This window comes from Ailuropoda melanoleuca, chromosome X (genome assembly GCF_002007445.2).
Source record: "Ailuropoda melanoleuca isolate Jingjing chromosome X, ASM200744v2, whole genome shotgun sequence".
In the NCBI taxonomy this organism is placed as follows: Eukaryota; Metazoa; Chordata; class Mammalia; order Carnivora; family Ursidae; genus Ailuropoda; species Ailuropoda melanoleuca.
Window position 1 is genome coordinate 75,375,424 of NC_048238.1, and position 72,089 is coordinate 75,447,512.

At 37.9% G+C, this 72,089-nt stretch overlaps 1 protein-coding gene and 1 pseudogene across 1 annotated transcript; both read right to left on the minus strand.

Annotated features, from left to right (window-relative positions):
• Window positions 1-4,426: 4,426 nt before the first annotated feature.
• On the minus strand, window positions 4,427-21,112 carry IRS4 (insulin receptor substrate 4). Its single transcript, XM_034649036.1, is given in 5 exon segments — window positions 4,427-5,817; window positions 9,864-13,514; window positions 13,517-13,613; window positions 14,402-14,490; window positions 20,776-21,112. Coding segments are annotated over 5 exon segments (4,446 nt in total). The 3' UTR covers window positions 4,427-5,545.
• Window positions 21,113-51,917: 30,805 nt separating this feature from the next.
• Window positions 51,918-62,177, minus strand: LOC100479438 (annotated as a pseudogene).
• Window positions 62,178-72,089: the final 9,912 nt, after the last annotated feature.

Sequence of the window (72,089 nt, forward strand, 5' to 3'; positions counted from 1 at the left end):
CAACCCCCCGGCTCTAAAATGAAAGGAAATCAAACTAGTAGTTTTTGAGAGCCATACTGAGGAGCCGGCTCCGCACGGACAAGCCTAACTGTGTCAGCCACCTGTGACAAAGGCTAGCGTGAGCCCGGCCAGAATGCAAGGGCAGGTCCTCCTTTTGCCCCCGGGCTGTCGCTCTGACATTTCCGCTGGATAGCGACCGCGTTTGTGCATGCACTGTTCTACCTCCTCCCAGTGGGGCCAGCAAGTGCGCCAGGCATTGGGCAGACAAAGAGAATTTTTGTCTTCTCCTACACGCTTGACTATGCCCTCACCAGATTAGGTGGCACAAGTCAAAGGATTTAAGCACAGCCTTGGCGATAGCCTCCAGGCTTGGTCACTGAATTTCTTCTAAAAGAGCAAAGTCATACCTGTAAAGGAGATTTGGTTGACATCGTCATCTGTCTAATAAAAAGCGGCTCTGGTATTACTCTCTTGGCCTTCTGCTTATTGAGAGGGTGCATAATGGGGAGTGGGACAAGAGGAAGGGGGGTCTGGCACACTGGAGAAGGCACTGGGCTGGAGAGGGGATGGATGGGGATAAATGGTTAGTAAATTGATTATGGGATGCTAGTGTTCCTTTAAGACCAGGTCCCATCAAAGTACCATGTATTCTGTTTCATTACAACCGATCTCAAAGAATCCGTGGAAAGCATCGCCCAAAGTAGGCTTCAAGTACAAGATCTTGCATTAAAGCAGCAGTATACATTATAACTATTTATTCTTTCAGCAGAGGTTTTAAAAATGTAACAAACTTGCAGGTGGATGAAGCATCAAATGTCTCCATCACCCCTTCCGCCTACTTGCAGCTATTAGACATAACTCATTATACAGGGCTGCTCCTCCACATTTTCCTGTCAGCAGTGGGTTTAGGAAATTTTAGGTTCTGTGGATCTATTAAATTTACACAGGATGAAAGGCGCCTGTGAGAGTTAACTGTGAGAGTGCATATGAGCAATGCAATTGTCTGCTGCAAAATGAGCATCACTGAATTTTGCACAAACTCTCAGCTAGATGCTTTTAACAGAAATTTAAGGCTAGAAAGGTATCTCACCAATTTCCCTTGCTACTTTGTTTTAACAGGTTCCTATACAGCACACTGAATGTACTTTAAAAGGGATTTCTTACTAACCTATATAATATACCACATTCTGTATCTTTTCTAGAAACATACAAATTAAGCCTCACATGATGACCACATCAACAATTACACTAAGCCAGAAATTAGGGGCATTTGTTACTGCTTGAGTTGTTTTACTTTCTTCTTTACTCTTGTTTAAATGAGACTCTACTAAAAAATTGATCCAGATTTCAACTGCTTTCCAATAACGCCTAAACCAACATGGACTGAATGTTTGATAACATACTAAAACCTAGAAAATAATGGTGTGACTTTGAGTTTACATTACAAGATATATTTGTCAACTCTCGATTAACTAAGCTAGTAGAAATGAATAATGCTACCCAAAACAAGATAATCCAAAAATAATTTAATTTGCTTTTGAAATGCACAATGGGAACTCGAGCCACAGATTTACCTTTGTAATCCTGTTTTACTTAGGCCAATATTAAAATCAGTGGACATTCCCTGAGCACATTCCAAAGAAGAGCAAAAGGAAGTGACTCAGAAGCTTGCTGGGTGGCAAAGGAAAACAATTCAGGATTAAAACTCCACCAGAAACGCTCTGCAAAATGAGTATCAAAGGGCTGATAATCACATCTTAGTTCTGTCTCTTGTTCATTTTTTTGGTCTCGTTCATTTTGATGCCACTTCACCACCAGGAAGGTAAATGGCGATGTTTTGAATAATGTGGCATGTTTTTGTGCTGTGTTATTGCCACTCGATACTGACAGGTTACAAATGATGACCTTATTGTATTAATCACAGACCTTTTTAAGGAGGTTAGTTCCACCCCTTCTAATGGGAGGGGGGTTCCTCAAGCAATTTTTCTCTGTAAGGGAGAAAAACTCATTGGACTTCGATGGGTCAACACATTTTCCGACTCCTGCCCCCCAAACCTGGCAAGTATTATTTTCTTCTTGAAAACAAATGAAGTAAACTTTTCTGTTTCAATTTGTATAATGCTATAAACCTGAACATTAATCTTTAATATACTAATAAAGCACACATGACTTTAATATCCCTGGAAATTTGTAGGGCGAGCCAAGAAAGCCATTCCTCCAGGGCATTCCAGATCTCTTTACACGAATCATAAACATGCCTCTATTATGGTTTGAAGTCCAAAGCAGCAATGGTTCCCTTGCCCAGAGAGAGCCAAAACTATAACAATATATCCAGTTATTCTCTCTTTCTCTTTCCACTCTCCCCAATCTCGTTGCCTTAGTTATCTTTTCAACTCCAATTTGTCTAGAACTCAAAAAACTGTTTCTCAAGTTCTTCTGAACATTCCTCATTCCGCTTATTCGTCAACACACTATCCCTGCAATCAACTGGTGATCACACAAACGGGGGCAACCAAGCAAAGTGTAGAAGGCAAACAAATGAAAGGAAATGAAGAGACATGGAAGCAGAGACCCCAAAGATGAACGTACAATAACACAATTATGTTACTTAGCTTGGTGTTGCCTTTAGCTTATATACAGTTCTCTCTCTCTCTCTCTTTACCCCAAGAAGAACAGATCATCACCCCTTTTTGTGTCCTGTGAACATACAGGAGGGTCGTTGTCTAGGAATTGATAAAAAATCGAAGTGCTGTCCCTCAAGGGTGAAAACTGGCGCTAACTGCTGCTAGTCTTTACAACACCAATCATACCAGACTATTGTCTCCTTTCTAGACCAGAAGAGCAGATGCTTCTCCCCATGGGCGTAATGGGTTTGTTACAGAATGGTTCAAAGAATCTCTAAGGGAAATTGATGACACTCGTAAACCTCCATCTCCTCAAAGGACAGTTTCAATTGCGGTACACCTGCCCTTCACTAGCCAGCCCTGGACCACGTAGGCATGTTCATTCCAGTTCTGCTTATCTGGATCCAAACTCTTTGGGGATTTTTATCCTGGGTCAGCTTCTCCACTACCTCCCAACACACACTTGGGCCACTTCACTCTGCTGCCTAGTTACTGCAGACTTAAAGAATGCAAGTTACTAGAATTCTCATATAGGCGGTCTCCAATTTACAAAAGAGACATATTCCAAGGCTCATTGTTTAGTTGAAACTCAGAATAAATGATCCCGCAGAAGTAATGTTATAAATAAATGGTGGATAGGTTTGTAAGTTCATCTAACACAGGCCTATATTAACCTATGCAGTTCTTGAACAAACAGAGGAGCTGCTGTGACGGTACCCAACCATCACTTACAAGCTCATTTCTGTGGGAGGAAGTATTTGAAGTTCCGATTTCAGACTCCGGGAAAATACCTTTTTAAACCATGGCAAGAGGAAGAGTGTCCCGCTAAACCCCCATGGCAGGAATCACTGGGGAGTGGGTGGGCTCTCAGGGGGAAGACAGTGTTGGTATGGCTTGGAGGCTGGAGGCGCAACTATGAGAAGGCAGGAGTTAACAATCACGTTTATGGGTCAGACTTTCCAGGGCACCGTGGGTACACATGTGAATAGTTTTCAAGATGAATTTCAAGATAGACTTCCTTGATATTCTCTCTAAGGTTCAGGCCTACAAGGAGAAAATGAGTAATTATAGAAAGGCAAATTATATAAATTGTGAAAACTACCTAAAGTGACTACAGTTTGGGGGGAATTGGATAGTCAATAAATCCAGAAGGTCTGGCTAGCATCAGACATATTGTGGTCAATCCAACCATGAAAACAGCTTTAAACACTGGCCCAGCTGCCTCTGTGCCAAGTGAGAGTAGAGCAGGCGGCACTGCCTTGGACCTGCGAAACAAGGAGCCCTTCACGGAAGGTTGTTCTGCAGGCTAAGTCCCAACAACAGCTGTGGAGTATGAACAAGAAACATCCGGGGGAGGGGGCGCGGAGTCCTCTAGGGGCCCCGCAGGACTCCCAGAGCGCTCCTCACCTTTTTAGCCAGAGACCGACTAGGAAAGGATATGGTTTCCTAAAATCAGGGACACACATTTGGCAAAAGGCATAGGAGGGCCAGACTCCCATGGTACATCCAGCGCAACCCTAGCCCATAAGAAAGGGGTGTCACGAAGCTAGTGAGAAAGAGTAACTTTCTCATTTCATAGACAAGTATTTAAGTACATATGTTCTGTTATTTCTAAAAGGAATCAACCAGAAAATTATATGGGACCCTCTTGAGGCGCCTGGGTGGCCCTGTTTTGCGTCTGCCTTCGACTCATGGCTCCGATCATGATCTGGGGGTCCGGGGATCGAGTCCCACCTCGGGCTCCCTGCTCAGTGGGGAGTCTGCTTCTCCCTCTGCCCCTTCGCTTCCCCCTGCGCGTTTTCTCTCTCTCTCTCAAACAAGTAAATAAAATCTTAAAAAAAAAGAAATTACAAGGTACCCTCAAAAAGAATGTGAACCTGTAATAGGATAGACGTCTACATTTTAAAAACTCTTTAAAAAATCCTATTTCTCCAGTGTTCAGCCCATATTTCTAAAAGAAGACTCTTTCTTTTTCCAAAAGAAGATGGAAATGTAGGACCTGTACCCATACAACCAATAACCAAGGCAAAATTGCTAGAGCATATATTTGAAGTTCATATGGCAAGCACAGTATCTTGACAATGTTATCAATAGCTTTAAGAGTAGCAAGTCGATAGTCGTGGTAAAAACCGAATGTGTTGCAATATATTCATTTCATTATCATAAAAGGTAGCTTTTTTAATCTCTCATTTCTCACTGAGGACCAAGCAATGTTTTCCAGCGAATGAGCCTAACCATCTAAGAGCCTGGCACCTTAGACAAAACATACTGCAGGCTTTAATTAAGCATTTTACAAAAGCTATTTTCCAATAGTGCCAATAAAATGTCTGGGCTATTTTTACATAGTCTTAAAGCATTTTTTTAAAAAAAGGGTGCTAAAAAATGAATTTAATTTTAAACAAGGATTTTTATGTCCCGAAGATTTGATTTTCAAGGCTTCTAAAATCTATTTGCCTGACTGCCAAAAGCAAGTTGGCTTTTTAAACAAATGAAGAGTGTCTATTTCTACCACCCTCTTGCTTCCACCTGTCTCACTTTATCCTGTTGTGCCCACTGTGATGGTTTAGATCAGAATATCCAGATTGGATACATATGGAAAAATGAAATTAAGAGACTTTTGGCTATGACTGGCAAATGCCAATGGATTATTGGGAAAACCAAAGGTATCTGACTTCAGTTAACGAAATGACCATTAGTGGAAGTTTAGGGAAGGCACCCCCATTTCACTTTCTTTTCCTTTCAGTGTCTCTGTGGGACCCAATAGCCACACAAGCTATTTGTGTTGAGGAGGTAAAGATTAGCACACTCCTCCCCAAGCCAGATTTAAAACATTCAATTCCAGTACAGGTCAAATTCTTTTATTCGAGGAGCCATGTTGAACGTACAACATGATGAAAATTACCCATGCTCTGGCAGATGGTTCACAGCTGTAACACTCTGAATGAATTATTTCCCCCCCAACAAATTGCTACTATTAAATTCAAGAAAACTTGTAATTTTTTCAACCCTTGCCTATATAATAATCTGTTATCAATAGGAAAATAAAAGATGGAACATCCGATGAGAAGACGGTGTGATGGGCTGGGTGGAGCGCTGGACTCAAAATCAGATGTACGGGTTTGATTTTCAGCTCTGTCACTTACCTCTTTGACCATGGGAAAGTTCTTAACAGCGGCTTCAGTTCCAGGACCTACTGTCCCCCAGCAAAATAACGAATGTGAATGTGTTTTGCAAATCATAAAGCAGTATGCAACTGTTAAACATTCCCTCAAGCAACAAGTTGACAATTCAACAACAGTGCTTTTTAAATCACACACGATATTGATTTCTCCCTATACTGGTTACTCTCACCTATTCCAACATGAAGATTTTTGTGTCTTTCTAAAGAAGCCCGAGTCTGTTCCCCCAAAACAGCTGCCTTCCAATGACTCTAGAGTATTTTGGTTCATTTTTGGCGATCTGGGAGAGGAAGGGAAACCAAGAGATCTTATTTGTGTTTTTATGTACCTGTGATATTATGCTGTGTTCAGTTAAAGTCCTAGACCTTGTTTAAAGATGTTTTGCTAGCGACCGAAATTTTTGCCCTGGAAGCATGACTCTTAGGATGAATGCAAATACATAGTGACTGCCAACGACTTCAGTTAACTTTAATTGAGTGAAGTCCTCTTTAATTGTTATAGGTCACCTACCTCTACTCCAAATGATTGTCCAATTTTTTTTTCAGGGGGTGGGGGTAAATGTTGCTTAAATAAGTGACCTGTCAATGGTGACCAAAAAATCTCTGCTATATGGAGATTTTATTCTAGTAATTTATAATAAATAAGTCCAATACAACAAAAGCCACTTGCTCTCAGCACCTGTCATTTACTGCAAGAGGATTTGGCAGTCACACACTGAAAAGAAGCTTACACCTCCTTCATGTTAATAACAGTGTCGAACATTTCAAAAGGTAAAGTTACTGCGGATTTTTTTTCTTTTTTTTGCTTTCTAATACCAAGTGCTATCACAACATGACTGATTCAGCTGATCATTCTCTTGCCCTTTCAGCAGCTGCCCATATCCTCCTATCTCTGGAATGGAAAAATTGGAATTTTTCACCTGAAGCCCCTTCAAACTATGAATTCTACCTCAAGTCCAGTAGTAAAAGAGGCAAAAATGCATACATGAGTCGAGTCAGACCAAATCAAATAAGAAACTACATTTTCCTCCTAAATGCTACTGCTTACACAGCCCACGGGTTTAAAATGTGAAGACTCTGCCCTTTAAAAATTCTGTAATGTATTTAAAAAGTCGAATCCAGGTTGTATTTCTGGGTGTTTCCAATTGCCTTGAACAAACGGCTTTAGTGTACTGACTTATGTGCAATGTAACTGTAGGTAAATGAGCTGTCTCCCTGCTTTATAGTCACACTTCATGTTACTTGTTATAAGCAGATCCCAACTCTAAAGACTCCAACCCTGAACAACCACGCAAACATTTTAAATGAAAGCAAAGGCTAACTGAAAAGTGGGATAAAAGAACAGAGAACTTTGTGTCTCTACAGGTAATATTTACAGTAACAGCAATGACAACGGTGATGGTTATGTAATAATTCTTGTACAACACTTACTAAGTGCCAGGCACCGTTCTAAGCACTTGCTTCAAATTAAAATCACCCTTTGAGATACACAGCTCCCAATAAAGACTATGCCTTTGTTCCTTTGTGAAAGCATATTTTTTCTCTTCTACCATGACACATACATGATAAATATATACACAGATATTTAACGTGGATATGAAGGTGAAGAGAGATCAGAAATGGGTGAAAATTATTCTATAGTTTTATAGTAAAACAAAACAAAACAACCTATCAGAATTATCTGCCCTGCTCTTAGCACTTCACAGACAACATTCTACCATATCGATTTACATTAGGATGGAAACAAATGTCATTTCCTGCAATACGTTCTTCCTATATATCTTTCCTTTTAGCTATATCTCAGCAAATTATGTGCCTGAGTCACACTCAGGACCAACTACTTTTGCAGGAAACTCAATTATCAGTTTAAGCTGTGGAAACTTCACTTCGGTGTGAATCCGGTCACAAAATAAAAATATATTTTGTAAAGTGCTTTCAAGTCCCCAAATGCTTCCACATTCATTCTCTTGTTTTAAGCTAAGCACCTTCCTCCCTGTCAGATGCCGCCTCCTTGCTCCAGTAAGTCAATAAAGCCAGGAATTTCCTCAATGAGCAATACATTTCCACGACACCAAACCTCCCAAACAGCTACAAAGTCATCTGAAGCTATTTATAAGTCAGCAACTTAGGCTAAAATAATGATAATTGGATCTAGCTAATCCTTGGGAAGTCAGGGTTTATTGCAGGAACAAGATTTCACTAATTGTAATCTTTGTTTAAACAAAGAGTATTGAAAAGTGGAGACAAACGTCTCAGAAAACGTGTCCTTTGCAAAGAACCCCAGGGAAACAGGCAGCTTTGGCATACATCAGTGTCGCAAATGGCAGCTTCAGTAGTTAGGTTCAAGCAATAGCTTGAGACCAATTTTCAGATGTACTTTACAGACTAAAACAGATCTGTTCCTGAAAAGCTGATTGTGAGTTAATTTCTTAAAAACAGAATTACATATTTTAAATACATGGCTCTGGCAGTAGTGGTGATCCTGCGTGTGTGTGTGTGTGTGTGTGTGTGTGTGTGTGTGTATTGGGGGGGGTCAAAATTTAAAGGAGATCTGAATTGAATCCCCTGGCAAGCCAAAGCATCCTTTTGTCGTCCTAATGATCGCTCTTTAATGTGTCCGTGCTGCAAAAGTGAGGTTTTGTATGGCAAGTTTTCTAAAGCAGGGGGGAGAGAGGGGAGGGGGCTACACCTGCACTAAATAGGGAGCTTGTTAGGTGACTGTTGTGATCAGTCCCCAACTTGTTCTGCCTGATCAAGCACAGTGGGCAGAGATCCAATCACAAAAGCATTCCACAAAGCAAGCAAAGCAAAAATCTTCACTAAACTGACTACTGGAATGAAAACTCCTGGGGTCTATCCCTTCCCTTCACTGGGAAAGAAGCACATTCTCACTGACCAGGGAAGGCATGGACTATGGAGACATCATCTTCGGAAATCATATCCTGAGAATGTCTGCAGACGCACTGGTAACAACGTGGCATAACATACACAGTAGATTTACCCGAAGTCTTCCTTTCAAGTCTGACAGCTGCTACTCTCCCTTATTTCTTCCTTTGGAAAAGTAACCCTTTAAAAAACTTCCACTGTTCCCGGGTAGGCTGCCCCTGGGGTCAGGTCTTCCGCCAGCCTTATTATCTTGCTTTACTGGATTTCCCAGAAGACACACCAATTAGATGTTTTCAATACTTTTTAAGCCTTTCAAACAATATTCATACCCATTATCAAGTTGTCACCATTCCCTCTTTGCGGGGAGTTACATGAAGAAAATGAGGCACAGCGAAGGTGACTTGCCTGTCACTACTAGTGACAGGAAAGGAACACTCAAGGTTTCTGGCAATGTATCCTGTGTAAAAACAAAACAAATCAACACAACAACACATTCCACAGCCAAACACGCTCTTCTTTTAATCACCTGTTGTTTCAGATTATGTTTTGTGCCCTCCAGACATTCAGGCTAACAATGGAGATTTAACCTTCTTGGTAAATCGCAGCAAACTAGCGTAACAATGACTGCTTTCTAAAAAGCAACAATGACTGCTTTTTCAAAAAGTAACTGTCAAAGGAGAAAGTGTACCTCCCCCCAAAGTTACAGTCAATGATTACTGCTTAATATTCTGTGCCCTTACTAAAATTCTTGTAATCAAATATGGGTATTTGTAGCAGAGTAGCTTTTACCTGTTGATTTGAAAAGGAGTTGACAGGCTCCAATTTATGGTGTCCTGTTTGTTTAAGTCCAGTAAGTGTTAGGGAAGGATGTTTGAAAGCATCCTCATGCTATCTGTATATCCTTAAGCTTTAACTACTCCTAAAAAGTCAAACCAATGTTTAAGTGATAATCAAGTTTTTCCCCCCCAGATAAACTAATTGATGAGTGGATCAAAACTTAAGTTTTTGCAAAGATCACGAGATAGTGCACGAATAATGAAAACTGAATTCTACTTTGCGTGCTACATAGGCACCAGTTAATGGAATGTGAATTCACTTTTTTTCCTAACGCCTTAGACATCGATTCATTAAGCAATAACCATTAACTTCGGGAAATGAATTCCAAAATTACCCACCTCTGCGGGGAGAGTCGAACTTCTTGTAGTCGGGTCTGGCAAAGTCCATTCTCACGTAGGTTTCGTCGTCGTCGTCGTCGTCGTTGTCAGACTCCTCGAGCTCGGGGGGACTCGGCACAGGGCGGCGAGGTGGTGGTGGGGGCGCGGCCGCGGCGGCCCTGTTCTCACCTCCGGCTAGGTCTGCAGACGGGTTGGGGGCTCTCGGGTTCGAGCCACTGGCAACGTTTTGGGCCCCCCTGACCGCTTCGGCGGCCGCGGCGCCAGCAACAGGTCGGAACCAGCGGACGGAGGCGGAGTCAAACCCGGCGGCGGCATCCAGGCCCCTGGCCGCGGCCCCGATGCCCGGGGCCACGGCGAGGGCGGAGGCCGAGGCGGCAGCTACCGCCCGGCTCAAGGCTAAGGCTGGCACGGCTGCCGAGGCGGCGGCGGCCGAGGCAAAGGGGGCCGAGAGGTCTCTCTCGAGGCTGTCGGTTGGGAAAGCCGAGACCGCGGCCCTGGCGGACCCAAAGAAACTTTGCGAACGGCTTTGCGGGCGTCTTCGCTCTAGCGGCTGTTCTTCCTGCAGCAGCCTGGCTACAGGTGGTGGTTCGGAATAGCGGCCGGGGGAAAGAGAAATGTCCATACAGCACTCAGAAAACGGGTCGACCACATAAATGCGACCTGTTTGAGCATCATAGCGGATGGCACTGTCACCGAAAGGCACGATCGGTGTCATTGCTGGATTGAAAATCACTTCGATGTAGTCACCCTCTTCTTCACTTGCACTGCCACCTGTAGCGCTGCGAAGTAGAGGTGCAAGTGGCCACCTAGCACCTTCCAGATAAACGGGGTTGGCACCTGGAATGGCTCTTAAAAGATTAGAGAGCCTGTGTGCTGCGTTTGGAAATGGCAGTCCGAACTCAATATTCACATAGTTGGAAAAGGCGGATGGTCTGGGTCCAGCAATGATGCCCCACGAACCTGGCAGTCCGTAAATAAAGGGGGCTGGCACATTGCTCTCTCTCTTGGTGAAGTCAATGTTGACGTAGTCACTAGAGCTGACAGCTCCTCTCTGCTCATGTGTGGGCTTTTGTGATTTTGGCTTGATTTTACTTCCTTTTGTGATGAAAGAGAGGCGGTTAGGTCTCTTAGCCTTGTTCTTGGGAGGCCCATCATCTGAAGGCTTTGAGGGTGACCCCCCATCTCCAGGCTTTGAGAATGACCCCTGGGCTGAAGGCTTTGAAAGTGCATCTTTGGGGCCCCCGTTAGATGAGGCTTCCTTGTCTAGGCCCTTCCCCAGGACTTTTCCAGGTAACATGGGTACATACTCACTGTGCTCACTCTGTCCCAATGGGGAGCCCTGAAAAGCATTTGGCAGGGAAAAGTAGGAGCTCCAACTTTTAGAGGAAGAGCCACCCTGAGGATTTGGGGGGTTTTTTGGAATTGCACCGGCTCCAGGAGCCATAAACATATAGTCACTCTCACTGTCATTGTCCTTTGACTCATCCTCCTTTTCAGGATCCGGCTCTTTTGGGGGACTTGGGGCAGGGGGTGGGCTCACTGTGGGAAACATCATCATGTAACCTCTTGAATCTTCAAAAGGTGATCGAGAGTGGCGTCTTGAAGCAGAGAAGTTTTGAGGAGCCATTGGCATATAATCACTGGAGCTTGTGAGAGGGGCAGCCACCCCTGGCCTCATTGGCACGTATGGGTCATCCTCATCTTCTTCAAAAGCTCTGGCTCTGTGGGGACCCTGAGCTGCACCTTCTGGGATCTCTAAGTCTTTGGCCTCCTTGGCTTCTTTGCGTTCTTTGGGGGCTCCCCTGTCCGCACAAAAATAGAGTCGGAACCTTCCCCCAGACTTCCCCTTACCGCCAGTTGCTCCAGCTGTTGGGGGTGGAGGGGGAGGAGGTGGAGGTGGTGGCATGTGCTGCTTGCTTTGAGTTAATTTGCCAAAGTAGGACCTTTTCTTCAGAGATTTTCCGCGTTCACCATTGCCATCGGAGGTTTTCCCACTTCCTGAGCCTTTGGCCCCTCCAGAGTTCTTGCCCCCGCCTGAGCCGTGGCCATCTCCAGGTCCCCGCCCACCGCCTGAGCCATGTCCCCCGCTGCCGCCGGCGGATCCCTGGCCACTGCCCGAGCCGTGCCCACCTGCGGTGCCCTGGCCATCTCCTGAACGCTGGTTTCCTCCTGCACCCTGTCCCCCTGAGCCCTGGCCACTTGAGCCCTGGCCACCGCTTGAGCCCTGGCCGCCACCCGAGCCCTGGCCACCTCCTCCGGAGCCCTGCCCCCCGCCCGAGCATTGGTTTCCTCCTGAACCCTGGCTACTGGAGCCTTGGCCACTCGAGCCCTGGCCACCTCCGGAACCCTGGCCGTTTCCCGAGCCCCATCCGTTCATGGGCATGTAGTCACCTCCGTTTCCTTCCTGACCTTCTTGGCCCTGAGGACTGCCTTCTTCCCCAGAGTTGCCAGAGCCAGAAGCTTCAGGAGACAGGCAAGCTCTGTCGCTCGGGACTTCTGCAGGATGCGGGATGCGCACTGGGCTAGGTGGTAGGCGGCGAAAACAGCTGGCGGGCACGGAAATCGCTCTTCTGGTCCTGCGCGCTCTGGGCAGGTGCAGTCTTCCTCGCCTGGAGTGGGGCACGGGCTCGCTGGGTGTTATGTGGCGCCTGGTGAGGAGCGTCTCGTCTTCCCCATCACCGACGGCCCTGAGGTGGTAAAACTGGTCAAAGCGGGACCTCCTCAGCCAGCCGCCGGGCTCGCGCGGTAGCGTGTCCAGGTGCCTCCTAGTGGACAGCAGGGTTAACAGGTGGGCGCCGATGCTGATGCTGTAGCTGCGGCAGCGGGCTCGGTACTCGTCTGCGCACAGGGCTCTCATCTTCTCCAGAAACAGCTCGTGCATGTTTTGGGCCACCACACAGTCATCGACCTGCATCCAGAGCTCCCCGGGACCGATGACGGTGGACCTACCGACTTCCAAGAAGAAATACTGCTCCGAGTGCCCGCAGCGACGGATGCTCAGGAGCTGGACGACCACGCTGGCCACTTCGGTATTCAGCCTCACAAATACCACCTCCTCGTCGGTGAGACAGAGCCGGAACACGCCGCTCAGCTCTTTTCTGTGCCCCAGCCCCCTGGGTTTGACTATTACCTGCCACACATCTTTGTAGAAGGGTGGCTCCGCCGCCGCTGCAGCCGCCAGCGCGCCCGGCTCCCCATCCGGCTGCGCGCCTGGCGTGCCGCAGCGGCGGCGCTTGCTCTCGAGGATGAGGCGGCTGAGCAGCAAGTACCAGCTCTCCTGCTCCGACTCGTTCTCGGCCACCATCGCGAAGTACTCGTCCTGGGTGAAGAGGGCGATGAGGTGTCGGTACCTTGCGTCGGCCCGCTGGCTCACGGAGAAGCACTGGTACAGGGTGATCACGCGCCGCGGCGGGATGAGCGCGGGGACCGCGGCGCCGGAGGCGGCGGCGGCCGCCGCCGCTGCCGCAGCGCGGACACTGTGCCGGAACTTCCTGGCGTTTTCGTAGTATTCCAGCCGAGCCGGGGCGTCGGCGGTCTCGAGTTTGAGCACGAAGTAGCGCCAGTGCCCATGCTTCTGCTTCCGCAGGTAGCCGCGTTTGCAGACTTCGTCCCCGACGGGGAGGTCCTCCTCATCGGACTCCAAAAAAAAAAAAAAAAGAAGAGCCACATGGCTCCCGGACAAGACGACCCGGTCCCAATGAGTGCGGTCGGGGTGCCCGAGGAAAGNCGCGGCGGCCGCTGCGACTCCAGCTACCCGCGCGGTGGAGGGCTGCGAGCCGCCGCCCGCAAAGGTGTGCAGGGGAGGGGACGGCGGGCCCGAGAGGCGGGGCCGCCTTCTCCTCCCCAGCCTAGACGCTCGGGGGATCTCCTGGCCTGTGGGCCTCGGGAGGACCGACGGGAGGAGGCGGGGCTGTCCGGCCGCGCTGGTCCTACTGAAGAGTCCACGAAGGCACGAGGGGGCGGGGGGTGGTGGTGGCGGGGAGGAGCGCGCGGCCCGCGATCCATTGGCTGGAGGGGGCGAGAGGTGGCGGCGAAGGCGGAGTGCGGCCCATCCCGGGCGGCGCCGGGGTGGAGAGCTGGGACGGCCGCGGGACAGTTTGTTTATTTAGGAAGCGGGAGCCAGGTGAAACTGTTGCAAGGTTCTCATTGGACGGGATGGGAGCCAATGGGAGTGTCTGGCAGGGAGGCAGCCTTGAATTAATTAGTTTGGGGGGCAGGAGGGGAGCCCAGGGGCGACGGGGGCGGGGCTTGGGTCCCGGAGTGGGTTCCGCTGTGTGGCTGTCGCGCACGCGGGCGGTAAATAACCCTCTGCAAGTAGCTGTTAATGGTAGTGCTAAAACTCGTGCGGATCCCTGAGCCGCGGTGACCCGGGGACCGGCGGCGGGCGCCCTCTTTTCCCTCCGCCCTGTCCCTCACAGAAATCCTCTATGCCTGTCGCAGGCGGGTCCCCTCGCTCCCGCCGCGCGCCGGGAGCGGAGCGTCTAGAGAGAAAGTGTGGGCACCCCCTGGAAACGTGTTAACGATCAGGGCCCTCAGACCTGCCTCCTACCGCGCGGCAGGCACTCCCGAGCCCGCTCCAGCCCTGACAAAAGCCCGCGACTCTCAGGCACCCGAATAACAACTAAGCCTTTAAAATGAGCACGATCTTTAATCAGAGCCCATTTCTAGTCCACGAAACGTAGGGTGGCTAAAGATGCGGTTTCTGGCTATTTGATTAGTGATGTCTATAAAAGCACGAATTTGGGGGCCTGCAAAGTATACAGCCATGTTGAAAAAACTCGGACTCGATTCTACTGAAATACGCCAGAGATGAGCTGTTGTGATTATTTTCCCGTGAGAGATGTTTTGAAAGGCGCCTTTAAGGGAATTTCAAAATAATAATGTTTCCCTTTCCTTGAGCGAGACCGAAAAACTTTAGAAAAAGAAAAGCTTGTACCTAGAACAAAGGATCGCAGCGAATACATATCCTAGAATATAGTTCACATCCCTCGCGTCAAGAAAAGAATTTTGCTGAATTTCAGTCTACAATTTGACATCACAAAAATCAGAACTACTGCCTCCCTTGTTTCTGGAAAAACTGCTGGAGTGTAAGTGCAACCTCTTTAAGTCTCTCTCTTCCCTCTCTCTTCCCCCCCTCCCCCCTTCTCTTTCTCAGTTTGTCTTTTACTAAGATTTCAGCTTCCTAAGTGTGGAGATGGGTCAGTATTACATTCAAATGTCAAGGAGTGACCACAAGTGCAAAGAGGGATTTGGGGGCAAAAATAGGGGGAGACAAATGATATTTCTCTCTGAAAGAAAGGAACGTTGGTTCACCTTTGCCCCTAGGGTGGATGCTGCAAGGGGTATTATTTATCAAATCTAACAGCAAAGGAGGCAATGTGTACATCATAAAAATAAACCCCATCCCTGCCCTTTTAAGAGTTTGTTGTCTCTTAGGAACAGAATAAACATATATGGATGAAGGGCTCCTTTTTGATGCTCACACTTGGGGAAAAAAGAAATTGGTTTTGGTTGTCTCCAAAATGTTAGAAACATTAACATTCCCTCTGCTGCCGCTTGTAAGCACAGCACATTCACAGGTGCTCGGAACAGCCTGAGGTTTCTGAAAGGGGCTCTTAGGAGCAGAATGAGTGTGGATGCTCAGAGAGCCCTGTACTGGAGCTGCTCCCTACATATTTCAGCTGCCTGGTCACATACATAGAAGATTTCCTACACTAACAATCCAAATGCTAATGAATAAAATAATTTGAGATTTTTATGATACGTATTATATCATGTATGAAACCACAGTTTCATGAGTCTTTGCAAGCATAGGGTTTTAGATAGAGATGGTTTGAAAACAAGGCAATGCATTTGAAAGTGCTGTGTGTAAAGACATGGCACTTTAAAATGTGTTGAAAAGCATTAAATGGCATCCTGAATAAAAATTGGAAAATACTGAAAATAATGGATTTTTAAATCCTCATGTCCTTACAGAGTTTTGTTGTAGAGTAGTAGGCTTACAATGTATATCATTTTGTATCTTGTTCTTTTCACTTAATGTTACAAGGTAATGTTTTCCTGTATTATTACGGATCAACCTAAACATCATTTAAAATGCTGCAAAGTGTTCTAGGCAGCTGTGTATTAATGTACTTAAGAATCCCTCTGCTTTGGGCTGTTTAGGCTGTTTTTATTTTGTAATATTATAGATAATGCTGCAACAAACAGCTTGCTCCTATAGTTTTGTTTTTTTTTTTTTTAATGTTTAGAATCAGTCCCTTGGGGTGGAAACCAAGGAGTAGAATTACTGGGTGAAAGGTATGAACATGCGATGCATTATTTTTCAAAAATATTATATCAGTTTACCATGTCACCAATACTGATTGGCAGAATTGGGCATTCTTATTTTTTAAAGAAATCACTGATAAATGGGTGAAATGGTATTGGACTGGTCTTTTAATTTGCATTTTTGTTTACTAGTGAGATAAAAAAAACTTTTATATATATTTGCTGAGGATAGATTATCTTCTTTAAAGTGTCTTTTATGCCCTTTGCTTTATCTCTTGGATTCTTAGTATTTTTCCTTTATCTTGTGCCACTTCTTTACATAATAAAGACATTAAAACTTCGTCATATTCGTTGCAAGTTTTTTTCCCAGTCTGTTAATGAAAAACATTGCATTTAAACTTTATTCTATTCTTTGTTAAGAGGTGTGTAAATTTGGTACAGTGAGGTTTAGAGTGCAGCATGGGAGAGAGCGATTCACACGCTGATATCACCATGATCATTTCTTCTTTTTAACGATCTCCTATATCTAAGCTTATATGGTCTTTTAAAGAGACAACTAAGTTTTTTCTCTAATCAACAGACTCTAGGAGAGCATCTAAACTTGTTAAATGTTATGTGGTCCTCTTAAACAAGACTTTGTCAAGCATTATTCTCTACTCTGGGGGAAACCCCTAGGACTAATAATCAATGTGTTAAGAAAGAAGTATGGAAAAAAAATTTTTTAAAACAATCACAGTGAAAGATTACCAAGGCTGATCCCTTTCCAAAGTCTATTATTTGGCTGCTTCAAAATGTAGTTACAGATATAATGACATGTTGCAGGGAGGGATTTTACTTTATTTCCTCCAATGGGAGAAGATGGGGCAAATATTAGTACTTGTGAACAGGGAGAATGTGTGGCTAGAAGAACATTATTTGCTCTACATAAGTCAACCAGATCTCCTCCGTTCTAAAAGTTGTTCCAACACTGAAGCTCCCTGGGGGAGACCATCATTACTGAATTGCACCAGATGCTGCTGCTTGTCTGACATATATTTAAACTTTCATCTTCCGGGACAACTTAATGATATAGGATAGTTGTTTAGTTTAGGTCAGGTTTCCATAGGCAAAATAGAGCAGAGGGGTGGTACAGACATCTAGATGGTTCAGGCAAAAAGTAGAGACTTTGTATTTGGCTTGAACTCACCAGATGGTTGCTTTAATGCTCCACTCTTCTCTGCTTGTACATTCCTGTCTCTTTTTTGTTATTGTTGCTTTTGTTTGTATATGCATGACAAAGTACCCCAGAAAGAAATTGTTTTCCATATCCAGGTATAGTTTCCATAAAGGCTGGACTCTGAACCAAGAGTCTCAGGCACAGATTTTTAAAACAACAGATTAAGGTGTAATAAAACCTCCAATATTTCTTGTTTGCCAGTTTAGCTGAGGGAGGGGGAAACGCAAGCCTTTCAGCTGGCATTTTACACCTAGATAGTAAGGTACACGGATAAACACATATCACGGTACCTTTAAAACAGTTTCTATCTAATGAAGAAACATGCCTTTAATGGGGTTTGTCTTTGGAAGAAATGTCTTTTGAATCCCGTTTTAAGAAAGCAGTTGTTTGACTGAATTGAGTAGTCGCTACAATCAAAACTCATCAGCCTTTTCCCTCACATACATGATCATCAGTATTCTAAACTCCACTTGTGCTAAAATCAAAATGGATAATAGAAATGTGGATTTACTTAGCTTAAAAATTAAACTGTTGCATTAACTATGGGCATTGTTCAAGAGAAGAAAGCCTAAGAGGAAAAAGTAACCAGTATAAAAGCACTATTATTCTTGCCCAATATATAATTTTTCTAAGTATTAACTCCATAGTCTTTGTGAGCTAATGTCCAATTATGCTGATAAAAATGTGGGGCCGCCTTTGCTCTTAAAAACGGGTGCTAGTGATGATGATGATTGCTTTCTCTGTGTTTGGACATAAATGAAGCCATGCACAATGAATGATGCCTTCTATACTACGCAGGGATAAGGGCTGCCCCCTGATTTGTGGCTGCGGGGGCCACCTCTTGCAGATGATGGCTTTGGTCTCAGCTTCTTTACTTCTGTGCTACTCAGAACCTCCGCTGGAGCAAACAACCGTCAAATGCCTGACTGCTGCACACAGAACAGGTCTGTTTGCTGCTTTTGTTTCCTCGCACTCCGCAGCTAAAGTAATTAGAGCAAATACATGGTTTAATTAGGCTCCTAAAGCCTCCTTGTTATCTTAGGAGTCAACTGAAAATTAACTCAGTTAAAAATCAAGCATTTCTCTCCACCTTCGAAAGATAAAACTCGTTTGGAAATGACTTTTAATAAGTAAACATCAGAACAGTGAAATCTAGCAGGTACTTCACATACCTTTCAAAGATTTTGCACCAAATGCATTTCTTTCAGTGTAACTATAAATGAACAATAAAACGTTTTGCTGAATGCTATCCCTCATTGGTATCCTACAGCAACCTTGTTCTGAGCGCCAAGAGATTATCGGTGCATACTGCCTGGTCTTCAGAAGTTAGACTCTTTCTTTTATAAATTAAAGACTGTCGTCATGTGGCTAAATTCGCTATTGGAAAACAGTTAGTGTTAGAGACGTGCGTTTTCCTTTGGATGTTTACCCGTCCACTTTTGTCTTATTTAAGACGCCATTTGTATTATGCTCATCAGTGATTCTTTTTTCACCACTCCTCACATCTGCCAGATGGAACCCTTCCTTTTGTTTCCATAGTCAGCATCCTGGTCCAAGCCCTAAACAACTCTACCAGCATTGCTGAAGCAGCCTCTTGAACTAGCTTTACCCTTCTTCAGGCTCCAGATGGTCAACAGAGTATTTGCTTTCATCACATCATTCCTTGCTTAAGGATGTACCGAGCACCGCCCCCCCCCCCCGCTTTTCTCTTCTGCCATGTCAGAACTGAACTCCTAACCTGTAAGTTTCCCTCTTCCCCAGTGACACCACAGCCAAGCCACTTTCTCATCCCCTGGCTGCACGTGACCCATTCTTCCAACGTCACTCCTCATCCTATTCCAGTACGTTCTCACTGCCCACACCACCGGTTAGGTCGGTCTCTTCATGGCATTCTGTGTATGATTTACCCATTTCCACCGTTAAGATGTCTCTCATGTCTAAATGTCCTGCTCTTCCTAATTACTGATGAATGCCAGTTACCTTCCTCAAGACTAAGCTCAAGACTCACTCAGGAAAGCTTCCCTCACTCACATCATCTTACTACTATCAGTGCCTAATTTTCCTAAGCACTGGATAGCAAGTAGAGCTAAGGATTTATTAGCATTGTTGATACAGTCATATCATTGGTAAATGACAGTCATTATTGCAAGGACTAATAATTTTCTCCTACTTGGTAAGTAACTACTCCCCGTGGAAATCCCCAAGGTGCTCTTACAACCAGTGCTCCTGGCTACTTCGGCCCTTCCTTCAGGACCTCCCGTGTCTCCAATATGTAGCCACTACAAAGTTAACCACCGGCACAGCAGACTGCCAATACCCTAGTCTAGAGCCTGGACTGGCGCACGTTCTGAGTGGTAGGCTTGTGATACGCAGGCTCTTAAGGAGTTAAAAACACTACCCCGGGTATGACTAACCCCTGACTTAGGAACTCTGTGGTAGACTATAAACTCCTTGAGGACCAGAACAGGGGCTGTGCCATATTCATCTCTATATCCCTAATGCTTAGTACGGTGCCTGGAAATCACCAATAAATGTTTGCCTCAAGTAAAGAACGAGGGTAGGAAAAGGAAGAAAAGGAAGGAAGAAGGGAGGGAGGGAAGGAAGGAAAGAAGAAGGGAAGGAAGGAAGGAAGAGAGGGGAGAGGAGGGAAGCATGGTGGAAGGGAAGAAGGAAGGGAGGGAAAGGAGAAAAATGTCTCAGATAGCTTTAAATGGCCAATGCAGACCACTCCCTCCTCCAGATAATGTTTTTAAATTTGACACACAATGTTACATTAGTTTCAGGTGTACAGCACAGTGATTCAACAGCTCTATACATTATGCGGTGCTCACAGTTGCAGCTCCCAGCTGTCACCACACACGCTGGGACCCCGTGCTGTGCCTTTCCTCCCAATGACTTATTCATTCCATAGCTGGAAGCCTGTATCTCCCTCTCCCCTTCACCCACTTTGCCCATCCCCCCCTTCTCCTCTAGCACCCATCAGTTTGTTCTCTGTATTTATAAGTCTGATTCTGCTTCTTATTTGTTCATTTGTTTTTTAGATTCCACATAAAGTGAAATAATGCGACATTTGTCTTTCCTTGTCTGACCTATTTTACTTAGCGTACTACAGTTTAGGTCCATCCATGTTTTCACAGATGGCAAGATCTCATCCCTTTTTATGGCTGCATAATATTCTATTATATATATCACATCCTATTAACCCATTCGTCTGTTGATGGACACTCGGGCTGCTTCCATATCTTGGCTATTGTAAATAATGCTGCAATGCACAGAGGGGTGCGTATGTCTTTTCGAATTGAAGTTGTAGTTCTTTGGGTAAATACCCAGGAGTGGAATTATTGGATTGTGTGGTATTTCCATTTTTAGTTTTTTGAGGAATCTTCATACTGTTTCCACAGTGGCTGCACCAATTTACATTCTCACCAACAGTGCACGAGGGTTCCTTGTTCTCCATGTCCACACCAACATCTGTTATTTCTTGTTGTTGTTGTTGTTGTTGTTTTCCTAACAGTGCCCAAGCTCTCGGTGAGTGATGGCAAGGCTTGCTGGCTTCTGCCTGATGTAACACCTCTTCCCCCTCAAAGGAATCATGCCCGTTTTTCCTCTCATTCATCATAGCTGAGCTCATTCCCCCCCACACATATCCGTTTCCCATCTTGCAGTCCTTGTCAGAAACCTCAGAAAATGTCTGTACCCTATTTCCCGCCCCCGGCTTTTTTAGTTCCCGTTGGGAACAAAGAGAACTTCTAACCCCGATCATGTAGGGTGATGAATATACAATTAATGCTGGTCGTAAACCATAGAGTCACAGTGATCATTAAATCTCTATCAAGAAAAAGCACTTTCCACTTCTTGACACCGTTGTGTTTCTCCACCCCCCCCACACACTAGAATGTCAGCTCCGTGGGCTCCTGTGTGTGTTCTCCGTGTATTCTCTGTGCCTAGAACAGTGCCTGGCACATTGTAAAGATCCTCAATAAATACCTGAACGAGTGAAGAAAAATGAAAAAGACATGTTTTGACCTTAAAATGGAGATACCTCATGGACCACGAGTATTCCTTTCCAGAATCTCTAAGAAGTCGTCATCTACCCGCTTCAATTAAACACATTCTTTCTTACACATCAGCATGCAAAATATGTCCTGATATATTTTATAAACCTATTTTATAATTGTTCTTATTTTCTAATTTTTATCTAATGGTTAGTATGGCAACATTTTTGCTCTCTACTATATTTCCATAGCCAGTATACGGACAGAATTTCCATATATTGTGAATTAAATGAGTTTCTCTGAGCAAACTTATAAATCCAGCCAACATTTGTTTAACAGCGCTTCTGTGGGTAAAATGTGTTCAAAGTTCAAAACCACCGCCTTCCAAACTGCTTTTGAAATACAGCCATTTTTAGTTTCGTGAGTTTCTGTATTCAGGCTGTGCTTTACTGTCAGACAATTGTTTATGGATTGTAAGTACTTTTCAGTTGCCTCATTAGTGGCTGCTTTATCTTCCCCAGTGTTTTGTAAGCCCCCCTGAAGGCAGGGATTATGGTTTCCCACTTTTGTTCATCCCTTCATGGTGCCTAATACTGCATTGTACTCAGGATCTACTTGTTGAATGAAGGATTTTACCTAAATGCAAAATACTACATAAGGTGATAAGCCCAGAAGACAATGTATGACATTTTGCAAAAGATGAGACAGCAGCCGTTGAATGCACTCTTCAGTATTTAGGGCCACTGCACTTGAGAGCCCTGTTAGAGACTGCATTTTGTTCAGGCTTGGTAATCACTCCTTCCTGCCAAACTTTCACATGGGGGTTTATTAAAAATAGCAACCATCCAGGAAAGCACATCGTAAGTATAATAAAAGAAGCAGCAGAGATTTAAAATACTTCATTTTCATTTGTGACATGTTCCCTCTTCCCCTTAAATACATCATCATGGAGAATTATGAACTATTATGCAAATAATTTGAGTTCAGGAGTTAGGAAGGAAGGTGTTTGTGCTTATTTACTTCCAGATCTTTTCCAAATTCAGCACTAAGGAGTCAAAAGAGAAATAAGGAGGGAAAACGGTTCATTTCTGATTGCGGAACGGCAAGAAAATTTAGACTCGGTCTAGTAGTAAACTGCTCCCTCCTTCTGTAAAAGTGCATTGAAAACACCTGGGATCTTATTTTTTAACCTGAGTGATGGTTACATGGGCATTCAGTGCGTAGTTATTATTTAAACTGCACATAGGTATTTCATACACTCGTCTGTACATGTGATATATTTTCCAATCAAATAAAAGATACCTTAAAGAAAAATGTGGTCCAAGAGAGAAACATATCAGTATTTCACATTGATTCAAAATCCAGAACCAAGTAAATATAAATCATTCCTTCCTTTTGTTAATTAGCATTCAGAAAGGAATAATGTTAACATTTGAATAGAGTGTTTAAGAAATAGTTACATTTGCATCTGAAAAGAGGTGTCCCTTGGAAAATAAAATTGGTGCTTTCAGAATTAAAAAACAAAAACCAAGCAAAATAAAACGTTTTGCCTACCTCAAGAGATTTCTTTAAAGATTGCTTCCAGGTTCACCTGAAGACTTTTGTCACATGGTTCAGTACTTCTGTGGAATCTTTGAGGTGTTAGAGAATCGAAGCTAAGAGCACTCCAAAAAGTGAGCCCTGTAAGCTGAGAAACCCTATTCACAGCACCTAATAGTCCAAACTGCTTTACAGGGAAGACTTAACTTTTCTCTTAAAGTCTGTTTTCTACAATTTCACCTTCTGTGTGTTTGTGTGTACAACAGAGTTGTGGTTTTTCATGTAAATTTGTTTCTCATCAACCAGATTGTAAATTTCTTGAGGCCAGGGATAATCTATTGTCTTTCATGTTCCCTGCATGGCCTCACTCTGAGTTAGTCACCTAATACTTTCGCTTGATTTGCAAATGCATACATGTCACATTCTGATGGCTTGTGACTCCTTTGTCTCGTTTTATACCCAAAAGAAAGCTGGAGAATATAAGGCTCACAGTCTCCTCTCTTGTAATGTGGATGATCTGGAGGCAGGGTAGGGGCCATTATAACCATCGGTTGTGAGTTTTAAGGTGTTTGCGCAATTTACATGATGGAAATATAAATGCAAAGGCATGGTGTGATCTGAAAATCTTTTAACGTGTTATTAATTCTACAGAGCAATTTCGAAAGTTTTCTGACATGAGATTAAGTTGGCTTTTTGGTATTGTGACCCAAAGTTTAAAAACAAACAAACAAACAGGGTGATGGGTATTAAGGAGGGCACCTGTGGTGATGAGCACTGGGTGTTATATGCAACTAATGAATCGTTGAACACTATCAAAAACTGATAACGTACTATATGATGGCTAATTGAACATAATAATAGAACATTTTAAAAAAAGCTTTATCAACTTGCTAGAACTACAGGTTTATGCCTGAAACAAAAACATGATCCAACAGTTGAGAAATAGTTCTTTACGTTTCTATTACTTGAAGTTGAACCTGATTTACTCTACACAATCATTCTGTGAATTGGAAGTCTAATATGTTAAAACTTAATCATCATCTGTGACATTTTGTAATGTTACAAATTACTTTTAGCAACTGTATGGCAATACATGTCGAACTTCTAGGGATCATCATTTAGCTTCCACTCAGTGTTCGGAGTTCATGAGGATCGTACTTCTGTGATTCGTCTTTGTTTTACAATTTCAAATACTCACCCATAGCAAACCACGTACTCATAAGTAAAACTTTCTTTAATTCATCACTTCTCCTTGATAATTAGTATTGCCTTTCAAGTTGTGTTATTCCATAATGGAACCAGTATTTGATAATGAATAAAATGTTGATTTTTAGTAATAGGAGAAGTGTGGAAAGAATACTGTACTGGAACTCCAGAGAGGTGAGTTCTGGTCCCATTCTGCCACTTACAAGTTGTCTGATCATTTAATCCTATTTATCTTTGTTTATGCTTTTAAAAAAATGAGAGGTTATGGACAAGTGTTTTCTAATGTTTTCGAAACAGAGAGAAAGAGGATAAACATAGACTTTCCAGTTTCTGTATACTCAGATTGTTCCTTATTTTGAACCATACACAGAGAGAAAGCTCTATTGTGCCTTCAGAACAAACATCTTAGCAGTTGAACATCTCCTTAAATTATTAAACACAAATTTGTTTTCATCCGCCTTCAAAAAAAATTATGTGTGTATGTATGTAATCTTGACACCCAAGGTGGGGGGGCTCAAACTCGCAACTCTGAGATCAAGAGTTCCATGCTCTTCTGACTGAGCCAGCCAGGTGCCCCTTTGTCCCCTTTTTTATTCATATATATATGTATTTTTTTAATTTTTTAAAGATTTTCTATTTATTTGAGAGAGAGAGCATGAGCAGAGTGAGGGGGGTAGAGGGAGAGGGAGGATCAGACTCCCCACCGAGCAGAGAGCCCAACGTGGGGCTCGATCCCAGGACCCTGAGATCATGACCTGAGGCGAAGGCAGATGCTTAACCGACTGAGCCACCTGGGTGGCTCATATTATGAATATATAAATATTCATGTATTTAAAAAATATCTATCACTAATCAGATATGTTCCCGGTAGTGATTTTGGTAATGCAGCTCTAACAGTGAATACGACACATTATGTCTTTACTTTCATGGAGTTTATATTCTAGTAGAGGGAAGCCAAATAAATAAAGGCATAAGAAAATATCAGGTAGTAGAAAGTCCAGTTTTAAAAATGGAATTCAGTGATATCGAGAATATAAGTGTGTTGGGTGGTCTGAGAAGGTCACTTTCAAAGGAGAGTACTTTTGTGCTGAGATGCAAACGCCAAGAAGATAGTAGCCATGTGAAGATCAAAGGAAAGAAGGCCAGTAGAGGAACAGAGAGTACAAGGCGTAAAAGCGGGGATGAGCTGGGAGTGTTGGAGGAACAGAAAGAAGGCAATGTACTGGAGCACAGTGGGGTCAGAGAGTCAGGGGCCCCATCAGGGAGGGGTTTGTTTGTAGGTCAAGGTAAGGGGTGTGGAGTTTATTCTAGACACAGTGGGCAGCCATTGGAGAGGTTTAAGCTGGAGAGTGACATGAGCTGATTTACATTTCAAAGCAGACAGTCCACCGGTCACTTGGATGAATGGTGACCAAAAGTAGAAGCTGGGACCAGCTAGGAGAATATTTTAGTGCCCCAGATAAAGGTGGTTTAGACAACAGTGGTAGTAGTGGGACTTGGAGATATGAGGACAAAGTTGGGATTTCGTTTGGAGGTCAAGTCTACAGAAGCTGCAGGATTGAATTTAGGATGTGAGCGACAGGGATGAATCAAAGATAACTCCTGGGTGGTTGGCATGAATGGGCTTAGTGGAGTTATTATGAACTTGAACATTTTTACAGAAAATCGAACCCATTTAACATTAAACTCTATATGACTTCATTGCTTTTCCCATCTTTCAATGTACGCTTCTATGAATTTGTGTAACTATAATCAGTGAAGCAAAATGTTTGAACTGTTCAATGTTTTTTTTTTTAAAGAGGGAGAGAAGGGGGAAGGGGCAGAGGGAGAGAGAAAGGGGGGAGGGGCAGAAGGAAAGAGAATCTTAGGTGGGCTCCATGTCCAGCACGGAGCCCAACACGGGCTCCAGCTCATGACCCTGAGATCATGACCCGAGCTGAAGTTAAGAGTCAGATGCTCAATCAATGGAGCCACTCAGGCACCCCCATTTGATGTTATTTTTAAGTTAACATTATTTCAGACAAATAAATCTATATATCAACACAATCTGCAATCCTCAATCCTCATCATTTTCAGCAAGACTATATTTTCTTATTCATTGCCCTGTTATTATTCCTGTTATCACACCAATCTTAAAATTGATTTCTTTAAAACCACTGCCACTTTCATTTGGGGGCCAATACTACATTACCTGCTCCTATTTTTCACCTTTATCAAATATTTATTAAGCACTTTTTACCTACTAGGTAACTAACCACATCATTTCATTGTAAAATATTTTCTTTTTAATAATATGCAAGTCTGGAAGCAAGGTTGAAGGAGGTTGGGTGCATGGAGCCCCTGAAGGCATTGAGGCAGTTTTGTCCTATTTAGTTTTAAATGTAGTATTAAGCTGCTTTATGACTAATGCTGTCATACCTGATATGAATGAACTGTAGCTGTCTTCATGTTTGGCTATTACTATAAGGCTCTGTTGCATGAAACCAGTACACATATGAAGACGGCTGACAGCTTTATGATAACCATTTTTTTTTAGATTATAGTGGTGCTATCCTTCAACCAGTCATTCAATCGCTGATAGCTCCATATACCAAACTGATGTGCCTTCTGCTGCTGGTATTTTTCAGTTGAACAGAAAATGCTACATTGTTTGTGCAGTTTTTTTTTTTTAATTCGGAATGCCCTTGCAATGTTTCTTCTGCTCTCCTGGTTTTTTGTTTCCTCTCTGAAGATCACCATGCCTGCTTCCATCCACCCTGCTCATTTACTTTGCCAAGATTCTATCTTGCCCTTTAAAGTTAAGTGGGACTCATAGAAGATGCTAATGAAAAATCCAAAAGGCTTTTGGGCTCTCCATAGCAGTCTGTGATTGATAGCCCTGAAAAAGATGGAGGGCCAGATTCTGGTGCTTCTGTTTCATCTGAAACTATTCTTGGGTTATAGCATCCTGGATGCTATACATTTTCTTTGCGGTCCCATTTTCCATATTTTTTACTCTTTGTTATTATTGGGTCTTCCGTTTCTCCTTTCATTAAAAAAAAATTTCCAAGAGCTCTTTTTTCATTCCTTAAATGTTCCTTTTAAAATACCATCATAATCACACTTGTTATGGTGAGCATTTCATAATGAATTTAATTGTTGAAACACAATGTCGTACACCTGAAACTAATATATTATGTGTCAACTCTACTTCAATTAAAAATAAAAATTTAAAAATAAAATAACATCCTATTATTATTTCATAGTTGTGATGTCTTCTCTAATATCACTGGGGTTACTGATTATAGTTATAATTATTCTCTCTGCATGTGGCAGAGAAAATTCATTGCCTCCTAATATCTTCAAAAAATGGAAATGGTTAGGCAGCAGGGGACAAAGGAAGATTTTTCAGACCAGAAAGCTGGTGGACTTTCGTTAAAGGTGAAACAGTCACCTAGGATATCTTGGAAGTCAGACAACATGCGCTGACCAAAACTGCAGTGTTACAGGAAATTCAGAACATTGATATGTCTTTTGCTTTCTGCTACTTTTAGCTACTGAGTTGCCTTACAAGGGAGACAGTGCAGTCCAGAGATAGCCAAAGGGAGGTATGCTATGCTTGTGGTTTCTAATCTAATGTTACTAAGATGCCTATAATTTGCAGAACTTTCAGGGTTGAAAAAATACCAACCACTGTGAATATTCCAAAAGAAAGCAGTGGTAATCAATAAGTATTAGCAGGAGTATTAGCAGGAGATAAAATTTTGCCTCCAAGTATTTTTCAGGAGGCTCTGTTTAAGACTTTTCTTCCTGCCAATGGGCTCCAAAAAATTACTGTAAAGCTATTTCCTTCCCACTCAAACCTATTTTTAAATAACCTCCACATATTCACCATCAGATTCAGATAGAAAGGATCAAGCCAAAAAACAGAGGCCAATAAATAAAATATCAAGGACAGGATTAAAAACTAAGTCTAGAAAAGATCTTTGTATGTGCTTACTCCCTCATGGGACTGACCAAAAGTAATGAGACTAAAGCCTAGAAGTTTTTTTGGTTGATGTTTACTTGTTTTCCAGCTTTACTGAGATATAGTTGACATATAACATTGTGTATGTATAAGGCGTGAAATGTGTTGATTTGATACACTTACATATTGCAATAGGATTACCACGGTGGTGGTAGATCGCACCTCCTTTAGAGTCACATAACTGCATTTCTTTTTCGTGGTGAGAACACTTAAGATCTACTTGCTTACCAGCTTTTAAGTATATAATACAATATTGTTAGCTATATTCTCCATGCTGTATATTAGACCCCAGAACTTATTCATCTCCTAACTGGAAGTTTGTACCTTTTGACTAACACCCCCTCCCCCAGTTCCTGGTAACCATCATTCTACTCTGTTTCTATGAGTTTGGTTTTTGTAGATTTCTTGTATAAGTGAGATCGTACAGTATTTGTCTTTGTCTGACTTATTTCACTTAGCACAATGCCCTCAAGGTTGTATTGTCTCAAGTAGCAGAATTTCCTTCCTTTTCATGGCTGAATAATACTCCATTGTATATATATATATATATAACACATTTTTGTCCATTCATCTGTTGGTGGATACTTAACGTTGTTTCCATATGTTGGCTGTTTCGATGCTGCCGTGACCATGGGAATGCATGTATCTCTTTTCTATCCTGTTTTCATTTATGTTTTATTTATATATATAATATATAATAATATATAAAATATATGTAATAATTTGTATATTAAAATATATTTATATATTCTGGGTATATACACAGAAGTGGGATTGCTGGATCATATAGTAGGTCTATTTTTAATTTTTTGAGGAACTGTCACACTATTTTCCATAATGGTTGTCAGAATTTACATTCTCACCAGCAGTATACAAGGGTTCCCTTTTCTCCACATCTCACCAACACTTAGCTCTTGTCTTTTTGATGATAGCAATTCTAACAGGTTTGAGGGGATAGCTCATTGTGGTTTTATTATTTTTTTAAATTTTAAAAAATTTTGAGCTTCTTTATTAAATATTTCTTTTTTAGTTGTAGATTTTCTTTCCAGAATTTCCTATTGGTTCTTTTTAAAATAATTTCTATATTCATATTAATATTCTCTATTTGATGTAACACTGTCATCTTCCCTTTACTTATTTAATCGTAATTTCTTCTAGTTTTAAAAAGTAGCTATAATTTCTACATTGAAATCTTTGTCAAATCTGATATTGGTTGCTTTCATTCCCAGTTTATTTTGCCTGTTTTTGTTTGTTTTTTAGCATGGGTAGGTCACATCTACCTGGTTTTACTTTCCTTGTAATATTTTGTTAGAAACTAGACATTGTAGATAATAATCAGCTCTAAGTACTGTCCTGACCCCTGTCCCCCACCCTTTCTGGACATGTTTTTGTTTCTTACTTGCTTATTTGCTTAGTGATCAGTTGAAATATATTAGTGAAGTCTATTTTGTTTCCCTCTCTGCAGTATTAAGCCTCTGATATTGCTCCTCAGAGGGGTCCAATCTTGTCATTGTGGTTTTAATTTGCAATAACCTGATTATTAGTGATGTCAAGCATTGTTCATATAACTGGTGTCCATTTGTATGTTTTTTTGGAAAAATTATCTACTCAATTCCTCTGCCTATTTTAAAAATCAGATTGCTTGGTTTTTTGTTATTGAGTTCTATGAGTTTCGTATGTTTTTCTGTATATTAACCCCTTAGCAGACATGTGGTTGGCAAAACCCCGTATTTTCTCCTGTTCTGTAAGTTGTCTTTTCATTTTTTTTTTTTGCTGTTCAGAAGCTTTTAGTTTAATGTAGTCTCACTTATTGATTTTTTTTGCTTCTGTTGCTTGTACTTTTGGTGTCACATCCATGACGTGTCACAGAGTATTTTCCCTATGTTTTCTCTAAGAGTTTTATGGTTTCAGGTCTTATGTTTAATCTTTAATTCATTTCTAGTCAATTTTTGTGAGCGGTGTAAGATAGGAATCCAGTTTCATTTTTCTGCATGGGTTTATCCAGTTTTATCCACACCATTTATTGAGGAGGCTACCCTTTCCCCATTGTGTATTCTTGGCTCCCTTGTCAAATATTAGTTGACTGTATATGTGGCAGTTTATTTCTGTAAAAGCCTGTAAGTTTTTGACGGTAGTGAATTGCAAAACAAACAAACAAACAAAAAACAAAACCCAGAAACCAAGGCTTCAAAAGCATGTGATACAAAAAAGCCCCATGAAATGCTAGTTATAAATTTAATAAAATATGTGCAGACTCTGTACATTAAAAATTACAAAAGACCATAAATTAAAGACTTAAATGAAGAAATATGCTATATTCATGGATTGGAAGACTCAATATTCTTAATATGTCAATACTCCCTAAACTGATCCTTAGATTTGGTGTAATCTCAGTTAAAATCCAAGCAGGATTTTTTTGGTAGGTATCAGTAATCCAATTCTGGAATTTATATGGTAAACAAAAGAATTAGAATAGCCAGAAAAAGTTTGAAAAAAATAAAGTGGGAGCACTCACACATCCTGAATTCAGAATTTACTGTAAAGGCACAGAAATCAAGGTAGTGTGGTTTTTCTGAAAGGACAGACTATGGATTAATGGGACTGAAGACAGAATCCAGAAACAAAGGTGCAAAGGAGAAAGAGTATAACCGTTTCAACAAATGGTACTGGAAATATTGGACATCCATAGGCCAAAAAAGAAAAGGAAAAAAAAAAAAACAACTTTGATCCCTGACCGTACCTTGCATTCTATATAAAATTAATTCAAAATGGACCATAGATCTAAATGTAAAACTGAAAACTGTAAGATTTCCAGAAATATTTGAAAGCTTACACTTGATCAAGATCTTGCACCCAGAATATCTACAGAATTCTCAAAACTCAATAAAAAAAACAATTCAAATACAAATAGGGTAAAAAAAATTGGACAGATACTTCACCAAAGAAGATAAACAAACGACAGAGAAACACATGAAAAACTGCTCAACATCTTAGTCATTAGTGAAATGCAATTTTAAACCACAATAAGATACCACTACACACTTTTCATATTGGCTAAAATAAAATAAAATACTGGCACACAATGTGCTGGTGAAGATCAAGAGCAACTGGAAAACTCATGCGTTGCTGGTAAAATGCAAAATGGCATAGTCACTTTGGAAACAGCTTGTTCAATTTCTTACAAAGTTAAGCATACCCTAACTATACAACCCAGCAATCCCACTCATACGTATTTTTTTAAGTTTTTTAAAAAATTTCTAGTTAACATACAGGGTAATATTAATTTCAGGTGTACAATATAGTGATTCAGCAGGTCCATACATCATCCAGTGTTCATCACAAGTGCCCTCCTTAATCAGCATCACCTATTTCCCCCGTCCCTCCAACCTCTCACCCCCCTCCCCTCTGGTAACCATAAGGTTGCTCTTTACAGTTAAGAGTCTGTTTCGTGGTTTGCCTAGCTCTCTTTTTTTGTCCCTTTGTTCATTTGTTTCTTAATTTCCGTATATGAGTGAAATCTATGGTATTTGTCTTTCTCTGACTGGCTCATTTCACTTAGCCTAATACCCTCTAGCTCCATCCACGTCATTGCAAATGGCAAGATTTCATACTTTTTATGGCTGGGTGATATTCCATTACAGACACACACACACACACACACACACACACACACACACACACTATATCTTCTTTATCCATTCATCAATCGATGGTTGGGCTGTTTCCATAATCTGGCTATTGTAGATAATGCTGCTATAATTATTGGGGTACATGTATCCCTTTGAATCAGTATTTTTATATTCTTTGCTGGATCATAGGGTACTTCTATTTTTAACCCTTTGAGTAACCTCCATACTATTTTCTACAGTGGCTGCACCAGTTTGCATTCCCACCAAGAGTGTAAGAGGGTTCCCCTTTCTTGGTATCCTCATCAACACCAGTTTTTTTCCTTGTTAATTTTAGCCATTCTGACTCGTGTGAGGTAATATGTCATTGTAGTTTTGATTTGTATTTTCTTGATGAGTGATCTTGAGCATCTTTTCATGTGTCTGTTAGCCATTTGTATGTCTTCTTTGGAAAAATGTCTATTCATGTCTTCTGCCCATTTTTTAACTGGATTATTTGTTTTTTGGGTGTTGAGTTTGGTAAGTTCTTTATATATTTTGGATACTAACCCTTTATCAGATATGTAGTTTGCAAATGTCTTCTCCCGTTCCATAGGTTGCTTTTTTGGTTTTGTTGATTGTTTCCTTCACTGTGTAGAAGCTTTTCATTTTGATGAAGTCCCAGTGGTTTATTTTTGCTTTTGTTTCCCTGTAGTAAGAAGTTGCTATTGCCAATGTCAAAGAGGTTACTGCCTGTGTTTTCCTCTAAGATTTTTAATGGTTTCCTGTCTCACATTTTGGTCTTCAGTCCTTCCTGAGTTTAATTTTGTGCGTGGAATAAGAAAGTGGTCCAGTTTCATTATTTTGCACGTTGCTGTCCAGTTTTCCAACACCATTTGTTGAAGAGACTGTCTTTTTTCCCATTGGATATTCATTCCTGCTTTCTCAAAGATTAGTTGACTATATAGTTGTGGGTCCATTTCTGGGTTTCCTATTCTGTTCCATTGATGTATGTGTCTGTTTTTGTGCCAGTACCATACCATCTTGATGGCCACAGCTTTGTAATATAGCTTGAAGTCCAGAATTGTGATGCCACCAGCTTTGGTTTTCTTTTTCAACATTCTTCTTGCTATTCGGAGTCTTTTGAGACCCCATACAAATTTTAGGATTATTTATTCTATCTCTGTGAAAAATGCTGGTGGTATTTTGATAGGGATTACATTAAATGTAGAATGCTTTGGGTAATATACACATTTTGCAATATTTGTTCTTCCAATTGATGAACGTGGAATGTTTTTCCATTTCTTTGTGTCATCTTCAGTGTCTTTTATCAGTGCTTTATAGTTTTCAGAGTACAAATGTTCTACGTCTTTGGTTAGATTTCTTCCTAGGTATCTTATGGTTTTGGTGCAATTGTAAATGGGATTGATTCCTTGATTTCTCTTTCTGCTGCTTCGTTATTGGTGTATAGAAATGAAACAGATTTCTGTCCTCTCATAGGTATTTCGCCACAGGAATGAAAACTTATGTTCACACAAAAACTTGCATGTGAATGTTGATAGCAGTTTATTTTTCATGATTACCTCACTGGAACAAATCCAATGCCCTTAAATTGGTGAGTAAAGGAAAAAACCCTTTTTTTTAATCTACACAATGACATACATCTCGGCAGTAAGAGAGAATGAACTCATCCAGTGCTCATCCATGTAAACAACAGCACGACTTCATTATGCTAAGTGAATGAAGCCAGACTCAAAGTCTACATATGGTATAATTCCACTGTTATGAATCCTGGAAAGGGCAAAACATTAGGGTCAGATAACAAATCAGTAGTTTTCAGGGACTAGGGTTGGAGAGAGGGGCTAACTACAAAGGAACACTATAAGGCTAGACTGTGGTGGTGGTTACACTGTCATATGTATGCATTTTTAAAACCATATATAAGTGTTCAACAAAATGAGTAAATTTTACTGTTTGTAAACTATTCCACAATGAAAAGGCAAGGAAGAAGTGGAGCTAAAAATATCCTGTATTTAACTCTTTAGCCTCGCTCCTTCACTCCCATGTTTTCACCCACAGGAAATAAAATTCTCTAGCCTCCAAAGAGCATACTGTTTAACTTCCAAAGGGTAAATGCCTTCACTTCTAAGATAAGGAGGGAATCATCTCAATCATGCCTAGCGGGATTTGATAAATGCTACTGGGCAGTGATTACCACATGTCCTCATTCTTACTTTGCTTGAATAGAAGTTTTATTGTATTTTATCTTGTCTCTATTCCACCATCTTGTTGCTTTGAGAGTGGGGTAGGGAGAGGAAGCTAACACGTTATTTACATGCAGTTGAATCTATAGCCTATCTAATACACTGCATAGTCCAAGTTGATCTCTTCTATTTCTTTTGGTTGCTGACTTCATAAAAAAAAAGTTATCAGGTTATTATTGGTCGTTGGCTCATTCTAAAGGTGAAACTAAAATGTTGACTTGGGACTTCTACTTCTGGTAATTACAGATTTGTTAAATTAGACTAACTCTCCCACTGAGGGCAACCACAAAAAAAGACATGTTTCTTAAAATCATCGGTGGACTAGAGAATAAAAAAGATAGTGAAGAAACTCTGGAATTGGATTGAAGAAGATAGAAATCCAGAAATACATGCTGCCCTTTTGGGGTTGCTCTTCCCCTTGGATGCTGCCAATTCTACAACACATGGCAAAGATGCAGGTCTAGAGGGGCAAAAGAATTCAAAGCCTGCTAAGAGGCAGAAGGCGTGGGTAATCCCATATGTTTTGGGTTAGGGCCCTGAAGGCTCCACCATAGAAGTAAGAGTGACCTTAAACTAGATTAACTTTGACAGGGATTACAGCCTATCTTCAAATACATCTGTCCCCGAAATTATAATGTAGTGATTCCATATTGTTATTTTCCATAGGTGCGTGGCAAAAGTTAGTGTAAATTTTCTCTGAAGATAACATCATTTCAAATTACTTCTATAAACACTTATAATTTCAAATTACTTCTACAAACACTTATAATTAAAATGTTTAATATACACTAAAATCACATCAGAAGACAAAACAATGTGAATATTGTAGTATTATTTACAATTGCCAAGATATCAAAGCAGCTTAACTGTCTATCAATAGGTGAATGTATAAAGAAGGTATGGTATATATACAGTGGAATATTATCCATAAAAAAGAATGAGATCTTGCCATTTGCAACAATGTGGATAGACTTAGAAGGTATTATGCTAAGTGAAATAAGTCAGACAGAGAAAGATAAATACCATATGATTTCACCTATATGTGGAATCTAAATCTAAAAACCATAACAAGTGAATAAATAGACAAAAAATGGAAACACTCACAAATGGAACAAATTGGTGGTTGCCATAGGGGAGAAGGGTGGAGGAATGATTAAATAGGTGAAGGGAATTAAGAGGCATGAAGTTCCAGTTATAAAATAAATAAGCAATGGAGATGAAAGTACAGCATAAGGAATATAGTCAATAATGTTGTAATAACATTGTATGGTGACTACACTTATGGTGAGCATTGCACAATGTATACAATTGTCAAATCATTATGTTGTGCACCTGAAACTGATATAACATGGCGTGTCAACTATACTTCCATAATAAAAATTAAAAAAAACTTTTTGAAATCATAAAAAAACTAACACAAACAAGAACCAGTGGAAAAAATAGGCAATAGCAACCTATCAACAGGGATCCAGAAATATGAAGAATCACACGTGAATTTTATTTATTTTTATTTTAATTTAAATTCAATTAATTAACATGTAGTGTATTATTAGTTTCAGAGGTAGAATTTGGTTATTCATCAGTTGCCTATAACACCCAGTGCTCATTCCATCAAGTGCCCTCCTTAATACCCATCACCCAGTTACTCCATTCCCCCACACCTCCCCTCCAGCAACCTTCAGCTTGTTTTCTATGGTTAAGAGTCTCTTATGGTTTTTCTCCCTCTCTGTTTTCATCTTATTTTTCCTTCCCTTTCCCTATGGTTCATCTGTTTTGTTTCTTAAATTCCACATATGATTGAAATCATACGAAATTTGTCTTTCTCTGATTGACTTATTTCGCTTAGCATAATACCCTGCAGTTCCAGCCACATCACTGTGAATGGCAAGATTTCATTCTTTTTGATGGCTGAGTAATATTCCATTGTACACATATATACCACATCTTCTTTATCCATTCATCTGTCGATGGACATCTGGGCTCTTTCCATATTTTGGCTGTTTTGGACATTCCTGCTATAAACATTGGGGTGCATGCACACACAAATTTTAAAATAACTGTGTTTACCATGCTCAAAGGGCTATAAGACAAGACTGAGAATTTTTGTAGAAGACTTAAAACTCTTAAAAAAGACATAAGAGGTTTGAAAAATCATAACATGGACATTTTAGAATTGAAAAACTGTGATAACTGAAATTAAGAATTTGGTGGATGAGGGGAGCCAGAGGGGCTCAGTCGGTTAGTGTCCGACCCTTGATTTTGTCTCAGGTCATGATCTCAGGTTCTGGGATTGAGCCCCACATTGATCCCCACTGTCCATGAGTAGCCTGCTTACGATTCTCTCCCTCTGCCCCTGCCAGTGCTCAGCTCTGACTCTCTCATAAATCAATCAGTCAATCTTTAAAAAAAGAATTTGGTGGATGTGTTTTAATATCAGGCTAAACCTAGCAGAAGAGTGATTAGGTGAACTGACAGGTCAGAAGAAAATAGCCAGAATGAATTATGAACAAAAAGTAAAAATCAATGAGAATGGAACAATGGAGAATGCACAGAGAAAGTCTAACATATATGATACTGCAATTTCGGAATGAGAAAGAGAATGAGACAGAGGTAATATTTGTAGAGATAAGGGCTCTTTTATTTCAATAAATACTTCAGGGATAATTAGATAGAAATTTAGAAAGAAAAAATGAAATTTTATTCTTGTTTTATACCGTACATAAAAAAGTTAATTTCACTAGGCGTGTAACTCTACATGTGAAAGGCAAAATAATATAGCTTGAAAATAATATAAGAATATACTTTTGTGATCTTATAGTCGGGAAATATCTCTTGAACATGATCAAGAAAAGTACTAAAAGAAAAAAAAATTGATAACATAAAATTCAGAACATCTATTCAGCAAAGTATCCAGAAAGGGAAAAGTGAAGCTATGGAATGTATTTGTAAAATATCTATTTGACAAAGAACCCATAACCAGAATACCTAAAAATCTATAGGAAAATGAGCATGAACATGCATTTCCAAAAAGAGAACATCCAAATGGTCAATAAACATATGAACATTTGCTCAACCTCCTTAGTTATGAGGAAAAAGTAAATGAAAACCACCATGTGATAATATAATTGATCCAATAAAACAGATCATACCAAGTCTTGGCAAGGGTGTGGGTCAACCAGAACTCTCAGATAGTGCTAAGGGAAGTATATATATTGGTACAACCACTTAGCAAAAGTATTTGGCTTTACCCACTAATTCAAAAATATCCTTATCAGGCAACCTAGTGGGAGTATATTCCTAGTAGATATGTTTGCATATGGGCATGAAGAAACCCGTACAGGACTGTTTATAGCAGTATTATCTAAATAGTTCCAAATTGGAAACAATCCATATGTCTATTAATAGTAGAATGGATAATTAAATCATAACAAAGTCATACAGAGGAATATTATACAGTAATGATTCTCAAAATGTGGTTTCTGGAGCAGCAGCCTCAGCATCATCTGGAAAGCAGTTAGAAATTCTAATTCTTGAACCTCATCTTAGACCTACCAAATCAGAAACCTTGGGGATATGGGCCTATAAATCTGTGTTTTAATAAGCCTTGGGGTGATTCTAATATACTCTCAAGTTTGAGAACTACTGTTCTACAATAACAAATATAAATGAACCAAAGCCAAATGCAACAATATCGATGAGTCTCACAAATATAGAGTATAAGAAGCTATATAGAGTATATACTACATGATTTTATTTATATAAAATATAAAAAATCAGGCAAAACTAAACAGTAATATTTAGGGATGCATGCTGAGAAAGCAAAACTAGAAAGACAGTCAAGGATATGCTTACCGTAAAAATCAACATAGTGTTTACTTCTAGGTCATGAAGGAACAGGTAGAGATTGGAAGAGATTCTGAAGGGTATTCTGGGGCTGGTAGCAAGTTTCCTTCATCTAAATAAATCTTTAAATTTCTTGTATGGGAGGCCTAGGCTGGGCTTCCAATGTCCTGAGGACTGAGTTGGGAGAAAGGTCTTTCCTCACAGTTGGCTGTTACCACTTGTCCATCTGTTTACCTGAAATGTTGTTGATTTTATCTCCCCTTCCAACATTTTTTTTTTTGGTCTCTGTAGGTCCATGCCTTTACACAATTCCCCTTACTTGCTTTAGTGGTTTCAGGAGGGAGAAAAATAAATGTATGCATTTAATTTTCCACTTTGCTTGGAAGCCCTCTATTATTAGGACTTTATTTTGCATGTTGGAAGACGTCATAAGGAACTGCTCTTTTTCTGTGTTCATAACTCAAACATAACATAATACATCCCCATTGAAAACAACAAATAAGAAATTCAAAATTTTTCATGTTTTTTTAAGAACATATTATAACTGCAATTCTGTTTTTTATTTCACTTTGTATGAATTTAGTATTTTCTCATGTTATTTAAACTATAAGAAAGTGACATTAGCAAAATGGCAGAATAGGAGGTTACCCACTCTTATACTCCCTTAGAAACAATAGTTAGGCAGCCAGCCATAGACAAAAGTTCCTTTGTGGGAGATTTGGAATCCAGGCAGTAGGCTGTGAAACCCTAGTGGAGATTAGACTGAAGAGGATCCTTTTGAGAAGCGTGACCCATGCCCAGATGGCAGACTCACCCACTGTGGTCCTGGCTATAGACTGGGCAACAGACTTGTCCCCTGGTGAACTCCGATACAGCCCCTTTTAGCCATGGTACCATCTGCCAAGGGACCTGGCAGGAGTCACACCTGCCCATGCCTCAGTAAAAAGCTCACCAACCTTGGTCCTGGTTGTGGGCCCTGAAGTGCCCAGTGACCTGACTCCAGGGATTCACTGGAAGACACGCCTATCTGTGTTCCCAGAGATAGGCACACAGTCGTTAATCCAACTGTAGATCTTGAAGCAGTACTGTAGGCAAGCTTCAGCCCCTGTCCAGGGACCTACCAGAAGACACACTTGTCAGTGCTCCCAGAGGCAAGCCCACCGACCTCAGTCTGAATGCATATCTTGCAGCAGTCCATGAACTACTTAGCTGAAGTCTAGGAGAATCCCTACATACCCAGGGACCCACTGGGTCCCCATCTGCCATGTGATACAACAAGAAGTCAGTTGTACGCAATCCAGAAGAGGGCATTTGCTGGAACCTCACCACATTAACATCCTGATCTCCAGAACTGAGAGAAATAAGTTTCTGTTGTGTATAAGGTACCTAGTCTGTGGTATTTTGTTACAGCAACCTGAACAGACTAAGACACATTCTGTATAGGAAATGAAACAATTGAAACAAAAAGGCCACCCAAAAAATAAGAGAAACTGTTTGAAGACTGTATACTGATATGAGATTGAAATCCAAAATATGTAAGGAACCCATACAACTCAATAGCAAAAAGCCAAATAATCTGATATAAAATGGGCAGAGAAACTGAATAGACATTTTTCCCAATAAGACATATACATGGCCAAGAGATACATGAAAAGATGCTCAACCTCACTAACCATCAGGGAAATGCAAATGAAAACCACAATGAGATATCACCTCATGCATGTTAGGATGACTATTATTAAAAAGACAAGAAATTGGGGCACCTGGGTGGCTCAGTCAGTTAAGCGTGTGCCTTCCACTCAGGTCATGATCTCGGGGTCCCGGGACTGAGCCCCACATTGGGCTCCCTGCTCAGTGGGGAGTCTGCTTCTTCCTCTATTTCTGCTCCTTGTGCCTGCTCATGCATTCTGTCTCTCAAATAAGTAAATAAAATCTTTAAAAAAGATAAGAAATAACAATTGTTGGCAAGAGTATGGCAAAAAGGGAACCCTTGTACACTGCTGGTGGGAATGTAAATTGGTGCAGTCATTATAGAAAATAGTATGGAGTTTCCCTGAAAATTTATTAATAGACCTATCATATGACCCAACAATCCTACTACTGGGTATATATCCAAGGAAATGTAAATAGTACCTTGGAGACATATCTGCGTTCATGTTCATTGCAGCATTATTAACAAGAGCCAAGATATGGAAACAACTTGAGTGTCTCTCTATGGATGAGTGGATAAAGAAAATGTAATATATATATTCAATGGACTATTATTCAGCCATAAAAAGAAGGAAATCCTCCCAATTGCCATAACATCTATGAATCTGGAGGACCTTATGCCAAGTGAAATAAGCCAGGTGTAGAAAGACAAATACTGCATGATCTCACTTTTTAAAAGTCAGGCTCAGAACCAGAGAGTAGAATGGTGGTAAGCAGCAGTGGGGATGTGGGTGAAATGAAGAGATGTTGGTCAAAGGGTACAAACTTTCAATTATTCAATGTAAACTAATGCACAGCATGGTGATTATAGTTACTAATGCTGTTTTTTAACATTTTTTTATTATGTTCAGTTAGCCAACATATAGTACATCATTAGTTTTTGATGTAGTGTTCAACGATTCATTAGTTGTCTATAACACCCAGTGCTCATCACCACATATGCCCTCCTTAATACCCATTACCCTGCCACTCCATCCCCCCAACCCCTCCCTTTTGAAACCCTCAGTTTATTTCCCAGAGTCCATAGTCTTTCATGGTTTGTCTTTGCCTCTGATTTCTTCCCCTTCAGTTTTCCCTCCCTTCCCCTATGATCTTTCATGCTATTCCTTATGTTCCACATATGAGTGAATGCATACGATAATTATCTTTCTCTGCTTCACTTATTTCACTTAGCATAATCCCCTCCAGTTCCATCCATGTCGATGCAAATAGTGGGTGTTCATCCTTTCTGATGGCTGAGTAATATTCCATTGTATATATGTACCACAGCTTTATCCATTCATCTATTGAAGGGCATCTCGGCTCTTTCCACAGTTCGGCTGTTGTGGACATTGCTGCTATGAACTTTGGGGTGCACGTGCCCCTTCTTTTCACTACATCTGTATCTTTGGGGTAAATACCTAGTAGTGCAATTGCTGGGTCGTAGGGTAGCTCTATTTTTAACTTTTTGAGGAAGCTCCATACTGTTTGGAAAACTAATACTGTATTGTATGCTTAAAATTTGCTAAGAGAGTAGATCCTAAGTGTTCTCACCAGACACACAAAAAATGTAATTATGTGAGATGTTGGATGTGTTAATTAACTTAATTATGGTAATAATTACAATGATATATATACATGTATTTTATAATGTATTTGTATATTAAATGTATATGGACATGTATATTATATATTAAATGTATATTAAATCATTACATTGTATACCTTAAATATATACAATTTTATTTGCCAATTATACCTCAATAAAGCTAGAAAAAATAAAAGTATCAGATCATTTTATTTTTAACAGCTACATAATATTTCATCATAGAAGCAAACCAGAAATTTATTTAACTATGTTACTATTATTTGATTTATAGTGTTATTCCCACCCCAATTTTCCCTTATTATGAATAATGTTGCAGCGGATAGCTTTGTGATTAAACTTTTGTCTGCATTCCTGATCATTCCCCTAGGATACATTTAAAGAAATCTACCAAAGAGGACAAACAGCTTGTATATTTTTCTTCCAGAAAATGGAATAATTTATTAACTTTTTCTGGTTATAGAAGTAATACATGCTTGTAGAAATTTTCAGAAAGTAGAGAAAAAGTAGGAGAAAACAAGTAAAAATCATCCACAATCCCACAACCTAGTCCTAGAGATAACCGCTGTTAAACATCTTGGTATATCCTTCCACATATGTGCACAAATACAAATACAGATTTAAAAATGAATCTGTTCTTATTACTTACACTTCTTTTTTTAAAAAAATCGAGATATAATTGACATATAACATTATGCAAATTGAAGTTGCACAATGTGTTGATTTGATACATTTATGTATTTGCAATATGATTACCACTGAAACATGAGCTAATACCTCCATCATGTCACATAATTATCACTTTTTTGTGTGTTGAGAACATTTAAGATGTAGTCTCTTAGTAACTTTGAAGTATATAATACAGTATTGTTAACTATAATCACAATGCTGTGCATTAGATCTCCAGAACTTATTCACTTTCTAACTGCATAATACACAGCTTGCCTAACGACCTGCTGAAGACATCTATAAACCACTGTCCAATAGAACTTTTTTGGAATGATGGAAATGTTCTGTTCTGCACTACCCAATACAGTAGCCATGTACCACATGCATTTGTTTTACTAAGAAACTGGATTTTACATTTTACTTAACTTTAATCAGTTTAAATTTATGTAGCCGCATATGCCTAGTGGCTCCTGTAGTGGACAACACAGGTATATAATACCTACATATTCATTTTAATAGTTTGCAGAGTCCTTAATTAAATGGATGCACTGTTACTTACCTAACTGGTAGATATAAGTTGCTTGCAATTTTTGTTATTATAAACAACATTTCAACGAATACTGTAAAGGGAAGACATGTGTTGAAAGAATACTAGGCTAGTTCACTTTTCTGGTGTATTATCAGTTCAAACTCTTGTGCCAGTGCTATACACAATTTATTTGATTACTCTTATAATTAAATTATGGAAATATTTGATGTACCCGGATAAATGTTTCATAACCTTAACATTCTGAGTATGTCCTTTTAGAAAATGTTTTTTATCCAGCCTTAGAACATGAGTGAAATTCTCAGAGAACCAACTTTATGTGATATATTTTAATATATTTTTTCCTTTGTAGGGTAATAGTTTTACTTTTTAATGTTTTTCTTAATTTTGAAAATCAGCATACATGCAAGAGAGTGTGTGGAAAAGTGTTTGTACAGTTGATGGAAAAAGTAAAAATCAACATTGACGTACGTACCACTCAGTCTAAGAAATAGAATATTACTACACCCCAAAAGCAAAATACATGACCTTCTGTCATCATATTTCACTCCCATTTCCCAAGAGATGAACATTTGAATTTTGTGGTAATCACTTTTGTTTTCTTTAAAGCTTTTAACACTTAAAATTCATAACCTTAAAAATACATTGCTTAGTTTTGCTTGTTTTTGAACTTCATATACGTGAAATCAGAAGTGTGTAATTCTTTTGTGTCTGCCTTCTTTCACTTGAATTACGTATGTTATCGATGATATTGTTTTATATTGAGAGATAGCATACTGTAAAGTACATAAATACACTAACATTTACTATACATCTCACTGGTTTTTAAAATTCATGTATACACTCACATAGCCATGCTGAAAATAAAGATTTTTCAGCACCCTGTAAGATTCCCATATGAGCCTTCCCTGTCTATAATCCCCTTAGAGGAAACTACTATTCTGATTTATGCCATTAATGATTAGTTTTGACTGTTCTTGAAGTTCATATGAATGCAGTCATACAGTATGTGATATTTTGGAGTCTGGCTTCTTTTGTTTAAAGTTATATATTTGAGAGTCATTTGTGTTGTTTGGATACCATTAGTATGTCTTTCTGTTGTTGTTATTCAGTAGTACTGCATTGTATGAATGTGCCACCATTTTTGACAATTTTTTCGAAGATGCGTATTTGGGTTGATTTCAGTTTGGGCTATTATAAATAAAGCTGTTATGAGCAATCTTGTACATGTCTTTTTGTGGATATATGCATTCATTACTTTGGAATATATGCCCAGAAGTGAAATGGCTTGGTCATGGATAGTAGAGCAGGCATATGATTAGCTTTGGTAAATGCTCTTGGTTTTCCAAAGTGGCTATACAGTTTCTCATTTCCAGGAGGAGTATATGAGAGTTCCAGTTCTTTCACATCTTTTCCAACAGTTAGGATTATCAATATTTTTAATTAGAGCCAGTCTGGTGGTTCACTGTGGCATTAATTTGTATTTCACGGAGGACTGCTGATGAGGACCTGTTCAAATGCTAATTGTCATTTGTATATCCTTTTTTCTAAAACGTCTCTCCAGGTTTGTTGCCATGTTTTTATTGTTTTCTTTCTCTTATTACTTTGTAGGGTTTTTTAAAATACATACTCGATATGAATCATTTGTCAGATTTATGCATTGCAAATAACTTTTGACATACTCTAGCTTGCTTTTTCATTTTATTAAAGCTATATTTTTAAAAACCTTACTGAGACATAATTCAGAGATCACACAGTTTACTCATTAAAGTATACAATTTAATAGCTTTTGGAGTTGTGCAACCATTAATTAACACAATACATTTTAGGATATTTTTATTAAACCAAAAAGAAATATCTTACCCATTGGTAGTCACTTCTCACTCTTCCCCAGTACCCCCCGCCTCTGGCAACTGCTAATCTGCTTTCTGTCTCTATAGATTTTCCTATTCTGGAAATTTCATATAAATGGAGTCATATAATATGTGCTCTTTTGGGACTGGCTCCTTTTATTTAGAATAATATTTTCAAGGTCCCTCCATATGGTATGTATCAGTACTTCATTCCTTATTATGGCTGAATAATTGAATATACCACTTTTTGTTATACATTCATCTGTTGATGGGCATTTAGGGTGCTTCCATTCTTTGGCTATTATGAATAATGCTGTTATGAACACTCATAGTACATGCTTTTGCATGCACATATGTTTTAATTTTTCTTGGGAATATATCTAGGAGTAAAGTTGCTGGATCATATTTTAACTCTGTGTTTGACTGTTTGAAGAACTGCCACTGCATTTTCTAAAATGGTTGCGCCATTTTTACATCTCCATTAACAATGTATGTGTGTTCCAATTTCTCCATCTCTTCATTAACACTTGATATTGCCCACTTTTTTTTTTTCATTATAACCATCCTAGTAGGTGTGAAAAAGTGGTATCTCATTGTGGATTTGACTTGCAAATCTCTGATAACTAATGATGTTGAGCATCTTTTCATATGCTTATTGGCCATTTGGATGTATTTGGAGAAATGTGTATTCAAATCCTTTGTCCATATTTAATTGAGTTCTATTTCTATGATCAAGTTGTAAGAAGTAGTTATACATTCTCGATACAAGTCTCTCTCAATATGTGATATGCGACTAATGTCCCTGATTCCGTGGATTGTCTTTTCACTTTCTTCATGGTGTCCTCTCATACACGAAAGTTTTTATTTTTTGATGATTTTAATAATGGTACTTTGGCAAACAGGAGAGGAATTTTTGATGTCAATAAAGTCTAGTTTGTAATTTTTAAAATATTAGTATGTTTTGTGTCCTATTTAAGAATTTGTCTAAATGTCATAAAGTTATTCCTTTGTTTTCTTCTAGAACTTTTTTTTGTTTCATTTTACATTTAAAAATATGATCCATTTGAATTAATTTTTCTATGGAGTGAGATAGTCATCAAGGTAGTCTATTTCTGGATTCCATTCTCTTTTATTGATCTTTGTCTATCTTCCTGCTAATAACACTCTTAATTACTGTAGCTTTATCGTAAATCTTGAAAACTAGAAGTGTAAATCCTCCAACTTTGTTGTTCTTCAAGATTGTCTTGGTTATACTAGATCCTTTGCATTTTTGTATTTTAAAAATTAGCTTAACGGTTTCCACAAAAATTCTTCCTGGATGTTTGATTCGGATTAAAATATATTCATAGTTCAATTTGAGGGGAATTGATATCTTAACAATGTTGAGAATTCCAGTTCATGAACATCATACAACTCAATTCATTTATGTCTATTCACAGCAATGTTTTGTAGTTTTCATCATAGAGATCTTTTTTTCAGTTCTTAGGGCTTTTTTAAAAATGTTCAGTTAGCTAACATATAGTACATCATTAGTTATTGATGTAGTGTTCAACGATTCCTTAGTTGCGTATAACACCCAGTGCTCATCACAACACGTGCCTTCCTTAGTACCCATCACCCAGCTACCCCATTCCCCACCCCTTCCCTTCTATAACCCTCAGTTTGTTTCATCATAGAGCTCTTATACATCTTTTATTAAATGTGATCTCAGCTATTTGAAAATTTGTTATATACATTAGAAATAGCATTTAAAAAGATTTTTCATCAGTGGATGGACACGGGGGTGTCTGGCTGGCTCAGTTGGAAGAGCACGTGACTCTTGATCTTGGGATTGTGAGTCCAAGCCCCACATTGGGTGTACAAATTACTAAAAAAATAAAAATAAAAGAAACCTTATTCAGTTTGTTTCTGGTTATATAAATACAATTAATTTTTATAGAATTCATGTTCAGTTCCCTGGCTAAACTATCTTCTTTATCCTAATGATTTATCTATAGTACTTTTGCATATTCTGGTATACCATATTATCTGTAAATAATGACAACTTTGTCTCTTCCTTTTCAGTCCTTATGCATTTTATTTTATTTAAATTTTTTGTCTATTTATCCAGACTAGGTTCTTCAGTATAGTGGCAAATAGAAGTGGTAATAATGGGCAATTTTGGTCTTGTTTATGATTTTAAAGGCAAGTCTTCATTTTTTTTATGAATTAGTCTACTCTTTTCTGAAGAGTTTTTGCAGATACCCTTTATCAGGTTCAGAAGCTTCCTTCTACTTTGTTTTCTAAGAATTTTTCTTACAAATGGATGTTGAATTTTATCAGTCCTTTTTACATCTATTGAGATGATCATTTGGTTTTTCTTTTTAAATCTTTGATGCAGTTAATTATCTTACAGTTGTTTCTGCTTATCTCTGGGGGTTGCATTCCAAGACCAGCAGTGGATGCATGAAACTGCAGATAGTACCAAACCCTATATATACTATGTTTTTCCTATACATATATACTTATGATAAAGTTTAATTTATAAGTTATGCACAGTAAGAGATTAACAATAACTAATAATAAAATAGAACAATTGTAACAGGGGTGCCTGGGTGGCTCAGTCAGTTGAGCATCTGCCTTTGGCTTGGGTCATGATCCCAGGATCCTGGGATTGAGCCCTGCATTGGGCTCCCTGGTCAGCCGAGAGTCTGTTTCTCCCTCTCCCTCTGACTCCTGCTTGTGCTCTCTCTCTCTCTCTCAAATAAATTAATGAAAAATCTTTTAAAAAAGGCTAAAAAAAAGAACTTGTAACAATATACTATAATAAAGTTAGTTGAGTGTGGTCTCTCTCACATTATCTTCCTGTACTGTGCTCACCTTTTCTTTTCTTGTGATGATATGAGATGATAAAATGCCTATGTGATTAGGTGAAGTGAGGTGAATGACATAGGCGTTGTGATGTAGTGTTAGATTACTATTGACCTTCTGATGGTACATCAGAAGGGGAGCATCTGCTTCTGGACAGTGGTTGACTATGGGCAACTGAAAGTACTGAAAGTGAAACTGCAGATAAGGGGGTATTACTGTATTTGGCATACAAACAGCAAATTTTTTACTCCTTTATACCTTTATACTCCTTTATATCTTTTTTTCCCCATGGTACGCTATTTTTTTAATACATTTCCACATTTGATTTGCTAATTCTTAATTTTTGTTTTTTAATTTTAATTTTTTTAAGATTTCATTTATTTATTTGAGGGAGGAGAGGGGCAGAGGGAGGAGAGACAGTCTAAGCAGACTCTGTGCTAAGTGCAGAGCCGGTGACAGGGCTCAATCTCATGACACTGAGATCACAACCCCGAACTGAAACCAAGAGTAAGTCGCTTAACCAATTTAGACACCCAGGCACTCCTGTAGACATATTTTTGAATAATCATTCATTTACCTAAGGGTTATAAAACTATTCAGTTTTTCTATTTCTTTTCAGTTCAATTTTGGTAAGATATATCTCTACCTATCATCTATCTATTATCTATCTATCTGTCTATCATTTTTCCAGTTCAATTTTGACAAGATCCATCTATCTATCTTTGGTTTATACAGATTGATACAATTTGTTGGCATAATTTTATTATATATTTTATATTTGTTTTGTTGTCTGCAGTATCTATAATTAGGTACCCCATTTCATTCCTAGTATTATTTATTTCTGTCTTCTATCTTGTTTCTCTTTGTTTGATCTTGACAGTAATTTCATTAGTTTTATTGGCCTTTTCAAAGAATCATCTTTTGTCTTCATTCATTCTCTATTGTTTGCTTTTGTCTATTTCATTAATTTATGCTTTTATTCATTGTCATTTATTTCTATCCTATCTGGATTTATTTTTCTGTTCTTTCACTAACTTCTTAACTTCATATATATCTATATATCTATATCTATATCTATCTATCTATCTATCTATCTATCTATCTATCTATATATCTTTGGAAGAACACTGGAGACATAATGACTATTTATCTTTAAATACTTGTGTGTATTTTTTTTTTACATAACCACACAGCAATTATAAAAATCAGGAAATTAACATTGGCTCATTACTATTATATAATCTACAAACTCCATTCAAATTTTGTCATTTATGCTGATAATATCATTTATAGAAAAGGATTTTTGTTTTCTGATCCAGGTTCCAATTCAGGATAACATATTACATTTATTTGTGATATCTCCTTAGTCTCCTTGAATCTAGAATAGTTCCTTATTCTTTATCTTTAATGACCTTGATACTTTTGAAGAGTTTAGGCTAGTTATTTTTGTACAATACTCTCAAATTGTGTTTATTTGTTTTTCCATGACTAGATTCAGGGTACACATTTTGGTAGGAATATCACAAAATCAATATTGTGTCCTTCTCAGAACCCTATATGAGGAGTCAACAATGTTGATTTGTCCCTTTCTGTTGATATTAATTTTGATTTACTGGTTAAGGTAGAATTTACCAAGTTTCCCCACTGTAAGTTTCCAATTTTTCATTATTTGAAATTATGTAAATATCCCACTCCTAAACTTTAACCCACTTGTTTTAGTATCCACTGGAAATTCTTGCCTGAGTCAATTACTCTTATGATAGTTTGGTTTCCAGACTTCGATTTTTTTTTTAAACACAGGGAACAAAAAGGAATTTTTTTTAATAATAATATTTTTATTATATTATGTTAGTCACCATATGGTACATCCCTGGTTTTTGATGTAAAGTTCGATGATTCATTAGTTGCGTATAACACCCAGTGCACCATGCAATACGTGCCCTCCTTACTACCCATCACCAGCCTATCCCGTTCCCCCAGCCCCCTCCCCTCTGAAGCCCTCAGTTTGTTTCTCAGAGTCCATAGTTTCTCATGTTTCATTCCCCCTTCTGATTACAATTTTTAACCCCATAATTCCTTCTACATTTGTTCGCCAGCATTCTAATGTAAAAAGATATTTTGCTCTTTGTGTATTTATTTACTTATAGTGGTAGACATTCATGTATTCTTATTTTATTTGATAGGTTGTAACTTATTACCATCATTATATATTTGATACTCAAATAGTCTAAAATTTGGCTAATGAAAGCCCTTTGATAAGACACTTATATCCCTTCAGCATGTGCTTATTGTTACTTGAGCACTTCCTTACTTTCTGACTTAAAAGGTCCTCCAGACTCATCTTTTAATTTCCCAGCTCCAGCTCTGGAATGAGCCGTTTCTTCAAGGAGTCCTGGATACTATGTGTGTTCATTGCTACTGCAGTGTCATTGTGTCTAAGCCCTCTCTATATGTATATGGGCCAAGCTATATATATGTATTTCTATGTTTATTTATAGGCACAAAACGTAAATTTATTATTTTATTTTATGTTATTATATAACATTAAATATATGTTATTATATATATAATAGTATGTATATGTAAATATCTAAGAGTTCACACTGATACCTCTAATTCTACTCTGACACCACAGAGTTGATTCTAGCCTTCCCACTTTCCACAGTTGTAACTCTGTGTTCCAACAGTGAGAAATCTGGCTCCTATTATCTAAAATATATTTACTTATTTGCTCAATCCTAGAATGCACAGAAAGCAGTTTTTTGATTGCTAGCTAACCCATTTCACTGTGAAAAACAAACCTATAACTCAAGTTCAATATTTTTTTTTATATTTTTTTTTTGGTCTTTAGACTGAGGACATATAGTCAAAACATTACGTTCAAACATGATTTGGGTTTATTCTGTCCCCTACTTCAGCTTTGTTATAAGTTAGATTCATTTGTTTCTGTTTCCATTTTATTTAATGTTTTTCCCCATTCTTTTTTATTTTAGGTTTTTTTTGGTCTGTGAAATATTGGCATGGTTCCAAAGTCAAAACCATAGACAGAAGAGTATTCAGAAAAGTGTAATTACCTCCATCCTCCATTCCCCTTTCCCATTCCCATCCTTTCTACCCTGCACCCCCACCCTGCCATAGGTACAAATCTCATTATTTCTGCTTTTTACTTCCTATGTTTCCTTTTGCATAAAGGAACATTTATACGTATCTTTTTATATTTATCCTTCTTATTTACACAAAAGATAACTTAAAATACACTTTTACCCTTAGCTTTTACCATCTACTTAACAGTATACCCTGGAAATAATGTTCAGAGGTCTTCCGCATTCTTTCTTTAAAAATTATAATTAATAGACCTTTTCTTTTTTAAGCAGTTGTAGGTTTATAGAAAAAATTTAGCTAAAGGTATAGAGAGTTCCCATATGCTCCTCACTTCCCTGCAATTTCCGTTTTTTAAACATCTTGATTTCATGTGGTACATTTATTACAAATGATGAGCCAATATTGATACATTATTATCAAAGTACATAGTTTACATTAAGGTTTGCTGTTTGTGTTGTACATTTTGCAGGTTTTGATAAATGTTTATTAACATGTATTTATTATTGCAGTAACATACAGAAAATTCACTGCCCTAAAAATCTCCTGTACTCCAACTATGCATCCACCCATCCCTTCCAAATTCCTGGCAACCACTGATCTTTTTGCTCTCTGAATAGCTTTGTCTTTTCCAGGGTGTCATATAGGTGGAATCACATAGTATATAGCCTGTTCACATTGGCTTCTTTCAGTTAGCAATATGCATTCAGGGTTCCTTCATGTCTTTTCATGTCATGATATTTCATTTCTTTTTATCACTGAATAATATTCCATTGTATGGATACATCATAGTTTGTTTATTCATTCACCTACTGAAGGATATCTTGGTTGTTCCCAATTTTGGTAATTATTAATAAATCTATAAACATATGTGTGCAGGATTTTTTAAAAAAGATTTTATGTTTTTAAGTGATCTCTACACCCATTGTGATTCTTGAACTTACAACCCTGACATCAAACGTCACATGCTTTACCGACAGAGCCAGCTAGGTGCCCCTGTGTGCAGGTTTTTGTGTAGAAATAAGTTTTCAACCCAGTTGGATAAAATATAAAAGAGTACAATTGCTGGAAAATATGGTAAAATTATGTTCAGTTTTGTAAGACAAACTGTATTCCAAAGTAGCTGTAACATTTTGCATCCCCACTAGCAAGGAAAGAGAGTTCCTATTGCTCCACATCCTCTGTAGTATTTACTGTTGTCAGTGTCGTGAATTTTGACCATTTTAATGGGTATGTAGTGGTTGTTTTAATCTGTATTTCCCTAATGATGTTGAGCATCTTTTCCTATGCTTATTGCCATCTGTATATCTTCTTTGGTGAGGTGTCTCTTAAGGTCTTTTGACCATTTTAAAATTGTGTTGTTTTCATGCTGTTGAATTTTAAGAGTTCTTTATATATTTTGGATACCAGTTCTTCATTTGATATGTGTTTTACAAAGATTTTCTCCCAGTTTGTGGCTTGTCTCTTAACAGTGACTATTGTAGAGCAGAAGTTTTGATTTTAATGAAGTCTAACTGATTAATTTTTTGTTTTATGGATTGTGCTTTTGGTATTGTGTCTAAGAAATTATTTGCCAAACCTAAAGCCACACAGGTTTTCTCTTGTTATCGTCCAGGAGTTTTGTTGTTTTGCACTTTACATCTAGGTTTATGATCCATTTTGGGTTAATTTTTGTGAAAGGCTTAAAGTCTACATCTAGATTAATATTTTTGCATATGACTGTCCAGTTGTTCCAGCACTATTTGTTGAAAAGATTATCCTTTTTATATTGAATTGCCTTAGCTCCTTTATCAAACATCAGTTGACTGTATTTGTGTGGTCAATTTCTGGTCTGTCTTGTTCCATTGATCTAGTTGTCTCTTCACTTACCACCTGGTTACTGTAGCCAAATTCATTGTCATACCAAGAAATGAGCTAGACTAAATGGTCATTGAGAGCAATGGCAGCCCCAGCATCAGATGTGGAAGAGTGCGTGTCACTGTTAGACAATTTGGTCCTCGGTGTAGCCCAAGACACCCTTGAGGGAGCCCTCTGATGCCTACTTCACCGCATTCTTTATGTCATTGTATTTGGCAGCTTTCTCCATGCAACAGGTCAGACCTATGACTGATACACTGGGGGTGGGGACATGCAAGGCCATGCCAGTTAGCTTCCCATTCAGCTCAGGAATAACCTTGCTCACAGCCTTGGCAGCACCAGTAGAAGCAGGGATAATGTTGTGGGCTGCCCCTTGGCCACCACACCACAGCTTCCCAGAGGGACCATCCACAAACTTTTGGGTGGCAGTGATGGCACGAACTGCAGTCCTAAGTCCCTCTATGATGCAAAAGTTGTCATGGATGACTGTGGCCAGAGGGGCCAAGCAGTTTGTTGTGTAGGAGTCATTGCTGACAATCTTGGGGATTTGTCATACTTTTCATGGTCCATGCCCATCACAAACATGCAAGCATCAGCAGAAGAGGCAGAGATGATGACCCTCTTGGCTTCACCTTCAAGTAAACTCCAGCCTTCTCCACAGTAGTGAAAACACCAGTGGACTCCACAACATATTCAGCATCAACATCACCTGGGTGCTGATGCTGACAGGATCTCACTCTTGGGAGATGGAGATAAGCTTTTCATTGATGGCAAGTGCCCATTCTCAGCCTTGCCTATACCATTGAATTTACCATGGATAGAATCATACTGGAACATCTAGACCTTGTAGTTGAAATCAGTGAAGGGGTCATTGATAGGGACAGTATCCACTTTGCCAGAATTAAAAACCTGGTGACCAGGCACCCAATGCAGCCAAATCCATTTACTCTGACCTTCACGATCATGTTTCTGGGATGTGGTTGGCACTATACAAGAACACACAGCCATCTGTTAAATGGGAAGGAGCAGAGAGCCTGTGAAATGCTTTTTCTGTATCTTTGCATATGACCGTAAGATTTTTATTGTTTAGCCTGTTGTTGTGGTGGGTTACATTAACTGACTTTCATATGTCAAACTAGCCCTGCATACCTGGAATAAATCCCACAATGTCATGATATATAATTCTTTTTATACATTGCTGTATTCAATTTGCTCATATTTTCTTAAGGATTTTTTTCATCTGTGTTCATGAGAGACACTGGTCTGTAGTTTTCCTTTCTTGTAATATCTTTGTCTGGTTCAGGTATTAGGGTAATGTTGACCTCAGAATGAGTTAGGAAGTATCACCTCAACTTCCATTCTCTAGAAAAGCTTATAGAGATTTAGTATAATCTCCTTAAATGTCTGGTAGATTTTGCCTTGATAGAATTCACCACCTGAGCCTGTTGCTTTCTGTTTTGGCATGTTATTAATTATTGTTTTAATTTTTAATAGATACAGGCTTTTTAAGATTGTCTTTCTTCTTTTGTGAGTTTTGGTAAATTGAATCTTTCAAGGAATTGTTCCATTTCAATTAAGTTATCTAACTTGTGAACAGAGTTTTCCTTAATGTTCCTTTATTATTCTTTTAATGTCCATGGGATCAGTAGTGATGGTCCTTTCATTTTTAATTTTAGCAAATCTGTGTGTGCTCTCTTTTTTTTCTTAGTTAAGCTAACTACAATTCATCAATTTTATTGACGTTTTCAAAGAACCAGCTTTTGGATTTGCTGATTTTCTCTACTGATTTCCTGTTTTCAATTTTATTGATTTTTGCTCTACTTTTTATTATTTCTTCTGCTTATTTTGTATTTAATTTGCTCTTTTATTTTAAAATTTGTTCTACTTTTTTCATTTCCTAAAGTGGAAGCTTAAATTATTGATTTCAGGTCCTTATTCTCTAATATTCAATGCTATAAATGTCCCTTTAATTACTGCTTTTGCTGCATACCACACATTTTATAATTTTAATTTTAATTTAGTTTAAAATATTTTTTGTAGGTTCCAGTTTTTATTTAAAATCTAGTTAGTTAACAGTGTAATATTAGTGTCTGGAGTAGAATTTAGTGACTCATCGCTTACATATAACACTGAGTGCTCATCACAAATGCGCTCCCCAATACCTGTCATCCACTTAGCCCAGCCCCCTGCCCAACTCCCCTCCAGCAACCCTCAATTTGTTCTCTATTGTTAAGAGTCTGCTTTATGGTTTGCCTCTCTTTCTCTCCCCCACCATGTTCTTCTGTTTTGTTTCTTAAATTCCACATGAATGAAATCATAGTATTTTTTTCTCTTAATGACTTATTTTGCTTAGCATAATATATACTCTAGCTCCATCCATATCATTGCAAATGGCAAGATTTCATTCTTTTTTATGGGTGAGTAATATTCTATTGTATATATATATATACTGCAATTTTTTAATCCATTCATCAGTCAAAATATGTTTGATTTAATTTCTCATGAGACTTCTTTGAGCCACGTGTTATTTAGAAGTGTGTTGTATTTGGGTTTTTTTCAGCTATCTTTTTGTTATTGATTTCTGGTTTAATTCCATTGCAGTTTGAGAGCATATTTTGTGTCACTTCTCTTCTTTTAAATTTGTTGTGTTATATGGCCTAGAATTTGGTCTATCCTGGTGAATATCTTGTATGAATTTGAGAAGTGTGTGCATTCTGCTGTTGTTACATAATGTATTCTATAGATATAGTTAGATCCAGTTAACTGTTGGTACTGTTCAATTTAGCAATGTCATTATTAATTTTCAAGCTGCTGGATCTGTTCATTTATTTTTATTTTTATTTTTATAAGTAATCTCTGCACCCAGCATGGGGCTAAAACTTACAACTCCAAGATCAAGAGTCATATGCTCCACTGACTGAGCCAGCCAGGTTCTCCTGGATCATTAATTGTTGGTGGAGGAATGTTGAAGTCTCCAGCTATAATAGTGGATTCATTTATTTGTCCTTGAAGTTCTATCCATTTTTGCCTCACATATTTAGACACTGTTGTTAGTTGCATACACATTAAGGATTGCTATATCTTCCTGGAGAATTAAAGTTTTAACATTATGCAATGCTGTTCTTTATCCCTAATAATTTTCTTTGCTCTGAAGTCTGCTTTGTCTGATATTAATAAAGCCACTCTAGCTTTCTTTTGATTACTGTTGCCATGTTATATCTTTCTCTATCCCTTTAGTTTTAATCTATATACGTCTTTACATTTAAAGTGTCTTTTTTGTAAACAAGATATAGTTGGGTCTTGTTTTTTGATCCGTTTTGACAGTCTCTGTCTTTAATTGATATAGTTGTATTAACGCCAACCACATTTGTTATTGTTTTCTATTAGTTGCCCTTGTTCTTTACTATTATTTTTTTGGTCTTTCACTCTTTATCTGTCTTCTCTAGTTTTGAGTATTTTGCATGATTTCATTTTTTTCTACTTTCTTAGGATATCAATTACATTTCTGTTTTACTTTTTAGTGGTTGTCCACTCATTTGCAATACACATTTACAACTAATTCAAGTTAGCTTTCAAATAATAGTCTACTATTACAAGGATAGTACAAGTAGCTTATAACCAGGTATTCCCATTTCTTCCCTGATGTCCCTCATAGCATTGTTGTCATTCATAACACTTATCCATAAGCTATATCACTGAATGCATTGTTACTATTATTTTGAACTGTTACATGTTAAATTGATTAAATATAAGAAAAATAAAAGGTTTTATTTTACCTTCATTAATCCTAATGCTCCTAATGTTTTTTCTTCCTTCATGTAGATCTGAGTTTCTGATTTATGTAATTTTTCTTTTTTCTGAAGAACTTTTTTTATAAATATTTTATTTATTTATTTGACAGAGAGACAGCCAGCGAGAGAGGGATCACAAGCAGGGGGAGTGGGAGAGGAAGAAGCAGGCTCTTAGCAGAGGAACCTGACGTGGGGCTCAATCCCAGAACGCTGGGATCATGACCTAAGCCGAAGGCAGGCGCTTAACGACTGAGCCATCCAGGCGCCCCTCTGAAGAACTTTTAAAAACATTTCTTGCAGGGCAGATCTAGTAGCAAAAAATTCCTTCAATTTTTGTTTGTCTGAGAAAGTATTACTCTTTCATTTTTGAAGAATCATTTCATTGGGCACAGAATTCTGGGTTGATGATTTTTTTTAATTCGTTTGTTTTTAGATGTGTCTCTGTTTTTTTTTTTCACATAACCACAATGTCATTATTCATGCCAAAAAACATCAAATAATGATTTCTTAATATCATCTAATTTTCAGTCAGTTGTTTTTCTTCAAATTTTTGTTTGTATTATAAATGTCTTTTTACAGTTGATTTATTTGGAGTGTTACATTCTAATAGGATATGCTCTTGGAGCACAAACACAGCTGAATCTTGATATTTTATTACTAACCAAAAAATAGATAATGATTTGTTTTTTAACACTTTAATATTTAAATCCGCTTTCTTCTTCTTTTGTAGTTTCTGGAGAGAAGTCAATGTAATTGTTATCCTTGCTTCTTTATATGTTAGGTGTTTTCCTCCTCTATATTCTCTTTTATTTTTCCATCATCATTCAGCTCTAAGGCTCAAAACAGGAAATATATTCCTTTTGGTTAGTGAAAAGACAGGTTTACTTCTAGATTACTTTTAAACGACCTCAGAAATTGGGGGTTCAAGATTTATGTAAGGACTTTGGGTTGATTTCACACCTGAGGAGGCCCTGGGCTTTGTCTTCTGTTCCCTGTGTCCTTTAAATATATAAAAAGTAATGCTTAATTCCCGGTGTCCTTTAAATATGTAAAAAGTAATGCTTAATTCCACCCAATTTGGTGAGTATTATCAAGATGAAAGTTTAAGTGTTCTACTTAACTTTCTGGGAAGTTATTTTTTTAAGTTTTTAAATTTTAATTCCAGTATAGTTAATGTACAGTGTTATATTAATTTCAGGTGTATAATACAGTGATTCAACAATTCTATACACGGACGCCATATTTTTTAATGCCTAGCCAAACTATTTCTCACCTTTTGTCAGACCCTAAAAGACACTTAAAATATTTAACCATTATTTTTGTTGTTTTCAGATGGAGGATCATTCTGGGCACATAGTCTGTTTTGTTGCTGAAAATGGAACCTTTTTGAGAAAACAGAAAATATAGTAGTTTTATGTTTTCCTATATTTTATTTACAACAAAAATACATTCTACTGTTTTTTGGTTTGAAGATACATTTTTATTTTAGGGTAGTCATGACTGATAATACAGTTGATCTTGAAGGACTAGAAACAACATATCAATAATTAAAAGGAAGTAAATTAACTTGTAATCATTACTATCAACTTTATTTCCTTTCTACTTGAAAAACAGATTAAAAAAGATAACTGAAATCCTCAGGCATTATTCATTGCTTCATTTTTTAAAGAAAAAGGCTTTAAATGCATCTTCTCTTACCACTGTAGTTGAAGTTAGGTTATCAAAACCTTTAGTGTTATCTTTCTTCATAGCTGTGATAAATCTAAATGAAAGCCATATTACAACATCTTGGCAATATCTATGGATTATAAGGACCCAGTCTTTTAAAATGTGAAGGCGTATTGTGATTACTGAATAATATCTGTCACATTGTTAGAAATCCCCCTGTCTTGAGGTGCCTGGGTGGCTCAGTTGGTTAAGTGTCTCACTTGATTTTGGCTCAGGTCATGATATCAGGGTGAGATTGAGCCTCATGCTGGGTTCTGTTCTCAGTGGAGAGTCTGCTTGAGATTCTCTCCCTCCTTCTCCCTCTGCCCCCCTTTCACTCTCTCTCACAAATAAATGCATAAATCTAAAAAAAAAGAGGGAAAGGGAAAAATCCCCACGTCTTTGTGATTAGGGGAGAACCATCTTTTATTTTATTTTGTTTTATTTTTTTGGTCAGTGGTATTGTAAAAATATGGAATGGTTTATATTTTAGAGATATCTTGGTGGTATAGTATACTTTAGTGATACAATAGTTTGAAAAGCCCTGAATTTCTGAAGCAAAGAATTAATTTGTCATGAGCTTGTCAAACAAGGCCATAATTTGAAGTGGAAAAAGTTATCCTCAGTTAATCTTCACAATTTCAAATTTATGACATCTCCCTGCTTTTATATGTATACTGAGTTCCCTAAATCTTAATAAAAGCTTTTATTGTGCCCTTACAATATGAAAAAGTATTTATGTTCTATTTCTAAAATTTCTGCCAATTTATGCTACAAATAAAGAGTTGTTCTCTGTAGACAGGTAACCCAATAATTTTTTGACATCTGTGGTTAGCTATAATATTAAACAGAAATGGAATCTACTGCACTCATTTAAATACTATTTTAGATATAAAAGAAGTAAATTAAAAAGGATAATTTAATGTTGTGAATGATCCAAATATCAAAGTTAGGATTTCTAAATCTGAAACAGATACTATTATTATATAATATAATTTATACAATGGGAGAGATGAAGTAAACTTTATACTTTTTTCCATCAGCCTCTTTGTATGTACAGTATTAACTGAGGCTTTTAATATTCCTGAAAGCCAAAAGTCTAATATTCAATGATTATGGAATTTGCAAAATATTAAGAATTTGGGGGGGAAAGCCTTATTCAGATTAATATAATCATCTTTAATGTGTAATAAGGGTATCATTTTATGTGATGTGCTGAGCACTGGGTGTTACATGCAACTAATGAATCATTGAACACTACACCAAAAACTAATGATGTACTATACGGTGGTTAATTGAATTTAAGTAATAAAAAAATATATCATTTTAAGTAGACCTTAAACTGGAGTTCTAATTCTTCTGCCTCTATGCTAAGCCTTTCTTTTTCAGATCCTTTTGAATATGCATGTGTTTTCTTTTTAGTAGTGGGTATAATTCTAACAAATTTGTGATCTCAATTATGGCATTGAAACTTGAAGACAGAGTAGTTACAAAGAGTTCTATCCTCCATGCAACCAAAGCTTAATCAATCGTCGTTCATACCTCTAGTTACATATCTCAGCTCTACCTTGATTTTTTTACTCCCCAGCTTCAAAATCTTCACTGTTTCCTCAGTACACAAAAGATAAATTTAAATTCCTTACATACATAAAAGACCCTTCAAAGTTAGTCCTTATCTGCTCTTCAGCCTCCTTTCTTATCACTTTCTCTCTGTGTCTGTCTCATTCTGCCATGTTTCAGCTATACACATGTATAGATGAATTCCCGCATCACATTGTGCCTATATGCACTTGGACATGCTAATCCTTCTACATGAAATCTCTATTCCCTTCATTGACACAAAGATAACCCATTAATTTTCCAAGGCTCAGCTCAAAAATTACTTTCTCTGTGAAGTTTTACCTTACTTCTCCAGGCTCCTTCCTTTTAGTCATGATATACCAGGCTGCAGTAACAAATAGATCCCCAAATTTTATCATACTAGCACTGTATAAATATTTTCTTTCTCTTTTAACAGTTGTGAGAGATTTTTCAGGTTGTTGGGCTAGCTCTCCTCTATGTTGTCATTCAAGACCTAGCTGAGAAAGCATACCAGTCTTCAGCACATGGCTTCCATGTTTCCCTGAATGTTGACACCCTTTTACTATCACAGATTTAAAATAAAATTGTCTCAAGTATTTCCTCTACATACATTCTGGGTTCTCTATTTTGTTCCATTCATCTATGTGTCTATTTTTATGTCAGTACCTTGCTGTTTTAATTACTATAGCTTTGTAATATAGTTTGAAATCAGGATGTGTGATGCCTCCAACTTTTTTTTTTTCTCAAGCTCAGACTTGTTGTGGCTCCATATGATTTTTAAGATTGCTTTTTCTATTTCTGTGAAAAATGCCATTGGAATTTTGATAGGGATTGTGTTGAATCTATAGATTACTTTGGGTAGCATGGATATTTTAACAATATAAGCCCAGCCAACCTATGAACATAGATGTCCTTCCACTTATTTTTGTCTTCTTCGATGTCTTTCAATTTCTGTCCTCTCAAAATCATATTTTATTATTTGGATTCATAGAAATCTCATTATATGAAGTGGTCATTTGTTTTATGCAAATCTTTTTTTATTATGTTTAGTTAGCCACCATATAGTGCATCATTAGTTTTTGATATAGTGTTCAATGATTCATTAGTTGAGTATAACACCCAGTCCTCAATTCTGTGTTTCATCTCAATGAAATGTTTTATGAATTTATTTGTAATTAACTAAAAATCTCCAAAATTATAACATTGCCTAATTTTTGTTTTGGGGAGAAAATTGTATTATTCTGGTCAAGTCTTTTGTAAAGTAGACCTAGTCTACTAACTTTGTTAATACATCTTACATTTTTTTTTTAAGATTTTATTTATTTGACAGAGATAGAGACAGCCAGCGAGAGAGGGAACACAAGCAGGGGGAGTGGGAGAGGAAGAAGCAGGCTCACAGTGGAGGAGCCTGATGTGGGGCTCGATCCCATAACGCCGGGATCACGCCCTGAGCCGAAGGCAGACGCTTAACCGCTGTGCCACCCAGGCGCCCCTATACATCTTACATTTTTTAAATGATATTTTTGCAATCACAAAATTTTTAGTGCTTTTTCCTTGTTCAAATATTCTGTTTATACTATGTATGTTGGCCCTTATACACACAGCAGCATACTTACCTACAAGGCCAAGTTGGGCGCTTCTGCAGTCTGTATGTAACTTGGCATTGTAAATGGTTGGTTTTCCTCCTTCTACCAAATTGCTGTAAGGCTAGTTATATATCCTCACATGCTGACCCACATTCCAATTTAACTATTTTCCTTTTAAAGCTTCTAGAAAATGTGTAAAAATACAGGTATGTATATTATGTTCTTGCTCGATTTTAACCACTTCCTATATATGTCAATTGCATTTTTAAAAAGTTGGCATCCTAAGTTGTCCTCAATTTTCTTTATACCACTGTCATAGCACTGATCCATGTTCACACCTTTGTTTAGTTTCTTTTACTCTAGTGAGATCTACATTGGTCTGAATATTATGCTTTTTTCATAGCTTGCCTCATGGTCTTCCCTTTTTAATATAAGATCCCTGGTGACATTTTGTTTAAGAGGAGCCTAGCCCTCCTGTGTAGCCTACAAGAGTTGTTCTGGGTTTTTGAGGCTTTCTAGTGTCATTTTTTTTTTAATAACTCTGCATGGAACTGATGCTTTTTAGAAAGCACCAACACAGAGAGATTTTGGCCTGAAATTTCTTGTCTAGGACATTAAATTTGGCCGCCAAGCCTGTATTTTGTTGTCTTCATATTTAAATGTACAGTGACTACTGGCTTTTAAATTAAATAATGCACTCAAAGTGTTATATAAATTTTTACTATATAACTGTATATAAATATATACTAATATGTTAATGCTATCCATATTGTATATAGCATATACTATATAGTATATATAATACCGTATATTTTTGCAACTTAGATTTCATAGGCTAATAAAGAATTAAACCTGGAGACGGCCCTAGAGATCATCTAATCCAAATACATATTTTTACAGATGACTAATCAGTCTCCAAGGAGGTTGAAAGTTACTCAGGTTCACAAGAACTAGTGTGGCAGACCTGGAACCATAACACAAGTGTCCTAATCTAGTTCTCTTTGTTTTTTTGTTTCCTCCAGTCAGTCACAAGGTATTATAGATTATGCCTTGAAAAAGTGAATAATAGCTAACATTTATTGACAATTGTTATGTGTTACACATTCTTCCAAGTATTTTCTATGTATTTTCATATTTAATCATAATGATAAGTCAAGATGTGGGTGTTATTTTTATCCCCATTTTGCAGATGAGAAAATTGAGGAGCACAAAGGACTAAGTAATTTACCAGAATATATGTAATCTTCCTAAAATTAAAGTTTCAAACATAATGAAATGATATGCATAGTTGAATAGAAATGATATGATTGGTATCCAAAATAAGGTAATGTAGATTATAAGTAACAATAGCAGATTCCCAATTCTAACTCAGGCAATCTGTCTCCAGAACTCATATTATTACCCAAGGTACTTTATTGTCTTTCGTCTATCCTTTTCTTTATATTTCCGTCATTACCGCCATAGACCAGGTCCTCAATTCCTCCTAAAGGATTTCCTTGCCTTCTGTCTTTTTTCCTGCGATCCATTCTTCTCATCTTGGTCTGATCAATATTCCTAGGCCACCATTTCATTCACATCATTATCTTTTTTTCAGGAACAAGTTATGATTCCTAATTGCCCATCAGGTCAAGTCTCAAGTCCTATCCCTGTTAACTCTAGTTTCTTTAGAATATGGGCTCTATTCATTGTCCAATATAATTGTCCACTATTCACCAATATGAATCCTTCTCTAGTCAGGTGAATGGTTGGACAAAACCTGATCTCTTCCAAATAAGGAGAATTTACTAGCTCATATAACAGAAAAATCCAGAGATAATTCTGGCTTCAGGCAAGGATTAATCTAGCATCTTAGTGATGTTACCAAGGATCCAGGTTTACTCTGAATCTTCTACTCTGCTTTCAGTGGTGTTCATACAGATAAATACTGTATCTGCACAGTGTCCAGATAATAGCTGTTTGGTAACTCCAGCCTCTCTCCACTACACACATGTTATTTGGCTTTAAATGGTTAGAAGCTTTGAATATTCATAGCATACCATCCAGTAGAAGAGAAAATCTGTGTTCCAGCATTGCCAGAAAATACACAAACACTTACTTTGATATGATCCTTTCAGTATCTACTTTAAATTAATTACTGGGCCCAAAGGAATAAGATGCATTCATTCATTTAGGCTTGGGTTACATGCCTGTCACTAGTGCTAGGAAGATAGAATATCCTGATTGACTTAAGACAATTATGATGCACACCTGGAGCTAGAGTCAACTCTGCCTAAAGCACTTGGCTGAGAGTTGCGGATGGAGCGTTTTCCCAAACAAGAATTCAGTGCTGTTGCCAGGAGAAAGGAGATAAAGATTTTTTGGAGGCAGTCAGCAAAAGTGTGCTACAGTTTCCCTCCCTTTCTCTTCAACAATTCAAATCTTATCTTTTCTTTGATATTTAACTTCATTTTTTTCACTGTCTCAATACCAATCTCTGAAGCCGTATAGTATGTACCATATTGTGTACTCTACTTGGGCTATACTGTCTTGGTACTTATGTGTATTTAGAACTTGTGACTCCAACAAAATTATAAGTTCGTTTAGGGCACAGACTATGTCTTTTTTTTTCAGACTATGTCTTCTAGCTATAGCTCCCACAGCATCTAGAACATTTCTGGGCATACAGCCAGTGTATACAAGCACTTGTTCACTTGACTTATTGACTTGCTGAGTTAGGTACAACCACTTTGTTCATTCTGGTCATCCTAAAGATTGATGCTGATTTCTCTGGTTCACTCAATCATTTGGATCTCCACATCAATCATGAGGATAACCAAAATAAATGGATTGGCTAGACTTCAGTTCATTCATTGTGCACTTACAGATAGATACAGCCTTGATGATAAATAGTACTTATCTGTATGTACCTAAATCATGCTCCATAGTTTAGGTATGTCTTTGAAGATGTATCTTTTTATTTAGCTATAGCTACTATAACACCATTTCTATGGAAAACATTCTTTAATAATTGGTTACATTTGAGTTACTGGTAAGTGCTTTCCATTTTGCAGTGTTTACTTGCAGCATTAACTACTGTACCCTATTTGGTGTGCATCTGCCTTAACCTTTTTCTATTTCATTTCATTATATTTTTCATGTCTCATAATCAAACTTCTGGAAAACAGCATTAGCCATATTGAGTGCAGTTCATCTTGTACAAATAATTCACCATTAGCTGGATTTCCCCTAAGTGGAACACTGAACTTTTTCCAAATCCATGGGACTTTTTTTTTCCTATTTGAAAAATTAAGTGGATCCCGAAGAGTTGTCTTGTCCTATCTTCTTAAGATTAAATTTCTAAAAGCTAATGAAAAGATGATGTGGTTAATTAAATACTAGTGATGGATTATTATTCGAAGTAGGGTAATAGAGTGTATATGATTTGACTTAGAAGACCTGATCTACAGTCCCAATTGTGCCCTTTAACTACATGATCTTAGTAAGTTCACTTATCATTTTGTAAATTTAGGTTTCCTCCTAAGTGAAAGGGAGAAAGTGATCTCTACCAAACTTTCAAGTGCTTCCACAAAATTTAGTGGCTATAACTACAGCAAAGGAAGTTTTAGAAAATGACTTTTTAAAAAGGTATGCTTGATTATATCATCTCCTGCAATGACTTCTTATTGAGTTTAGGAGTATTATTATGCTAAAAAGGCCCTGCATGATCTGGCTGCAGTCTCTCCATCTGTGTTTTCCTCCTCATTCCCTCTCTTCACTCTAGCTATATCCTTCCTCACTCACTATTAGATCTGAAGCTTTCAAGCTTTTTCTTCTAAAAATTTGCAGAAGCTAGCCATTCTTCTTAAAGTAGTGTTTCCCTCCATTCTCTATCTATTATGATTCCTGCTCATTCTTCTAGTTGCAAGAAGGTTCACTTATTCATGAAAGCAGAAATTAAGTCTGTTTTGTTCACTGCTGTATTAGGTGTTTGGTAAATATTATTGACTGTCCTGACTGAATGAATGGCACATTATTTACTCCTCTGCTAAGCTTTAATTTGCAGTGAATTGATATAAGTACCATTTTCAAATCAATGCAATTGCTAATTTAGAAACTGAGAGGATAGTAAATATATGTCTGTCAAATAATTTTAGGATTTTGGAGATGCCAATTTTAAAGCAAAACACAGAAATCTTCAAGTTAAATGGAGGTAAGGTCAACAATAAAGATCTATGCTAAAAACTTCTTGCCCTGAAAATTTTAGAGTAAAGGAAATAAAACCTTAAGACTTAATTTGAAAGATTTATATAGGTTAATAAAGAGCCTGTAAACACAGAGTGGAGAACGCACTTCCAAAGGCTAATACAGAGTAATCTCTGTTGTTTGGGGCATGTAAGTTAACTAATCATTATATTTGGTTTTTATTTCTGCCAAACGTCTACAGATTTCTGCTTTCTAATTCTGTACTTTCACCCATCAGATATTTCTTATCAGTTTTGATTTTTAAAAAATATTTGATACAAATATTGCACATTCTGGGCAGAAGACATGAATAGACATTTTTCCAAAGAAGACATCCAGATGGTCAACAGACACATGAAAAGATGCTCAACATCACTCATCATCAGGGAAATACAAATCAAAACTACAGTGAGATGGCACCTCACACCTATCAGAATGTCTAAAATCAATAACACAAGAAACAACAGGGATTGAAAAGGATGTGGAGAAAGGGGAGCCCTCTTACACTTTGGTGGGAATGCAAACTGGTGCAGCCACTCTAGAAGACAGCATAGCAGTTCTTCAAAGAGTTGAAAATAGAACTACCCTATAATCTTGCAATTGCACTACTAGGTATTTACTCAAAGAACACAAAAATACTAATTCCAAGGGATACATGCACCCCAATGTTTATAGCAGCATTATCTACAATAACCAAGTTATGAAAACAGCCCAAGTGTACACTGACAGATGAATGGATAAAGAAGATGTGGTATATGTACACAAGGGAATATTACTCAGCCATCAAAAAGAATGAAATCTTGCTATTCGTAACAACGTGGATAGAGCTAAAGAGTATTATGCTAAGCAAAATAAATCAGTAGAGAAAGACAAATACCATACGATTTCACTCATGTGGAATTTAATAAACAAAGCAAACAACAAAGGGAAAAAAGAGGTCCTGAAGCAGACTCTTAACAAAAGAGAAAAACTGATGGTTACCAGAGGGGAGGGGTATGGGGGGAAGGGTTAAATATGTGATGGAGATTAAGGAATACACTTGCTGTGATGAGTACCAGGTGTTGTATGGAAGTGTTGAATTGCTATATTGTATACCTGAAACTAATATTACACTGTTTGTTAACTAACTGCAATTTAAATAAAAACTTTTTAAAAACTAGCTATTAAGCAAAACAAAAAACCCCCAAATCCACAAATATTGCACCTTCGTGAAAGAAAAAATATGGAGAAATGTAGATAGAAAAAATAAAATAGCATCACCAATAAAAAACCACCACCAGACTCTGTTTACATGATGGTATTTAATCAACTAGACATTTCAGTGAATATGTACACATACAGTAGGCACAAAATGGGATCATGTTATACATAGTTATTTGCAATTTACTTTTAAAAATTGTGTTAAAGTATATATAACACAAAATTTGCCATAGTAGCCATTTTCAAATATATAATTCAGTTGTATTAGGTATATTCATAATTTCCAGTACTTTGTCATCACCCCAACAGAAACTCTATACCTGTTAAGCAATAGTTCCCCATTCCCCTCTCTAAAGGAAATAAAAATGATGGCTCGTAAACATATGGAAATTTATCAAACTCACTTATTATAAAGGAAATGCAAACTAAACAACTGTGAGATAACATTTTCCCCCTATCAGATTGGTAAAGGTCAGAAAGTTTATAAATACACTGTATTGGGAACTGTTAGAGGAATCAGGCAGTCTCATGCATTGCTGGTGTGAGTTTAAATTGGTACTCCCTCCGTGAAATAAGTCAGAGAAAGACAAATACTGTATGATTTCACTTATACATGGAATCCAAAAAAAAAAAAAAGAAAAGAAAAAGAAATGAACTCGTAGAAACAGAACAGATTGGTGGTTACCAGAGGTAGGGACTGATATATGGGGGATATGGGGGAGTGTGGTCAAAAGGTACAAACTTCTAGTTATAAGATAAATTAGTCCTGGGGATGTGATGTATGGCATGGCGACTATAGTTAATAATACTGTAGTGTATATTTGAAAGTTGCAAGATAGTAGATCTTAAAAGTTCTCATCACAAGAAAAACATGTAACTATGTGAGATGATGGATGTTAATTAGAGTTATGGTGATAATCATTTCACAGTATATACATACATCAAACCATGTTACATACTTTAAACTTATACAATGTTATATGTCAACAATATCCTAATAAAACTGGAAAGAAACACATTGGCACATACTCAATGGAGGGAATTTTGAAAATAACATATCAAAAATAAAAAGGGACAAATCATTTGACTTGGAAATTCCACTCCAAAGTATTTGTCCTACAAATATAGTCACACTTGAGTGGAATAATTATTGCAGCCTTGTTTGTAAAATTTTGGAGACAACCATCACAGAGAACTAGTTAAATTATGGTACATCTATATAATGGAACACTATGCAGTTACTAAAAAGAATGTGGCAACTCAATATGTGGTTATATGGAAAGATATCCAAGATATGGATTTACCACTCCAAAACCTCACCAGAACACCACTGTTTCAATTAGTCATTATTAAAATTTTAACACTAAAAAATACCTGCTATGGCAAATTTCCCTTTTCTCTCTTTTTTTTTCTCAAAAATTTATTCACTACTCTATTATGCTTTCTTTTCCCCAAAGGACTGAATAATCTCTGTTTTAGGCACCCCTTTCCCCAATACTACTGGGATTTGATTGAAATGATTTAAAATTTATACATTATTTTCCCTTTATTTATTCTATAAATGTTTGAGAACTTACTACGTGCCAGACATTATCATACATGCTGCGAATAAGTGAACCAGTCAATCAACAAGTGAGACAAGATCATTGCTCTTCAGGAGCTTACATTTTAGTTAGTAATGGTGGTGGGAAGATAGGTAATAAATAAGTAAATAGATACACAAATAGGATAAGCTCAGATAGAAATGAATGCCATGAAAACATGTTAATAGGGCAATACGGTATGAATATCTGTTTCAGCAAATAGAGATGGGTAGCCTGGGAAGTTGACACTTAGTTTAAGTGACCTGAGTGATGAGAAGGAGCTTTATGAAGATCTGGAGGGTAAATATCCCAAGCTGAAGTTAGAAATCAAGAGTTCTGCTTTGTACCTTTCAAGTTTAACATGCCTAAGATTGATTCATCAGTGAGACAATGTCAAGTAGGTAGTTGGAAAAATAACTCTGACAGTCAGGGGAGATGTCAGGGCTGGTGTCATCAATATATAAATAATATTTGAAATTACAGGAGAGTGTGAGTTCAGTTGGGAAGAAGAGAAGATGATTAAGGACTAACTCCTTCAGAGGTTCTGGGCAGGAGAACCCAGAGGGGGAGACTGAAAAGGATTAAGCAGTAAGGTAGAAACAAAAGCAGGAGAAGGTTGCAGCATAAATGCCTGAGGAATGTATTTCAAGAGGGAAGGAATGGTCACATGTTTATACTATTAAGTCTTTCCATTGAGAAACATAATACGTCTCTCCATTCAAGTCTACTTTTGTGTATTTTCTGTTTCTCAGTGAAGTTTTGTGGTTTTACTCACAAAGGTCCTTAACACACTCAAAAAATATTTAGTTTTACTCTGACTAGAAAAATGACTCAGTTTGGAGAGAGATTTTGCAAGAAAATCCAGCTGCAATTTGGTATTTACAATGTTATCACTGATAGCTTTAATATCTATGCTATACTTTTCTATTGTATGTGTGTTTTAAATTGATTTTAGCTTCTTATAGTCAAACTACTTCTTCTAGTCAAACTTCATTGTGAATGATTTGCTCTTTGTCTTGGAATTCAGAAGATTTTTACCCATGTGAATTCTTTTAAGTGGAAAATATTTTTACTATTCATGAAAGTAATTCATGTTCACTGTACAAACAGTACAGAAATGTATAAAGTAAAAAGTGAAAGTCTCCAGGATTCCCACCCTTCAAAAAGGAACTTTGTTAATTGTTTTGTGTATATGCTTCTATATTTTTATGCCTATATGAACTTATATATACATATTTTTCTTTACAAAATGGGATACCCATTATATATTACATTTTGCATTCCTTCCTGTACAATATATGGTGAATATCTTTCCATGGTAATATATAGAGTTCTAATTCATTCTTTTTCTTTAGCCAAATAGAGATTCACTGATTGTTAACAGCTTATTCCACTTACTCTATCATTTGTGCATACTCTTTCTATTTTCTCCCTATTTCTGTTTTTTACCCCAGTACTATTTTGGAATAAGTTGCATTATGGCCTTTTACTCCTAGAAATAATTCACTGCATGTTTCTTAAGAATAGGCATATTCTCTTATATAAAAGTACATTTTCCAACTTCAGTAAATAAAACATGAAACAATGTTTTTTTCCTAATGGCTCAGCCATGTCATGTTTGTGTTAATTGACTACAAAATACCTACCCCTTTTAGCATTTACTTTTCTTCCATTCGAGGAGCCAGTTTGGGGTCAGGTATTGCAGTTAGTTATACTATTTTTGTCTTTGATGACATTGACAGTTTCAAAGAATATAGTCCCCTTCTCTCTTTTTTAATAGGTGGTTTCTCTTTTTTTCAGATATGTTTTCATAATTAGATTCAGTTTATGCATTCCTAGCCAGAATAGTACTTAAGTGATGCTATGTCCTACTTAAGATACCATATCTGGGGGCATACAATGCCCATCTGTTTTTCATTGGTGATGTTACTTGTGATCATCTAGTCAAGGTGTTATATGATTTTCTACTGTGTAATTAGTATTTTCCCCTTGAAAATAATAAGCAATGCTTAGGAAGACGCCTTCAGAACATGAAAATATGCCTCATCAAACATTTCCCTAGATTTAGCATCTGTTGATGATTCCTGCTTGGACCAATCTTTATCATAGTGACCGCAAAATCATAATTTTCCAATTCCGTCACTCCTTTCACGTTTACTAGTTGGTACTCAGCATTCTAAGTAAGCAAGAGACTTCCTTCCTCTCTGATTTATTTATTGATTTGTCTAATTGTTATCAGTGTAGATTCATGGATTCTTGTTTTTCAATGTTTTCTTGGTTCTTTTAATATTTATTTATGAGAGAGTGAGAGAGTGAGCAGAGGGGAGGGGCAGAAGGAGAGGGAGGGAGAAAATCTTAAGCAGACTCAGTGCTGAGCATGGAGCCTGATGCGGGGCTTGATCTCACAACCCTGAGATCATGACCTGAGCTGAAGTTAAGAGTCAGATGCTCAGTGGACTGAGCCACCCGGGAGTCCCTTATTTTTCAGTTTTGTAATTAATCATTCTCCTTTTTTTCTCTATCCTCAATTTGTTCCAGATTTGGCCAGTGGTATCTCCTTCAAGTTGGCTCCTTTGTACTTTTGACATGCTCCTATCATTTCCTTAAAGCACTTCCTTACTTTCTGGCCTAACAATGTATATATAAGGCTCTGCTTCTGCCCCATCTCTGAAATCAGCCATTTCCCCCGGTTCCTTTTAATACTATTTTCTTTTCAAAGGCTGGGTATTATTCAACTGCATGAATATAGCATAATTTATTTAAACTTTTCCCTGTGATTGGACAATTTAGGTTGCCTTCAATTGTCTCATTATTATAAATGCAACTGGGTGCTCTATTTGTACCTAAAGTGGACTGTAGTTTGCAGAACCAATGTGTGCTACAAAACCAGTGTTTGTAGATCCAAATACCTTTAAGGGGAACTATTTGCATGAGTTAATATACATGGGGGCTTCAAGTTTTCTTTTGTTGCCTGATGAAGGATTTTTTGTGGTTGTGAACTAGGGTAGAGGGAAGCAGAAAATAAAGATAATGGGTAGGTGAATACATTTGTAAAATGCTGTACATCATTACAGAGCCAAGTTGAAATTTCGTGGCCCCACATTTTAACAACAAAAAAGAAAAAAATATAAATCAAACATAGATTTTATATTTGATTAGGGAAGGCCATTCATATAGAATGAGCAAGAATGTGGAAGGATCATAAGAACACTTTTTATTTGTAGTTTCCAATACAGGCATATTATCATCACATTTAAATTATGGCATAATAACTCATAATATGAAAGCCATGGAACCTGTTTATCTGTGAAGTTGCATGCCTAGTTTTGAAATCACCTGATCCTTTATTGAATTCAGTGACCTATTTTTCTCCTTGATCCCTTCTCTAGTAAGCACTAGCACTGTGAGCAGGAACTGGAAGAGCTGATAACTTTAAAACCAGTTAATAAGGGGGAACTACCCCATAAGTACATGGATGAAAGTGGGTGAGTGTGATTTATAAAGTTGTTGGCAATTTATGGTTATGTAAAGTGAATTGCACATTTGTGAATAGGGCTGAGATAAAACAAATTACCTCCTTTGTATGTAATTTATGTAAGGAATTATAGAAGGGTGTGGAAATAGGCTGTTATGTGGAATATCTGATAATCCTTCCTTTTAATGACTATCAATAAAGACTCCTGGAAATAAGAAGTGGTCTTCCCCAATATCTGGAAGGTTTCAGGTAAAAACCCTCCTCGTTTAGAAGTGGGGAAAACTAATGAAATTTCCTTTCCCCAGATTCTCACGTGGAAGTGTACCTTTGCTTATCCATTCAGAATTAATTATTCATGTACTGGGATCTTGGTTATAAAATGATCCAGTCTTTCCTCTTTTTCATACAGAGTTGAAGGGAAGAAATGGTTCAATTAAATCGAAGTTGTTATTTCTTAACTCTGTGCCTTCAAATTCTTCTCTTCTATGAACCATACTCTTGGAAGGAACTGAAACCATCCCCTAGATTATACTGTAGGATAAGCAACTATATTCAGGGCTCACTGCCTCCATGTACAATAAAGGAGAAATTTTAGTCTCTACCTTGGTTATTATTTGATGAGTTTCCAGAGATCTGAAGGTGAGAAAATGGACTCTGGAAAAAACCTACCTGGATTTGAGTCCACCTCTGCCATTCACTAGCTGTACAACCTTAGCCTTTCTGTGATATTGTCTCCTCATCTATGAAATAGGAATGAGGATTTACAGTGTAGACGAGATGGAATAGACTCATCTCTCCCTGATCCTCCCCACTAAGTACCATTTTAAATCCAGGAAATAATGCAAGAAGAAATTCTAACTAATGGTAAGAGGAAGAAGAATTGGTTTGGGACCTAAGGACTAGAGAAACAACATAGGGGTAGTACGTACAACCACCCAACAGAAGAAGGTGACCCAAGTGAAGAACTT